General features: G+C 37.9%; 3 protein-coding genes, 1 long non-coding RNA gene and 1 pseudogene across 4 annotated transcripts; 2 read left to right on the top strand and 3 right to left on the bottom strand.

The window, feature by feature from the left end:
* Positions 1-16,170: 16,170 nt before the first annotated feature.
* Positions 16,171-16,471, bottom strand: LOC113770007. The gene is made up of 3 exons (XR_003468375.1): positions 16,445-16,471; positions 16,312-16,374; positions 16,171-16,213 (listed from the first exon to the last, which is right to left on the bottom strand). It is a non-coding gene; the product is annotated as an uncharacterized LOC113770007 (long non-coding RNA).
* Positions 16,472-34,446: 17,975 nt separating this feature from the next.
* On the top strand, positions 34,447-35,166 carry LOC113771296. Its single transcript, XM_027315893.1, has one exon. The coding sequence runs from the start codon at positions 34,447-34,449 to the stop codon at positions 35,164-35,166; it is 720 nt and encodes a 239-aa protein (XP_027171694.1).
* Positions 35,167-43,514: 8,348 nt separating this feature from the next.
* On the top strand, positions 43,515-46,481 carry LOC113771295 (disease resistance protein At4g27190-like). Its single transcript, XM_027315892.1, has one exon. It carries the CDS (start codon positions 43,515-43,517, stop codon positions 46,479-46,481), a length of 2,967 nt encoding a protein of 988 aa, XP_027171693.1.
* Positions 46,482-48,275: 1,794 nt separating this feature from the next.
* On the bottom strand, positions 48,276-48,828 carry LOC113771294 (ATP-dependent zinc metalloprotease FTSH 2, chloroplastic-like). Its single transcript, XM_027315891.1, has 3 exons — positions 48,805-48,828; positions 48,435-48,748; positions 48,276-48,333 (listed from the first exon to the last, which is right to left on the bottom strand). The coding sequence occupies exons 1-3, from the start codon at positions 48,826-48,828 to the stop codon at positions 48,276-48,278; spliced, it is 396 nt and encodes a 131-aa protein (XP_027171692.1).
* Positions 48,829-48,882: 54 nt separating this feature from the next.
* On the bottom strand, positions 48,883-50,606 carry LOC113771293 (annotated as a pseudogene).
* Between the last annotated feature and the right edge of the window lie 21,483 nt (positions 50,607-72,089).

Raw genomic sequence — 72,089 nt, 5'->3', positions numbered from 1 at the left:
AGACAAATACCAATGTTTATGTTTCTGAATATGGGCTGCCACCACCACCAGCCTCATTCTGTGACAAGGAGCCATTAGTGATTTTCGTTGTTGTAGATGGCCGCTGTCAATAAGTTGTAGTGCTGTTGCGCTAAACTTAGTCCAATTTGTAGCTCTGGTGAGCTAGTTGTGACAGTTTAAACAAATACAAAATGTTAGATAGAGATAACTACTTTTATCATTATGCAGCATATAAAACAATGAGGAAAGTAGGTGCACAGTAGCATGTTTGAACTGGTCCATTTCAGGCCTATTTCACAATTGGCCCAAACTCACTATAAACACAATATACACATTATTACATACAAAACATACACTTTTAATGTAACCTTTAATGGATCAGATTCTAACTGGATTGAGCCAAATGACACCCAGGCTCTACTCATGTTTAATTCGAGTCTTACTGATGCAATCATACTTTTCTCAAGTTGAATAGGCCGAACTCATGCCAGTTAGACCTATTGATAGTCCTAATCATACATATTGTGGTAGGTATTATATTATATATTTTAGTGCATATTATAGTATAATTTGTACTTAAAATTATATATATGGATGGATGTGGTGTGTACTTAAAAAGTGTATGTTTGTGCAACATTGTCGAATGCAAAAAAAACTTTATATGCTAAGAAACATCAACTGACACAAAATGCATCACTAAACAACTTAATATTTTTCAATGACTACAAGATGTTTTGAGTCCTCTCCATCATAGAATCAGTATTCTCAGTAACGCACCATATTGTCATAGTTGTTTATCATACAATGAAATATATGAGCATCAAAAACTTGATATCCGTTCCTATGATTGTGCTATGATACCAAAAACTTGATATCAAACTTTAACTTTTAAACAAAGCACCATATTTTACAAATGTTTTGAAAACTAACTTGACTCTCAATTCCTTTTCCTCCTTGTAAGTTTTGGAATTTCCCCTTGAATAAAAAAATTTTCCCCTTGTAAATATGGAATGTAAAGTAGTTAATGTGGGATTTGGAGAAACAGCCTCTGATTTAATTCTGAAAACTGAACTTTGTTCATGTGAAAAAGTTACCGAGCATACAAAATTTGAAATTGAGAATGCTTGCTATTTGCTATTTGTCTTTGATATTTTTTTCATTGTAATCAAATTTGATTCACTAAATGTCATTGAGTGATCGTACTCAGATCTTATTTTGAACTAACTAACCATGTTTTAAAATATTATGCACATCTTATCTTGTGCTAACTAAAATATTATTTCTCATCTTAACAGATTGCTTTATTGTGTTGAGAATTATGAAATGCAATCTAATATGCAAAAAGCTAACAATTAGTCAAATGTTTCAAAGAAATCTAGTAAACTGGGAAAGCGTCTTGGGAAGAAAAGAAAAGAAAATAGGAAAAATGTCTTATTATAACTATATAAGAATTGCAATGTCAACTGTATGGAAGTCTTCGAGACAGCAGCCCTTTTATTTTTGATAACTTTGTAGCATAAATAGTTTCCTTCAGAATTGTGATTACCCTCTGTGTTATCTGAATATCTTTCTTGGGACTGGACAGTTAGTCCCTCATTTTCAAAAGATAAGCTTGGTGTTCATTCTCTACAAGGTCAAATGCTATTTGAAATCCCAATAAACCATCATTCTTACTTTTTGTTCTTAAGAGTTTCTCAAATACAGCAGCAATGTCTTGTGGTCTATCCAAAAACATGAGAAGCTGACATATGTTTAAATAATGAGGTGACATATGCATTAAAGTAGTTGAGGTTAGAATTTTTGAAGTTTTGACATCTGATACACTTGGACCAACATTTTTTAGAATTAGGAATAAGGTTTAGAAGAATGAATTAAATAGATATAATCATATCACGCTGATATTTTCTAGAGTTGACAAGATTGTGAGAGACATGATTACAATAGTATAGGGTCACTTGAATGTTGTCAGTTTGTATAAGTATTTGCTGAAGCTTATCCAATCTCTGGTATTTTATATCTATTCTCACAGGTTATTGATATCTTTTGTTAATTATATACCTAGAGGGAGTTTCAAAAATGAGATAATGAGAGAAAGTTTAAATTTATAGTATAAATTTTTGGTGCTTTATTTGTCTCAGCAGCCTTAGTCTTGAGATCAGGACGTTTGTCTATAGCTTTAGCTGAGATAAAAGGATATAGTAGAAAATAAAGTAAGACGTGTGTGGCATGGTTAAAAAGACATGCATAGTTAACTTATGTAATACCAGTGCCACTTTATACTTCAAAATCAGTATTTATCTAGCCATGATTTATTTTCTTAAAGGTTTGTTATGAATAATGAACACATACGAAAGCAAAAAAAAATTATCCTTCCTATTCTTCAAATGGATTTTACATAACCTGGTAAAATGAATGCTAAAATATTAATCAAGGAGATGAGTTGTCTGTAGAAGTAGGCTTTAAAAGAAAAACTTGCAACAAAAAGGCTTCTTTGAATCTTTGAGGCTAGTAATATAGCTAGTTGGCTGTGAGTCTCATCAAAGTTCTCATGTTCATATACACTCTTGTTGCAAAACGATAAACAGTTAGTAATTAATTTTCTGAACATATAATTATAAGAATGAGCAATGTAAATATATAATGAATTTTCTGAACATATGTCTACAAGAATGACTAATAAGGGTAGAAAAAGTTAAGAGCAAAGACATCATATGAAAAGTTGTTTGGACAAGCAAAGCTTTGCTGTGAAGTTCTTATAGTCCAGAACATAAACCATAAACAAGTGCTAAGCCTAAACATAAGACAAACTAACCAAGTGCCAAAATTGCAGTTTACCTAACACCATTGCTTAATTCTGATGCACCAAAATGCAGCAGGTATCAAATTGTCTTGTTGTTTGCAGTTTCATTGTAAGCAAATGCTAATGCATACATTTATCGATAATGTGCTTCTTCTGTTCCGTAAACTGTCAAAAAGAGAAAGAATTCATTAAGTTTTTAATTCTAGAAATAGATTATGGAATTCATTCAGCTTTTAACTCTAGAAATATATTATAGCTTTTAATTTAATAAATTTTTACATGACATTTTTTATATCATGAAAAATATCTTCATTAGGAGTTTCCAATACTGCTAAGGTAGGTACTATGCTGAATAACGTGTAGGAGACAATTTTTAAAAAAAGACGGAAAAGTCGAAAGATAAAAATAGGTACTTTTTTACATAATGCAATAAGACAAATACTTCAGCGTTAGTGTTTGTTAGACTATGATAGAGGAACTAATTCATGCCTTCCTCATAGCAGACAATGCTTATATTTCTGAATATGAGCTGCCACCACCACCAGCTCCACTGTGTGACAAGGACCTATAAGTGATTTTCCTTGCTGTAGATGGTCTCTGTTAATAACCTGTACTGCTGTTGCGCTAAACTTAGTCCAATTTGTAGTCCTGGTGAGCTAGTTCTGATAGTTTAAACAAATACAAAATGTTAGATAGAAATAATAAGTTTTATCGTTATGCAGCATATAAAACAATGAGGAAAGTAGGTGCAGAGTAATGTGTTGACAGTTGTGACAACATCCATAATGCTATTAGTGTGTATAGTTGCATTATGACAAATATTATTTCTCATCTCAACAGATTGTTTTATTGTGTTGAGAATTACAAAATGCAATCTGATATGCAAAAAGGTAACAATTAGTGAAATATTCCAAAGAAATCTAGTAAACTGAGAAACTATCTTGAGAAGGAAAAAAAAGAAAATAGGAAAAATACCTTAGTTATTATAACTATATAAGAATTGCAATGTCAACTGTATGGAAGTCTTCGAGACAGCATCCCTTTTATTTTTGATAACTTTGTAGCATAAATAGTTTCCTTCAGAATTGTGATTACCCTCTGTGTTATCTGAATATCTTTCTTGGGACTGGAAAGTTAGTCCCTCATTTTCAAAAGATAAGCTTGGTGTTCATTCTCTACAAGGTCAAATGCTATTTGAAATCCCAATAAACCATCATTCTTACTTTTTGTTCTTAAGAGTTTCTCAAATACAGCAGCAATGTCTTGTGGTCTATCAAAAAACATGAGAAGCTGACATATGCTTAAATAATCAGGTGACATATGCATTAAAGTAGTTGAGGTTAGAATTTCTGAAGTTTTGACATCTGATACACTTGGACCAACATTTTCTAGAATTAGGAATAAGGTTTATAAGAATGAATTGGATAGTAGATATAATCACATCACGTTGATATTCTCTAGAGCTGGCAAAATTGTGAGAGACATGATTACAATAGTATACGGTTACTTGAATGTTGTCACTTCTTGTAAGTGCTTGCTGAAGCTTATCCAATCTTTGGTATTTTATGCTTATTCTACAGGGGGTCAAAAAATGAGATAATGAGAAAATTTTGAAATGTATAGTATAATGTAATGTTTCAGAAGTTTACGTACTTATCAAGCATCCTTTCAATAATGACTTGATCTTGCATCTATCTTTGCTGCTTTATTTGACTCAGCAGCCTTAGTTTTGAGGTCAGGACGTTTGTCTATAGCTTTAGCTGAGACAAAAGTATATAATAGAAAATAAAGTAAGACGTGCATGGCATGGTTAAAAAGAAATGCATAGTTAAGTTATGTAATACCAGTGCTACTTTATAGTGCAAAATCAGTATTTATCTAACCATGATTTATTTTCTTATAGATGCAATACATAGAAATACTTAACAAATTTAGAAGGCAGAATTCAACAATAACATGCTACCTAGAATAGTCCGGACATAATCTGAATCTTCTGATACATTGAATAGAAGGTCAACTGCAAGGAATGACAACAATGAGTGATTTAGTTTATTCAAATAACAAAAGACCTGAGAGGGGAGATAGAGATTTGTTATAAATAATGAACACATATGAAAGCAAAAAGAACTTATGCTTCCTATTCTTCAAATGCATTTTATATAACCTGATAAAATGAATGCTAAAATATTAATGAAGGAGATGAGCAGTCTGTAGAAGTGGGCTTTAAAACAAAAACTTCCAACAAAAAAGCATCTTTGAATCTTTGAGGCCAGTAATGTAGGTAGTTGCCTCTGAGTCTCATCAAAGTTCTCATCTTTATATACATTTTCACTGCAAAAACGATAAAGACTTAGTAATCAATTTTCTGAACATACAATTACAAGAATGAGTAATGTTAATATATAACGAATTTTCTGAACATATGACTACAAGAATCAGTAATAAGGGCAGATGAAATGTATGAACACTAACCTCTGTGTTTTGAATATTCCCTAGGGACATTTGTAAAAGTATGAGCTAACTCAAAAATGGAGCAGTATTTGTGAAAGATTTAACATTATTTGCATTATAAATGAAGCATAAGTTCTAGTTAATGCTATATCTTAATACAAGAATTTTCTTAATAGGTATTTTAGTACAAGCAAGTTAAGCATGAATTGCTGGTGAATTATGAATATGAATAAGTGCAATGAATATGAATCTGACAATCTTGTAATCAATAATTATGAAAGGTGATGATTTGCAAGCTGTAAAATATGTTTGTATACTATGTTATTGGTAGCATGGTCAACTGTTGGATCAAAAGGAGAAGGCTGTATAAGAATCTTTACACAATTGCTGCTTTTTGCTCTTGATAAAGCAACATATAGTTGGCCATGTGAAAAAACTGGTTCACGTAAGTATATACCAACAAAATCTAAGGTTTGACCTTGAGCCTTATTAATTGTCATTGCAAAGCATAGGCGCACTGGAAATTGAACTCTTTCAAATGACATTGGGCAATTAGGATTATAATCTATTCGAAAAGATATTCTATGTAAAAAGACTTGTTTGCCTTTGAATTCTCCAGCACTTATAATTGCATCAATAATATTGTTAGTTAAAGATATACATATTAGTCTTGTTCCATTGCATAAACCTTTTGGGGGATCAATGTTTCTGAGAAGAATTATTGGGCAATTTGGTTTTAGAATAAGATTATGGGGGGGAAAACCATTGGGTGTTAAGCTATTCAGAAAATCTTCAAATAGGCCTTGTTCTGAAATGTCAAGTGTTTTATCACGACTAATATATTCTTGAGCCTCACCTGGAAAAATGTTAATTAACAAGTTGTTTAACATATCAACAAATTCATTTTTTGTAGTAAGGATTGCTCGATTTACCAATGAAAAATCATCCTTGGAAAAAGCAGTTAAATCTGGGTAAACTGTTTTGATAAGTTCAAAAATTGATTCTGTTTCACTTTTGTATGGTATCAATAGTGGGAGAGGATATTTACTTTTAACCCTTGTATTGCTGGTTCTAGTCCATTCCCTATTCGGAGAAGGTAATCTGTGAATTCTGGATCTGATATTGCTCTCATGTTATCTGTGAGGTATAGTTTATGAAGCTATGGCCAAATGTATGAAGTTACTAAGCTAGCTTGTACAAAATCTTCCTTTGAACCTTTAGTGACAACAGGGAGAACTTGTCTAAAGTCACCACCAAAAACCATAATTTTTGAGCCAAATAATTCAGAAGAACCCATTAAATCTTTTAGTAGTGTATCCACACCTTCTATACCAGTTTTGTGTGCCATTGGAGCTTCATCCCAAATGATAAGTTTAGCTGCTTGAATTAGTTTAGCAAGTGCACTTTGTTTACTAATTTTACACATGTTAACTGAATTCATATCAATTGGAATCTTGAATCGAGAGTGTGTTGTTCTACCTCCTGGTAATATTGATGCTGCAACTCCACAAGAAGCGGTAGCTAATGCTAATTTTTGCCAACATTGAAACTTCGACAAAATTCACTTGATTTGAACTAACCTCTAAAATTTGGAATTCTATTAGGGTTATAATCCAAGTTTAAGACAAAACAAACGGAACAAGAGTCGGAGTGTTGAGCACCAAGATATGATAGCTCAAAGTTTGTGAAAAATCGAAACTGTTAAATAAAATTCCAGATTTAAACTTCAAACTTTGGGACTTTGGTTAGGTATCGAAACGAACTCGGAACGACACCAAATTTGGTATGAATACACTACCAGATAAGGGCTACTCCTCTGCCAAAATTCATAGAAAAATATGTACGAGAAATCGGTTAACGAAACCACTAAAATTCCAAGAAGTTCCAAGGCAAATCTGTCTTGAATTTCCGTTTTTCCGTTTTCAAGCATTTGGCCAAGGAAATTCCCTCGACATGGTTCATTGGTGTAGACGAGGTCTAATAAACATTTCAAAATAGATTTGGTAGGTGATTAACACCAAGAATCTCGAATTAACAAGTCTCGATCAAGTTTAGTAATAATTTTGCCCAAAAGGAGGGTTTTCCTTCAAGAAGTCAGTTTCGAAATACGGTCACAAATTACTCAATTCAACTCGGAATTGGACATGATTGGTGGTGTTGGAAAACACACTCATAAAGATACAATTTCTCAGAAGAAACCATTTTCAAAATCTGTCCACAACTAGTTCACATTAGAACTTCAAGTTGTAGTTCATGTTCTGCCTTCCAGGGAACTAACGAAACAGGGCAGCCAAGTTCAAACGGTTGGTACGGATTACTCATGTGGAATTAGGACGTGCATTTTATACCGTTGGAAAGTTGGGAATGTCTAGTTTTCAGTGCTTCAAACGGCACTCGATTTCGACATCGGAGCAAAAAGTTATGGTCGAAAGAAAAGGACTGCCTGGGCAATCCGGGAAAATTTTCCAGTTTTGCTAAACCTTTAAAATCACTACAATTGATCAACCAAATCATGTTATTTTTCAATGAAACTTTCTATATCATTCATATAACATGTATACATCACAAACAAGTCATTAGAATCTCAAAATTTCGCACCAAAGTGCACGAACATGGCAGGGGTAAAATGGTCACTTTTGTTCATTGCACCTTCCTTGAATTTCTACCAACAACTCAACATTATTCCACTAATTTAAGCACTAAACCAACATTAATAGCATCATCATTTATCAAATCAGTCCATCCAATCCAAGTGGGAGTTCATAGAGCCCACACAACAATTTTTTCAACATAAACAAGCTACCCACATGCATGCATGAGCTTATATGTGCACTACTATTTTCATAAATCAAGATTTTTCAAGTTGATCATCACCTACTTGTTTAAATGAATCAACGCAGAAATTTCAATCCAAAAATGCTCAAGAAAATCGTGGAAAGCAGTCTCTTTTTGTAGCTTGGGTGGTTCACCAAGTGATTACAAAGTGTGGTTAAAGTTTGAGGTGATTTGGAGTAAGATTTGAGGTAGAAATAAAGAGTTTTCTTTCCTTTCCTTTCTTGTTTTGGCCGGCTCTTGAGATGAGAAAATGAGAGTTTCAGCCGTGCACTTGAGGTGAGAAAAGAAGGGTTTTGATATGGTGTGATGCTTCCATGAGAAGCTTAAGAAAGTGTGGCCAAAATTGCTCCAAAAGTCAACTAAGAATAGTGTGAGTACGCGCGCGTTTCGTGCTCGATTCCTCTCGAGTTTGTTTTACTTGTGTTCTAAACCTCTAATGCACTTGTATTCGTACTATTATTATTTACTTTTAATGGTCTTAAAATAATGGTCTTAAATCCCTCAATTAATCGCGCGAGTAAAAATGCGTACTTCAGATTTGTGCGCGATAAAGTGAAATTTTCAAGAATTTCTTATCACGATAGTATCACTAACTAATAATTGAATATTTAAACATAAAAATACCTATTTCAAAACTAATGTATAAGTCTCTAATTTTTCAAACTTATTGTATTCTCGAATCGATTATTATTTCCAATCGCGTATTCACTATTCTCATGTTACGAGCTTTCAAAAATTAAATTTTGAAACGAGTCATTTTAAAAATATAAGTAAATCATAGTTTCATGTAATTGAGTATAAAGAGGTTGAAATAAAATATTCAAGACAAACGGGCAATTAAATATTGAAATAAACTAGTAATAGGGGCTTAAAATAGGAAATTTTGCGAGTTTTCACATTAGTCGAGTTTTAATTCCTCAAATCTCTAATTATTTTTTTTTAATATACTATTGATCATTTTTACTTCTTCAAAATTAATACACTCTCGATTCAAATATAGCATCGAAAAATGTGTACTCGTTGTTTCGAACTAAATGAGTTTTTGAAAATTAAATTTTCTAACAAAACGCTTTAAAAACATAAGAGAGGTGTTTTTTCATATAAATGGATTTTAAGTAGTCAAATTAAATAATTCGGAGAAAAAGAGTGAATAACTATTTAAATAAACCAGTAATATTTGACAAAAATAAGAAAATTTTCGGATCCTCACATTCTCTCCTCCTTAAAAGAATTTCGTCCTCGAAATTCACACTTAGGATAATAGTCATGCCTTTCAAATCAATCACTAACTTACACTCTCCGATTCATATCTCACAATTTCTATTTATCCAATTAGTAGTCAAACTTTGATTCTATCTTATGAATCTAGGGTTTTGCAAAAAGTGTGTACGGTACTAGGGTCACTAAGAACCTTAGATAGACAAATAAAAGAAAGAATCATAGTTCTATGTAATTGAGTATAAAGAGGTTGAAATAAAATATTCGAGATAAACGGGCAATTTAATATTGAAATAAGCTAGTAATAGGGGCTTAAAATAGGAAATTTTGCGAGTCCTCATATAAGTCGAGTTTTAATTTCTCAAATGGCCAATTAATTTTTTTTAATCTACTATTGATCATTCTTACTTCTCCAAAATTAATACACTCTCGATTCAAATATAGCCTTGAAAAACGTGTACTCGTTGTTCCGAACTAAATGAGTTTTCGAAAAGTAAATTTTCTAACAAAACGCTTTAAAAACATAAGAGATGTGTTTTTCCATATAAATGGACTTTAAGTAGTCAAATTAAATAATTCGGAGAAAAAGAGTGAATAACTATTTAAATAAACCAGTAATATTTGACAAAAATAAGAAAATTTTCGGATCCTCACATTCAACCCTCCTTAAAAGAATTTCGTTCTCGAAATTCATACTTAGGATAATAGTCATATCCTTTAATAGTCATGCCTTTCAAATCAATCAATAATTTACACTCTCTGATCCATATCTCACAATTTTTATTTACCCAATTAGTAGTCAAACTTTGATTCTATCTTATGAATCTAGGGTTTTGCAAAAAGTGTGTACGGTACTAGGGTCACTGAGAACTAGGGCTGCAAACGAATCGAGCGGCTCGAGTCAAGCTCGAGTCGAGCTCGAGCCGGCTCGAGTCAAACTCGAGCTCAGAATATTAAGCTCGTTAGCTCGCGAGCTTGAGTATATATATATATATTTTTTATTTTTATTTTTATTTAATAATAAAATTACGTATATTATATATATATTTTTTATTTTTTATTTTCATAGTAAAATTACGTATATATCCTTAATATTTTATTATTTATTAAGAAAAAAATATTATTTTATTTATTTTTTAAAAAATAAAATAATTATTTTTTATTTTTTTCGAGCTCGAGCTTGAAAATTGCCGGCTCGTCGAGCTCGAGCTCGAGCTTGGTAAAATTTAGTCGAGGCTCGGCTCGATTAGCTCAAAACTCGACTCGACTTAGCTCGTTTGCAGCCCTACTAAGAACCTTAGATAGACAAATAAAAAGAAGAATCATCATAGTTCTATGTAATTGAGTATAAAGAGGTTGAAATAAAATATTCGAGACAAACGGGCAATTAAATAATGAAATAAGCTAGTAATAGGGGCTTAAAATAGGAAATTTTGCGAGTTCTCACATAAGTCGAGTTTTAATTTCTCAAATCGTCAATTAATTTTTCTTAATTTACTATTGATCATTCTTACTTCTCCAAAATTAATACACTCTCGATTCAAATATAGTCTCAAAAAACGTGTACTCGTTGTTCAGAACTAAACTAGTTTTCGAAAAGTAAATTTTCTAACAAAACGCTTTAAAAACATAAGAGAGGCATTTTTCTATATAAATGGATTTTAAATAGTCAAATTAAATAATTCGGAGAAAAAGAGTGAATAATTATTTAAATAAATCAATAATATTTGACAAAAATAATAAAATGTGAGGATTCGAAAATTTTCTTATTTTTGTCAAATATTCCTGGTTTATTTAAATAGATATTCACTCTTTTTCTTCGAATTATTTAATTTGACTACTTAAAATTCATTTATATGGAAAAACGCCTCTCTTATGTTTTTAAAGCGTTTTGTTAGAAAATTTACTTTTCGAAAACTCGTTTAGTTCGGAATAACGAGTACACGTTTTTCGAGATTATATTTGAATCGAGAGTGTATTAATTTTGGAGAAGTAAGAATGATCAATAGTAGATTAAGAAAAATTAATGGGATATTTGAGGAATTAAAACTCGACTTATGTGAGGACTCACAAAATTTCCTATTTTAAGCCCCTATTACTAGCTTATTTCAATATTTAATTATCCGTTTGCCTCGAATATTTTATTTCAACCTCTTTATACTCAATTACATGGAAATATGACTTATTTATATTTTTAAAATGAAAATAGTGAATACGCGATTGGAAATAATAATCGATTCGAGAATACAATAAGGTTAAAAAATTGGAAACTTGTACATTTGTCTTAAAATAGGTATTTTTATGTTTAAATATTCAATTATTAGTTAGTGATACTATTGTTATAAGAAATTTTTGAAAATTTCACTTTATCGCGCACAAATCGGAAGTACGCGTTTTTACGCGCTCGATTAATTGGGAGACTTAAAACCATTATTTTTGAAACCATTAAAAGTGAATAATAATAGTACGAATACAAGTGCATCAGAGGTTTAGAACACAAGTAAAACAAACTCGAGAGGAATCGAGCACGAAAAGCGCGCGTACGCACACTATTCTTAGTTGACTTTTGGAGCAATTTTGGCAACACATTCTTAAGTTTCTCATGGAAGTATCACACCAGATCAAAACCTTCTTTTCTCACCTCAAGTGCACGGCTGAAACTCTCATTTTCTCACCTCAAGAGCCGGCCAAAACAAGAAAGAAAAGAAATGAAAGAAAACTCTTTATTTCTACTTCAAATCTTACTCCAAATCACCTCAAACTTTAACCACACTTTGTAATCACTTGGTGAACCACTCAAGTTAAAAAATGAGGCTGCTTTCCACGATTTTCTTGAGCAATTTTGGACTGAAATTTCTGCCTTGGTTCATCTAAACAAGTAGGTGATGATCAATTTTGAAAATCTTGATTTATGGAAGTAGTAGTGCACATATAAGCTCATGCATGCATGTGTGTAACTTGTTTATGTTGGAAAAATTGTTGTGTGGGCTCTATGAACTCCCACTTGGATTGGATGGACTGATTTGATGAATGATGATGCTATTATAATGTTGGTTTAGTGCTTAAATTTGTGGAATAATGTTGGGTTGTTGGTAGAAATTCAAGGAAGGTGCAATGAACAAAAGTGACCATTTTACCCCTGCCATGTTCATGCACTTTGGTGCGAAATTTTGAGATTCTAATGACTTGTTTGTGATGTATATATGTTATATGAATGGTGTAGAAAGTTTCATTGAAAAATAACATGTTTTGGTTGGTCAATTGTAGTGATTTCAAAGGTTTAGCAAAACTGGAAAATTTTCCCGGATTGCCCAGGCAGTCCTTTTCTTTCGGCCATAACTTTTTATTCCGATGTCGAAATCGAGTGCCGTTTGCGGCACTGGAAACTAGACATTTCCAACTTTCCAACGGTATAAAATGCACGTCCTGATTCCACATGAGTAATTCGTACCAACCATTTGAACTTGGCTGTCCTGTTTCGTTAGTTCCCTGGAAGGCAGAACATGAACTACAACTTTAGGCTCCAATGTGAACTAGTTGTGGACAGATTTTAAAAATGGTTTCTTCTGAGAAATTGTTACTTTATGAATGTATTTTTCAACATCACCAAACACGTCCAATTCCGAGTTGAATTGAATGATTTGTGACCGTATTTCGAAACTAACTTCTTGAAAGAAAACCCTTCTTTTGGGCAAAATTATTACTAAACTTGATTGAGACTTGTTAATTCGAGATTCTTGGTGTTAGTCACCTACCAAACCTATCTTGGAACGTTTATTAGACCTTGTCTACACCAATGAACCATGTCGAGGGAATTTCCTTGGCCAAATGCTTGAAAACGGAAGTCTACAGCAGATTTGCCTTGGAACTTCTTGGGATTTTAGTAGTTTCGTTAACCGATTTTTCGTACATATTTTTCTATGAATTTTGGCACAGGAGTAGCCCTTACCTGGTAGTGTATTCATACCAAATTTGGTGTCGTTCCGAATCCGTTTCGATACCTAACCAAAATCCCAAAGTTTGAAATTTAAATCTGGTTTAACAGTTTCGATTTTTCACCAACTTTGAGCTATCATATATTGGTGCTCAACACTCCGACTCTTGTTCCGTTTATTTTGTCTTAAACTTGAATTGCAACCCTAATAGAGTTTCAAATTTCAGATGTTAGTTCAAATCAAGTGAATTTTGCCGAATTTTTAAAGTTGGCCAAAAATCGACCTAAACCTGTCTCAAGTGCCCCAAAATGGCAATTTTGAGCTAAATTTTGATTACTTTCTGTTTGGAACCATGGGAAAGTGTATTCTAAGAACTTTTAGTACTTTGGAAGTTGTTTCCAACGGTACCAAATTTTTCAATTTTGGACTTGTAGAGAGTGAGATACGATTTTTTCAAAGTAAGTGTAATAAATCTGAAAATTCATAGCTTAAAGGAAATGGAATTTTTTTTCAAATTCTCTCTTTTTCTTTGATATCACTTTATCGTTTTACACCCGATTTCAAAGATGAAAATCAGTTTTTCTTCTGTTAATAAAACCTCACTTTTGAACCTTTATTTTGAGTGGCTAAGGTTCTCGGTTTGAGGTATTGACTAGTTTAGATGAGTGTAATTCCTTTTTTGATTAATGCGTGATTATGAGTGAAAAATGCTTATTAATTGCTTCAAGTACTCAAGCGAGTTTTGAAGAGAATCCCGGAAGGGATAACTAAAGATTTTACTCGCTCAATTACTTTTGAATTGGTGAGTGTCAAGTGCATAACTTGTCGCGTTTACTTGATTTACCTGCTTATATACGTGAATATCACTTGATGAGACGAGTGTGTATTGTATCGCACTCGCTCTCCTTTATTTGAACTTTACTTGCATTAACTTGGTTTTCAAAGTTGATTTGAGTGAATCTCGTCGACTAAAATATACTCGTTTTCGTATGCATAGCATGTTATCATGCGGGTCGTGCGTGTCGTGCGTGTCGTGTTGTCGGGTGGAGTGAATCTCCTCGAATTATGGGGACGCCCAATTCTCTTAGCCAATCTTGCAACTCGAGTCGGCATGGGTTTGGTCGAGAAACTTGATAAACCAAAAGAATAACAAAACACAACTTGATCTTTTAAAATCTTGTTCGACATACTCGTGGGGTATCACCCTTTTCGTGCGTGTTCTAAAAATCAAAACTTAATCTCTTGAGATCTCGTTCGACATACTCGACGAGTATCGCCTTTTTCGTGCGTGTTTGGTTACGGATCCGAAAGGGTGGAATGTTGGCCGGAGGAAGTAATAAGTGAAGTTGTAAAGGATATAATACCCACCCGGATGACGGAGTGTCATCACGAGAGGGTATCGGATCGAGAAGTGGCGAAGCAAGTGAAAATTAGCTCTTAAGAGCTCCTATATCCTTGAATTGTTTATGTTTACTTTTTTCGCTCTAATTGTAATTTACTTGAATATATTATTGTTCTACTTGAATATTGGGATTGTTACTTGGACAACGTGCTTGCATGTGTGTTTTCTTGGCCTCACGAGCAATTGTTCACCCCGTAGATTTGTTTTCCTTAACAGGAATAGATGGAGTGAAACTCGATGGAACCCTTTGAATATACTTTTGTATTAGGATTTATAAAGTAACCGACTAGACATTTGGTTGTTGTATATTTTGTGAATTGATGTATCTTCTGGATCCTGATATAAAAATTGGGTAACTGATGTATTTTGAACTTGTGGTGTAAGATTTGGATATTCGATTATGGAAGCGACTTTTCCTTATTAGACTAGTAGTAATTGTTATATATTGTTAAACTTGAATCGATTTGTCTCGAGTCCTGACGAGAGTTGGGTAGGCGTTCCGCGGATACCCTTGAGTTTGCTCTTGGGAGAAGTGGGGGCGTCACAATGTGTCTAGAATAACCTTGATTAGTGTTGTCTCCTTCAACCCATAAAGCTACAACTTGAGATACAGCGGGTTTATTAAACACTCGCTGGTCATTGTCGGAGTGAGATTTTAATACTATCTGATATGAGTCCAAGTTTGGGACATTTCTCAAACTCCTAAAGAAGCAAGCATATGGATTTTCTTTCATTACTTCCATTAGCTTGACTACAATACTTTCGGTCGGCCTTTCTGATATTGCTAATCGATTCTGAATTTCATATTCTGTGTCATGGAAATAAAGCTGAAGATACATTCCTGATCCTCCATGCGGTATTAGTTCATTGATAAAATGGTAGGTTTGGCCTTGTATCTTGAATGTATAGATTTCGTTTGTCCTCTTGCAAAGGGATTTGTCATAGTGAACACCAAAGGAAGTAAATGCAAATATGCTATTATAGGTCCTAACATAGGTTCGGAAATGTATAGCTTCTTCACTCTGTCCAGTAAAAAGTTCAATTAATACATCAGGTAGCTTATTTTCATGGAGCACAACCTCTCCATCAGAACAGCAAAAGTTTGTTGTCTCTGAATAGAATTTTTTCGCTCCACAATATTTACAATCTGATGCATCAGAGAGATGGTCTGCATTATGGCTAATGAAATTCAGAGTGTCTACACCAACTGCATTTTTACATGCTGTACAATAATAGGAATACAAAGCATTTTTATCACTATGTTATATGCATATGAAAGAACTATACATATTTGTATATGAACAGATATAACATAAAGAAATAGGAATGATACCTTTATTTTGCATGTAAGTCTTGTTTGCTCGGATACTTGATCTCCTTTGGCTTGAGTTTTTGCCTACAGAACAATAATGTCGCTAGTCAGGACGTAAAAACGATAATGCTGCTGATAAGGACATATAAGTTTTGCAACATTTTCAGATACATTTTAGTTATACATATCTTTTGGATGATTTTTTATGACATTAGAGACATTGGTTTCCACTGGCTGAGGCTGTACTGTCATTGATATACCTGATTAGGTAAATAAAAAAGTGTAAGAACATAAATCAAATTCAGTGACCAACCAACACTGAGCAAATATTTGTAAAAATAGTATTAAGGGGTTAAACCTGCAAGATTATCAACTGTTTCATGCAAGAAATTAGAGCAGCTATCGCATATAGGAGGATCACCTACCAGATAAAAACAAAGAAATTGTTATATGAAACATAGAGTGATAAATATGATTATAACAAGAAATACCTGACACATTTAGTTTATTGATTCTTCCGCATTTATAGTTGGACGAATTTTTTGATGAAGAACCTAGAAGAGCAAAAAAAAATACAGAATTAAGGTAAACATAGAATACAGAATTACTTGTGTAAACATAGAAGACAGAATTAATTTGTGTAGGCAAACCTTGTTCAAATGTCAAAAATACAGAATCATGCTTTTTCAGCTTGCCTTTTGATTTACCATTGGTTTTGCACAGAGAATTACTTTTGACAGCAATAGATTGTTGCAGATTAGTCTCTTTGTTTCTATTCTGTTGCAGAAGTTGTTTAACAGCAATACTCTGTTGGTTATTGTGCTCATTGTTTTGCTGTACGTCACACCCAACTGGAAGTTCTATACCTGATATACAAGATTTTCATAATTCACATTGCTTATAGAAGATTTTTTTCCTCTTTATTTATGAAGAAAGTAATTTAGAAGCATAAGTCAGTGATTGAAAAAGAGGTGCATGGCATTGACGGGCCGGATAATATGGAATCTTAGTGGGAAAAACAAATGCGTATGCTGATATATATTTATATGCATTATGCACGTTTACTATTTTACATCAGCTTAGTTTTTTTTTTTTTTGGGAAAAACATCAGCTTAGTTGTTAACTTGACAAGAATGTCAACATTAAATGCCATTAATTAATTAAAGCATGAAATCATATAGAAAAGTGAAGCAGGAACAGTTTTAAATTTCAACACCTCTGCTAGCTGTATTAACATTTCAAGTACTGCTCAGTTAGTATTATATTTTTTGTATGCTACAATCCAGATTAGTAGTGTGATTGTAGTTTGTCTTACTGATGGTTAGTTCTTATAATATATTTTTTGTTGGGGAGCAATTTGTTATCGGTTACTCGATCTATGTTTTTCTCGTGAGCAGGTTTCTCATAAGAAAATTCTTAAGTATTGCATGCATGAGAAGCACCTTTATTCACTACGTTATTGTTCTTTTATTTCAGACGATGCATTACTGCTTTCTGCTACATACAAAAACACAATATAAAGGCAAAACTGAATTAGATACCATCAGTTTGCTGTTGATTCATAGAAGACGTGGATGCAGCAGCTTTCCTTCCTCTCCTCTTTGGATAAGCTTCTCTTTGTTTAGCTCTATGAGCTTCTTTTTCTTCCACTGATAAGGAAGCATATTTTTCTCTTAATCTTCGGTTGCGAACAATGTTCTTATTCGTTGAATGTGTAAGTGCATCAGTTGAAGCCATGATTTACAGTTTATAGCATGAATAAAGGAAGCATAAACGAAGCAAAAGGTAGTACGATAGAGCAAAAAGTTGTGGGCTTATACAAATAGCTATGGAACATGAATACATGAAGCAATTTTCCAATTTCCAACACCAAAAGTAAAAGCTATTGTAAAATGACACTGTTAGATATGAGTTGAAAATATATAGTCCATTCAATGAATATTTTGAGGGACAAAAATGTAATTAAACAAGAGAAAATGAGCTGGCTGATAGATATAAACATCACATCTCATTAATGCTTCTTGTAAATGCTGCAAAACAGTCATTGTTCCACTAACATTCGGCTAAGCCTTGCAAGAAGCAACAACCAGTTCTAATAGTTACAAGAAAAAGAACAGCCAAAAGGCTTGGAGGACAAAAATAGCCCTGAAGAGAGCAAACGAATTGTAATGAACACTAACTCTCCAAACGTCTTAGCTCCAAGAAAAAGAACAACCAAAAGGCTATAAGGACAAAAATGGCCCTGAAGAGAGCAAATGAAATTGCAATGAACAAGAACCCTCCAAACGTCTTCTTATAAGATATAAAGATATAAACAAGAATGATCTTATAGATATAAAGATATAAACAAGAATGATCTTAACTATTATTTTAGTGCTATGCCTTGAGCAATTATCACGAGGTAGAATGGATCAACCCTGCCTACTATGCTAAATGCACGATTATATAGAACATCCGGTCCTATGCTTGAACTGTATATACTTTTGACTAATATATACAATCTATCGTTTCGACCAAAAAAAACAAAGAGACAACTAGCCGCATGTGTGATTACATGATACTCACGTGCTGATTCACCAGGATTTGTCCATTGCTTCAGTGGACAGGGGCAAGTGCTTCCTGCGGCATCAACGGCTAACATGAACTTGACCAGTGCCCCTAAATCCTAAGATGGAACACAAACCATTGGATTAAACGAAACCCCTTTTCTTTCCCTTTTCTTCCTGATATGTTTTTTTTATGTTATTATCATTTTCACAAAGCATAATTAGACCAAAGGCCTTGGGGAAAAAAAGAAAAAGAACGTGTGCTTGTGTTTTAGTTTCTATCATCTTTTTTATTTAATCCTCCTAAAAAATTTAACTGCTTGAACAAAAAACAAAAGTCAACACTAACTTGTAAAAATATTGAGTAAAACAAGGTTTTGAAACTGGCATAAGTTGGAATTATGTTTAATTTAATGAAAGATTCAAACTTGAAACTTGTATAGTGGAAAAGATGGAAAAGGCTAACAACTTTTTATGAAGGGAAAATCCAACTAATAAAGGCGTTGTTTGAAATTTTAGATTTTAACTTGTTAATATTACGTCTTTGACAGGACATTCTTGCTAAACATGCCTCCTGGTCTATGGCTTTACTTATAGCTCACTTGGGACTTGGGAGGAGAAAAGGATAGAAAATAAAATATCTGTAAAAGTAAATGATTTGGGATAATTGTGGGCCAAAAAAAAATCCCTCTACACAAAATTTGAAATTAGGGAGAAACATTATCAAATAACGCTCAAGTAAACAATTGTAAGGAGAGGGATTCTTGTAAGGTCCCCATCCATTCTTGGTCTGGTTTGTGGGCTTCTGGGTTTGTGGGCTATTGGGCAATTGCTGAATTTAAAGAATCCTTAATGTATCCGTTGTATCATGAAAGAAATACGGGTTTGTTTGGATAGACTTGACTTCAAATAAAAAAATTTATTTCACAAATTTCGACCACATTTTTATCTTTTCAATCACCTTTTTATCTCACATACATCACATCACATCACAAAAAGTATTACAGTAATTATCTCAAATAAATCATCCAAATAAACTCTTATCCAAACAAACTCACTATGTTCCACGAGACCCCGACCGCGTTCACCTAGCAAATCCGACAATTGTGTTTTATTCAAGCCTTCCTACACATTTTTACTTGTGCGTCTTAGGTTCACTTGAAATACGATCATCAAAAAATGAAAAAAAAAAGTTTAAAAATTACTTTTGTCGTTTCATTGAATCAATATAGAAAAAGAATACTATCTAATTAATTAGAAATGATTTCTATGATATTACAAGCATTCTTGTAGCTCAACCATATTTCAAGTAGTAGCAGAATTCAATCCAAAGCAGAAGGATCTTGCTAGGAATACCGCAATCTTTAATCTGGACTTCTAATCTTATTGTTATCTACCAAGTGTCTAACCAGTTCCCATGTTTCTTCCCATGACTTTCCTACCAGGTTTCCATGATTTCATCGTCAATCTCAAAGTCTAAAAAGAGATTGCCTCTTCCTCTATTAACCACCTTTCCCTCTTGTCCATCAGCAGTTCTTCTCATCCTTGTGATGATTCTCAGCATATTAGCTTGAATAGTATGCCAAATCTTTAAGGTATATTTCATTCTCAAGAGACTATTCCTGTTAAAGTCTAAAGGTATAATTTATTTGACACAAAATCTAGCAACAAAGCACGAGTTTTACAGGGGGAGAGGGCGCATTTTGTTTCATCAATCATTTGTGTTGTAAAATCTTACATACTTTGGTCTCTTTTTATTAGATGACAGATGCAGCTTGGAAGGCCGTCCATATGGAAATCATTGTGCCTATCATTGGGAAGGCTATAGCTAAAACGATACTACTGGTTGGTAAGTTTGTAGAGAAGGTGGAGGGGACAGCAGTTGAGAGGGGAGCATTTTGTTTCATCAATTCTTTTGTGTTGTAAACAACTAACATTGGGAAGACTATAGCTGAAATGATACCACTGGGAAAAATTCTTTTGTTTCTAATGACTCTATAAGTGTTTTAGCAAGGAAAGAGAGTATGGATACAATTATGGGGCGAAAGTTGAAACGCACCGCCTAAGATTAAAGGAAATATTGTATTTCAGTCATATAGCTATTTTCAGCCTTTTGATTGCTAGTAATTGATATCCATGTAACTTTCTTTTTCTCTTTTTTTTACTGACCTATTATTGTAATTAGAGAGAAATAAGTAGAAGTGCTACATCAAAATTTTTTAAGGTAAATTACTTATTACCCTCTTGTGATTTTACATAATGTTAGATGATCCCTCTAAGGTTTTAAAATAGCCACATAATTCCTATGTGATTTTATATAAAATGAAAAATGGATAGAATGCACAATTAGTTACGGTGTTTATACCAAACACACTTTAAAAGCGCGTGTAATAAATCTTAAGCTCTGTTTGGACTAGCTTATTTTTCAAAAACTAGTTTTTCAAATATAATGTTACAGTAATATATAAACTAAAACAACTCAAAAAATATCTCATCCATACAATATATCAAAATCAACTCACAAATATATACAAAATTTTTTTTAAAAATAAATTCTATAATATTTTCCACCTATCACCACCATTACCACCACCTCCACCCACTACCACCACCACCACCACCACTCCTTCCTTTCCTCAGTCTTCCTCCTCCTCCTCCCTTCCCCTTCCCTCTTTCTCCTCCCTTCCCACTCCCAACCCTCCCTTCCCTTCCCCCTCCCCCTCCCCCTCCCCCTCCCCCCCAATTTGGCCACGGCTAGGGAGAGTCAAGGGATGGGGGATGGGGTGGGAAATGGAGGGGAGGAGGGAGAGGGAAGGGGAAGAAGGAGGAGGAAGAGTGAGGGAGGGGAGAAAAGAGGAGGGAAAGGGTGATGGTGGTGGTAGGTGGGGGTGGTGGCCGTGGAGGCTGTGGTTGTTGGTGGTAGTATTAATTTTTAAAAAAGTATTATAGAAATATTTTAATTTTAAAAGGTATCCCAAAATATATTCCAAAAATCCTTTCAAAAACATCACAAAAAACATCTATAGTAAAAGTTTTTCATATATGTTACAGTAAAATATTTCAAAAACACCACAAAAAACAGTTAATCCAAACGGAGCTTTAATATTCATATAATCTCCTTATAATTTATATAATATCCACTTACCCTTGTAGTTTTTGCATTTATCTACATAATCTCCTTATACTTTTATACAAGGTGATTTAGCCGTCGATTGATTTAGTATTTAATTAAGGCCATTATTGGTATTTTAACTAATGACGTTACATAAACTATTTTTCGCCAACTTTTCATTTTACTTAAAACCATAGGGGGGTGAAGTGAATATTTTGAAATATTTGAGGGGTCATGTAGCAATAGATGAAATCACATGAGGGTTACATGTAATTTACCCAATTTTTTATGGTCTGATTAAGATAGAGTCACAAACATGCACCTATATTTTTGTCAAAATAATAAAAAGGAAAAAGATAAAAGGTTATGCACATGTATCTATGTAATAGTTGAAGATTTGTACCTGGTATTTATAAGAAATGTTGATGTGAGGCTATTTTTTTTTCTTTTTGTCAAACGTTGGATGTGAGGCTATTAACTGTCAAGTTTTGAGTCCTGACTAAAGTAGTAGCTATATTACAAAAAGAAAATGAAAAAGAAAATTAGAATCATATTTTTCCAAGAACATGGTATAAAATAGGTAAGCAAACTTTAACTATTAGTGGATACCTTACAGATTAGTATTTTTTTTAAAAGGATTTTCTAACGGGTGCCAATGAGTACTCGTTAAAACATCTATATTCAACTCAACATTTCATATATATACACATATACTAAGAATTATTACTTTTTTCTGTATTTATACACTTTGCATAATTAATCTCCTTATATTTATACACTTTCCCTAATTAATCTTATATTTCTAAAAATCTAACATCTGAAATACAACTTAATGAGTGCCCAGACAAACCTTTTTTTAATTCAAAGGAAGACTCTGAATCATATAAGGAGAAAGAAGACAAGAGAGAAAGGGGAAGGGCTGAGAAGATTTTCAATCTAACCTTGAACCAATTATTACTAGACTAATGTCTCTATCAGTTAAGCTTAGTTTTAGGGACTCAAATACTAGTGTTTACCTAGCAAATAATCACACCCAAGATGCCAATTATTTCATTCTAATTTTACCTAATAATTCTAGAGATAACAATGAGGGCAATGGGGCTTGGGGCGCCAAAGAGAGAGGCTGGGGAAGGAGAAGAGAAGGGACATTTTTCTCCCCCAACTTTAAATAGGGTGACGAACGGGGAAGAAAACCCTGCCCTCCACCCTACCTATAATATAAATGATATATATTTGTGGAATAAAAAATAGATGACATAGTATGATTATATATATATGTAATATGAAATTGTGGTAAAAAAAATATAATCTTTCTTGTTTATTTATTTGGTAAAAGGATTTTTTAAAAATGTTAGATTACTTTTTTTAAATAAAAACAATGATGATTTAGATTTTATCTAAAATTAAATATGAAGAAATGAATTCACAAAGATCAAAATATTTTTTAAATTTTATTTCATGTTGAATTTTTGGTTAAAAATTGAAAAGAATGATTAGTACTTTTATTATCAATATTGTACATATATAAATAAAGTCAAATAAGAAAAAAAACTAGAAGTGGTCACCCATGGAGCACTTGCAGGGGTAGCTGGGTAGAAGCTGAGGGAGCTTTTGGAAGGCTGACCGAGGGACAAGCGAAGGCTCCCCACTTCAAACCCGCCAGTTGCCTTCCCTAAATAATTTCACTTCGAAAATTTGAAAAGCCTCGCTGCAACTTCCTGGATTTTTCCTCTCGACAATGTTCGTCTGCGTCAACGGTGAAGTCTTTTCCCTTTCGGTGGTGGCCCTCTACTAATAGTGGAGTGTGGTAGCTTTTAGTTGTCCGAGCAATGACGAAAAGTGGAAAGCAAACCATGCGCTACATCTTTGTGCGACCACGGCTCCTTCTAAGCATAGTTATTAAACCCGACCCGCCCAACGGTTCAACCGATCAACCAGGTGAACCGGCCATAGAACCGGACCGGGTTGCTAATTAGATCGTTTGGACAGTAGAACCGTTGACTTTTTGACGAACCGGTGGTTCAACCGGTCAACCCGGTGAACCCGCCGGTTTTCTGAGGAACCCGGTTGCCATGCAAAAAATATTTTAGAAAATGTTGCATTTGATGGTTCGAACTTGAAACCTCAAGTATAAGAATATAGTGCAATCACCACTAGACCAACAATCCATTTGTTAGTTGTTTGGTCCTTCTTATATTATATATTAGACTTTTATTTCTTCAAAATAAAATTTATTTGAAATCTTTTAATAAAATTTTATTTATTTTCCGAATTCCATAAGGCAAATTTTAATAAAATAACATTATCTAGTTTATTTCCATAAGTTAAAACCAAAAGTTGGTTAAAAATAATGAAATTTCCATAAGGCAAATTTAAGTTTTGTTGATTCTTATAAGAATTAATGATTCTATAATAAATTAGACTAATTGAACATTTACTAAGACATAGTTTATTATAATTTCAAACATATAAAAAATTATAAGACATAATATTTAAATATATTTAGTGACCCACCGGTTGGATCACTCACCCCCACTGGTTGAACCAGTAATCCGCTGATCCACCTCTTTCACCGGGTTCCTCCCCGGGCCGGGTTTAATAACTATGCTTCTAAGTGACCACTTGAACGACATGGGCTGTAGATCGGGTCGAACTCGTCCGAATTCCACCTACAATGAAAAAAATCTAAAACAAGTATTAGAGTATTCTTTTAGTTTAGTCGAATTTGTTTATCTATTAGTTCATCAGTTTCTTTAGATTCTCCCTTCTTGTAAGATAGGATAGATTAATCCATTATATAGTCTTTTTAGATTCCCCCTTCCTATAGGATAGAATAGATTAGCTTATAAAAATGTTATTATTGCGATAAAAAAAGACTAAACGAGTAGGTCATATGTTTTTTTTCCTAATTTTTTTTCCAATTGGAGAGGGGCAGGATTTAAAAAAAAAGAGGAAATAGGAGAATTTGATCTCAATATCTTTAATTCTTAATATCAACATTAGTCATTAAAGTAAGATTTTATATTGTTAAGAGGCTCATTCCAACTAATTTGAAAAAGAGTAAATGCAGTTTTTGTAATCAAATCTTGAGCTTTGGGCAATTTCAGTAACCAAAAATTTTGGACGAAAGCAAATCTGATACTTTATATTATAATATTTAAGCACATTTGGTATCCTTGATGGATTTTTTTCAATTTTCAACTAAAAAAAATCATGTGTGATGTCTTGCGTTCGACAACAAAATTTTTAAAAAATTTTCAAAAAAAAAAGAGCTAAAAATTGGGATATAATCTAATTCATATTCATTTTTACTTCACAAAAGGTGGGATTTGACATATTTGAATAAAAAATGACTGCATGTGAATCATATAGTGATTTCAAGTTTAAAAGTGATTGAAAACTTAGATTGAGATAAAATTTTACTAACTTAAATTTGTAAAAATGTAAAATTATGCCTTGTTTGGACAACAATTTTTCATATTTTTCGTGAGCACATTTTTCAATCATCTTTTTACCTCATATATATCAAATTACTACAGTATTTTTTCTACAAAAAATTCAGAAAAATGCAATCCAAACAAGGCCTTAATATTTTAAAAATAAATGGTGAAAAATTCATTTGACCAAATATGACATATGTTATGAACGATTTTCTCGCCTCCCTGCAACTTCCTCGATTTTTCCTCTCGACAATGTCGTCAACGTCAACGGAAGTCTTTTCCCTTCGGTACTAATAATGATGAAATGTGAAAAACAAATTATCTGCAACATCTATGTACTACCACAGCTCCTTCTAAGTAACCGCTTCAACGACTAAACTGGTAGGCTCATCCTGCAAAGAACATTTGCTTCCTCTTGACTAATTGATCTTATGTTTTTTTTTTTCAACATGAGAGAGGTAAAATTTAAAATGTAAGGACAAAATAGAAACTTTTGAACTCAAGATCGGTATGACTTAAAAAGTAAGGAGAGAATTGAATATTTGAATTCAAAACCTCTAATTATTGGATCTCAACCTTGATGGCTAGACTAAGATCTTATGTTGTTAGAAGGCTCATTCCAATTAAATTTTGAAAAAGAGTAAATGTAGTTTTGGCTATCCAATTTTGATCCTTGAGCGATTTTGATAACCAAACTTTGGACCAAAGCAAATCTGGTACCTTATGTTATAATATTTAAGCACATTTGGTACTTTTGATGGATTTTTTCAAATTTCATCTTAAAAAACCATTCATGTGTTGTTCTGTTTCCAACAACAAAATTTTAAAAAAATGTGAACATGATGCCCAATTTAAGCAATAATAGAACATGGATCACTCATCTAAAAATAAAATAACCTATTCTAAGAAAATACTCAATCAAGTTAATCATACACGCTCAAGACTCCTTTCTCCTCTCCATACTCTGATTTAAAAAAAGAGAAAAAAAAAATTTGAGACCCTCATTTCAATCGAATCTTTATGGATTTAACCATGAAATCATGAAACCATTAAAAAAAATTGTGAAATATAGTTTCACATGAAGAGCTTGAAGTAACAATTTGAAAATACTTCATTAGCTATAAACGTGAAACCTTTTTTATAATTTCGTTGCTGGACATGTGACAACCCATGATTTTTTTAGTAGAAATTTGGGTGCTAGAATCACTTAAGGGTCAAAGTTTAGATACCAAAATTGCATTTTACTCATTTTTCAAAATTTGTTCACATACAAAACCCAAGAAAAGCCCCTTCAAAATTTTATATGAAAATGAAAAAACATGGTGACAGCATTGCTTTCTCATGCCTCATGCTTATGTTTTAAAGTTTTTATTAAGTTGTGATCATTTTGATTTTTCTATAGACCAATTTCTCTGGGAATTATATAAAATGAATAGGTAATTTCTATTCAAACAGTTTCCGAACAAAATATGGTATGCTATTAAAAGATACTACTACTTAATTACTTAACATGAGTGCTGAATCAGCATGCCTGCAAGTTAAGTAGTCGTGTAATGTTTCTTATAATTGGAGCACAGTATCTTAAAATTTCTCATAGCTTGGAAATAGTTTTTATGAAATCATATTGCAAAAGCAAAACAATAAATACACATATACATACTACGGAAACCGATGGTATTCAAGTTAAATTTGTTTCTATCATAGCATTTAGTGTACGTAATAGATATTCTTTGAAGAGAGTGTGCACTACTCAATAGATAGTCTATCTAAACTTGCGAATCTATGCTACTGCACATTATTTGATTTAAAAGTAAGTGAAATTCTCTAGAGTTGCAACATACTTTCTGAATTTAAAAATGTGTACAACTTTTTGGATGTTATTATAAGTAGTAAAGTTTGAGCTCTTAATCTGTAACTAAAGTTGTATTTTGTGTTTTGCATGGTGGCCAACTAAATCTCAGGCAAATTGGTTAATACTCGAGGTTTTTTTTTTTGCCAAGAATAATCGAGGTATTTAACGATTGCAATTTCAGTGCCCATCTTTCGACCTTCCCAAGGGCCCACTATCATGAACGCTTAAAGTCATTGGTGCTCTGCAGTTACTTCAACTTTTACCATCCTTTCCACAACACTCAAAAATCATAATACATGCTTTTGGCAGAGTCTCAGTCTCAGGGTTTTCTGCTTCCTCAAGTTTTCTTATCAATTTCAGGTATAATGAGATCATATCCATCTGAATTTTGCAACTTTTGGAGTTTTTTCTTATTTCATCATGTAATAATGGAATTACTTGGCACAAACACGTTGTTTCAATTATAATTCATTCATCAAAACTCAACGATCATAGTCCTTATAGTAGTGAAAATTAGATCGAAATATAATACAAATTTTTGTTTTTTGGCAGAGTCTTGCGGTTCTCAACTTCTTGACGATAACTTGTTCTCATTTCAAGGTACAATGATATCACACTCCATCTTGATGTTGTAAATTTTTGTAGTTGTATATTTAGATTTCTGAGGCCCAAAAATCTCGACCACTCTTTTTTTTTTTTTTGTTCCTTTCAATACATGGAGTGCTCTCTTCAAGCTTTTTATATGATTGACAATGTTTGGCAAGAAATTCGGATATTATTATATGTGCAAAAGCTTTGATATCAATTCTTTAGAAAAGATAAATGTTTGGACTACTAGCTTGAAACTCGAAAGTTGTTTTTTTTTTTCAATAATATTTGGTGCAGCTAAATTAATTTTACGTTTGCAAATTCGTAGAGTAATATGAAATTGGCTAGTAATAGGACCTTATCGGCTTCCTGGATCTAAACGAACTGCTCTAGTGGGGCTGATTCTTGGGCAGAATGAGTTGATCCAAATCGGGATCTTGAAACCATCAAAATTGGATCTAGGTACATGGTGGATTTTTAAGATGAATTTGATCGGATCTTGTCGAGTCTAGAACCGGATCCAGATCTTGGTGTTAGTCTTATAAAATTGTTAAAATTTTTATAACAGTCTTCATTAAGTCCAGCTAATTGGACGACTACACTTTTTTGTGCTCTTCTTCACTATCAAATGGGAAGGCATTAGAGCACTACATGTTTATTAACATCCATCCTTTCAAGTTTTGAGACACTTTTTTCTTATTCTTCTCCTTTTTAAAAATAATGTATTTGAAACATTGTTATCACGACACTTTATTTATGGCTTCAGATCCTCTGTCTCCAAAATAGTCTCTGTCCCCTCTGTCCCTTTGTTGTACAGCTGCCACGTGTCTCTAGCCTTTTGTTAACCCAAATTCAAATAAACTGATAATAATCGATTTATTAGTTTTGTTAACCCAAATTCAAACAAACCGATAACTCAAAACTTTTTTATCAAGAAAATAAAAAAGAAAATAACTCTTTTCTGTTAAAAAGAAAATAAAAAAAGTTTTGAGTTATTGGTTTGTTTGAATTTGGGTTAATAAAACTTGTAAATCGATTATTATCGGTTTATTTGAGTTTGGATTAACAAAAGGCTAGAGACACGTGGCAGCTGTACAACAAAGGGACAAAGGGGATAGAGACTATTTTGGGGACAGAGGATCTGAAGCCTTTATTAAGGCACAACTCTTGTTACCTATTTCATTTAAATTTTTTGATTTGATGCACTCAAAATTTAAAAATCGATAGAAAAGAAAAACAAAACTACCTTAGTAATCTATCTGAAAGACTAATAAAGTGGGTATTCATGCATATTTTGTAATTTTTTTAGATACATTTTATTGATGGGATTTAAAATGTACATGGTTCTTCATATCACATTGATATTTCTCCAGATATTGTAGTAAATATTTTATCTTTGCCAATGGGAAGAATCCTAGATAAGCCTACAGTTGCATAAATATTGATTGACCGAGGAAGATTTTTTTTCCCCTACTTACCTATTGTGTTATGAACTTTATTAAACAACGTCCAGACCAAGTTTGATATATTCTTGAATTCTATGAGGTCTTTAATTGGACCATTTTGTCGTTTGGACTCTTGCTATTTGTCGAATGAGATGGAATGAGTGGTGAATAATTCGACATACACACCTGAGGATGCTCACCTCGACCTTCCCCGAATGGCCGAGGTGATCTTATTTCGTCTCTCAAGCGAGTGTGGTCTTGTCCTGAACATGACCCCCGAGCTCGGGCCGAACCCTGGTCTACTGCTTAGGTGACCTCTGCACCTCAGGCCTCCACCTCGCCTGCACGCTGATGATGTCAACCCGCCTGACATCATCCAGGACCAGTGCTTTATCTGAAAAGCACTGATGCTCTTAATGGCTACTGGGCAAGGTTCCCCGTCATCCTGCTCAGTCGGCTACAGTGTCAGAGTCAGACCTCCTGACAAGGAACAGAGCCGTAATGACAGGACATGGGTCCCACCAGCATGAGACCTCCGTCCTGTCATCCACTCCCACTCTATAAATACCCCACATGTACACCCAACAAGTAATCATACTGTTCATTCATATATACTATTGCTTTTTCTCGTTCTCATACTAACTTGATCGTCGGAGTGATCTCAGGGGAGAAGCCCCGCCTTCCACTTCGGATAAGCAAGTATCCCTCACTTCACCTGAGAAGGGACCGATTTAGGTCGGTTCAGTTACCCGCCAAAAATCACCTCTTCAATTGGCGCCGTCTGTGGGAACGAGATTATTACTAAAATGAGATCCACGCGCTCCAGAAGCGGGAGAGTTCCCTCAACCGGGGCTGGGCAAACCTCAGGAGCCCAGCAAGGACGCATTTCTGAAGAACAAGGGTCTCCAAGGACCCAGCCCAACAAGGAAGACGCTGTGGCGACCCCACTTCCCCCTAAGGCGAACCAGAGGGTTGGCGGGCCGTCTGCCTAGCTATCGCCAGAACTCACGCAAGCATACTAACCCAAATCCTTCCGAAGATTAACCTAAGCTATTACAATAGCAAATCTTCCAAAATAAATCAATTGTTAACATCACATTAACTTCAAAGATAACAGCATCCGAAATTAGCCAATCGGCGGCTCCTAAACACCTCACGCGTTACATTCAAGTGGTAAAGTCTTACTGTTTCCAAAACATAAAATTTCATACGGCCCGAATATATATACACATACAAGCCAAATATTATAATCAGGGTTTACACTTTTCCAGCTTCAAGTGGCAATCCAAAATAAAAGATACAATGCTTAACTTGGAATTCATTACAAACCAATCTAAATTCAAGTTGTTCAGGTATACTCATAGAAAATATAAGCAGCTCAAATTCTTTCAAACTTCACAACCTGTAAGGAAAACAAATGAACGTGGGGTGAGCTAAAGCTCAGTGGTGCCCCAAAACATGCAATCACATAAGGCAAGTAACGAGTATTTAAATTTCACACTTAAGAAAAGCAGATAACAGCACAAGGTAGGATACAGGGGCTCTCAGGAGCCATTTGCCTCGCTTGATCAAAAGTTATCGTAGTTGACCCTCCGTCAACTCTCACTACTTATAGTCCATGTAGATTCTCTTATTTTTCTTACTCCGGCCACCAGACATACCCCAGCTCCGGGCCCGCACGACAAAATAAAGGAAGCAGTATACTCGAGATATACCCTTAGGAAATTGGGACAGTATACTTGCGTATACCCTCAGGAAATTGGTCGAGGGATTCACCCAGCGACGTTATGTCCAACACGTGGTTACCAGGTCAGGATAAGAGGCCCTCCCACCCTTAAGGTGTGGTACATTCCCCTGCCTGGTGATTTAGTACTTGAGATAGGATAAGAGGCCCTCCCACCCTCAGGTGTGGTACATTCCCCTACTCAGTACTTAGCAAGTATTCCAAGATTTTAGCACTTGAGATAGGATAAGAGGCCCTCCCACCCTCAGGTGTGGTACATTCCCCTACTCAATGCTTAGCAAGTGCAAGCAAGATATTTCACGAAAACACTTCACACAAGTCACCACTCGAACGGCTAGTGCGATAAAGTACACACTGTCCACTTCGATGGATCAGAAAAACCATTTTCCGATTATCACATATCAAGTCAAGAAATCACTTTAATCAAGTAGGCGTAGAACAAGCAGGAACACTCACCACGAGTGAAGTTCAAAGGTCAAGCTGGGATTCAAAATTCCACGTCCTTGCTATACCCTAGAAAACCAAGTTTTAAAACTATAAGTTTTACTAAACAAACCCTTGTTTTATATATAAAAGGTTATCTTGTATAAAACTAATTTAATTTCTCGAAACGAATCAATAGTTCCCTTGGAATTAAGGCTAGTAAAGAAATAAAATATTTCGTATGGTTTCTTTAAAGGTATTTCCCTTCTAGAGGCAAACTAGAACCAAATTGGTTTAAACGGTTTTCTTGCCGAATAAGTTTTCTATCCTTTTATTTGAAATCATTCAAATCTAGTATTTTTTTCAAATTTCCTTTAAAACAACTAGTCAAGAATAGTTTTATGAAACTTAAAGTTTAAAAGTTAAATACAATTACTCCCTAAAGGTAATAAAACTAGCTTAAGCAAAATAAAAGAATTAACTAGTCGGCAAGGTTTTAAAAGTCCCAATATCTAACTTTTTAATAATACATACTAAACTCAAATTCTATTACTTGATATTAAAGCTGAGTATTCCCATGAAATTTGATTTTGAAAGTATTCAGGTTCAAGAAAACCAAAACGGTCTTTACAATTCTAGTTCATTTGCACAATGGATTCCCAAGTCACCAAGATTGAAACATTACAAACCAAATATCAATTTCACTAGGGTTTCATCAATCATTAGCCCTAGGTCTCAACAAATTCCAGTACAATTAAAATTCAACAAAGGAAGTCCAAGGTACTAAAGCAATCCCAAATCACAACCCATGGACCTTCCAAGTACATTTCAACCAACCACTTGAACAAATTCACCAAAAATTAAATTATTGCAAAACTACTCAAATGGTCAAGAGCTTCATCAATCATTAGCTCTTGACAACCAATACTCACTAAAAGATCTCAATTAGTTCGGCCAGCTTTCAAATCAAATTTCCAACAATAGAGTAGTTTATTTATATAGCTTTTGTTCCTAGTTTTCTTCAATTCTTACCTCAGCTCAACATGCAAAAGGTGATTAGCAAGCTTCAAGCAAATCTTAAACATCCAATATGAAAATCTTAATTAAAATTCGAAGAAAAATTAATTAAATGCTCTCGACCAAGCTGGAATATTTTTTTAACAGCTTCCCAAGTGCTTGAAGTACAAATTTTACTCTCCCTTTTTTTTCACGGCCCATTTCGGCTACATGCAGAACCAAACCATGCTAATACATATGTATATACATAATCCAGTTTAACATAGAAATTCAAGACCCAAAGTCATAAAATTTGTTAGGAATCTGTCTAGTTCCTCTCTTGGATAAGCTGGAAAATTTTTGCAGCAGAAAATCTCTCTCGGTTTCAATCCAAAATTCAACTTTTCCTCAAGCTTTCTTCAACTAAACCTTCCAAACATCTAAGACCCACATATCACATGCAAAAACTACCATTAGTTTCCATTTTTCTTCAACAGTAACAGGCGGCAACTCACATGCAAGCTCTCGGCCACATTTTCAGTTTTTTTCCCTTTTTTTTCTTTCTTTTTTTTTTCTTTCCTCACGATTCATCAGCTACATGCATGACCCAAAAATCAGTTATCTATCAGTTTTGATCCATAAGCAAGTTCGGACAACATCAAAACATTACTCAACCAGAAATTCAAACAATCCTGCTCTCGGTTGGCTTGCATGCAACCTGATTTTGTATCTTTTCAATTTTCTGTCTTAATCAAGGTTAATTACCTTCATGCAAAGCTTAATCATCCATGTTTTAGTTGATTAAATGTGCATCTAGGCTCGGATTATCACAGATTAGCTAATTAGAGTTACAAATTTCCAGCTCAAACTTTCGGCAGCTTCAATTCTTCCAAACCAGATTTCTTAAGTCTCAATTCCTCATCTAACCTCACAAACCCACATGCATGCGTATAGACAGCTTCATCAACCATAAACAATTCTTCTAAGTCCAGAATTTACCTTAGCTTGAAGCCTAAAACACACGACTAGCAGCTGCAACAAACCTCCACTCTTGGCTGTCCAGAAATTTAGCCCGCTAGTCTTCCTCTCCCTTGCTCAAGCTCGGCACTAGGATGAAGAAAATCTGGTCTCAAGCTCTTCACCAGCTCGCGGATGAAAGACAAACTGAATCGCAAGTCCCTCTCTTCCTTCTCTAGTTTACGGACAGAGAGAAAAGAAACAAGAAGCTCGGCTCTTTCTCACTCTCTCCCGGTCGATAATTCCAAGGTTGCTCCCTCACAGTTCACGGCAGGAAAGAAATTGGAGTTGTGATATTGTGGTGAAGTGAGAATGATATGATGAAGTGTGTGAGTAGTGTAATGTATATAAGGTGAGGCTGTGAGTGGAGTTGGTCGGCAATATCAAATGGAAAAGGCTGGAATGAAACGTGAGAAATGGAACCGGCAGGAATTGGAATTGTTTGGAATGTTCCATGGCTGCATGGATAAATTTGAGATGAGGAAGGGTTAATTTGGTCTTTTCACATTTCATCCGAATTTCCACTTAAGCCCTCAATCCTAAACTAAATCCAAGATTTATCCCAAATGCAATTTGAATGCCTACTAGTATACTCATCTCGCAAAAATTAAACTATCGAGATTTTAACGTTCTAAGTATACTTGGTATACTTATATCGATTTTATCTAAAGTTTATCGATTGCATCTTAGTGCAAAGGTTCCTATTAACCTTGAGCATTATCAACGATTAAAGTTTAGCTAACGGGATTCGGAGAAATTAATTATTAAATAAACGAAATAATTTACCTTCGAAATATTAATTTAATATAATAAAGCCAAGGAACTTAATAGTTTAGCACAAATTATATTATTTTGCACATGAAAATTATTTTTACGTACTTATTTAAAAACAATTAGATTAAATGCTAAAATTTATTAAGGAATTACAAATGCAAAATGAGATATGCACTGATATTTATATATATATATTTTCAGGGTTCTCACAGACGCCATCGCCAAGATGGCCGAGTTTGTAGCTGACAACCCTAACATCTTTGAAGAACTGGGAAGGTACTTCAAGAGGCAGGGGAAGGAAAAAACCGAATCCTCCAAGAGGAGATCGACGAAGTCCCCTGAAATACCTTCCGGTGAGGACTCTGATGAGGGGCACCTCTCCCGGAGTACCTCCAAGCGCGCCTCTTCCAAGGCGACTTCTAAAATTGCCTCTATTTCCCGGGCGTTCTCCCGGGGTCTGTTGGGAAAACACGCTGAGGACCCACCTCGGCGCCCCGGAGGTATAGCAGCCGACTATATGAGGGTTCCGCCCTTCACTGATGACATCAATGGGTAAATGGTGCCCACAAATTTTAAGTTCCCAGCCTTGCACTCCTACGATAGCCGAGGTGACCCCGAGGATCACCTCCGCGCATTCATCTCTGCCTTCCGACTCTACTGCATCCCCGATGCCATGATTTGTCGAGCTTTCCCCGTTTTCCTACAAGGAACAGCCCGAAAATGGTTCTGGGGCTTAGAACCGAGGAGCATTTCCTCATTGGACGAGTTGATAGACCGGTTCATCCACCGTTTCGTATCGTCTCGCCCAATTACGAAGACTTCAACTTACCTCTTGAACCTACAGCAGGCTCCCGGTGAGTCACTGCGCTCGTATGTGCAGAGGTTCAATGAGAAAAATGTGCAGATACCTGATCAGAATGAGCAGGTGACCATAGCTGCCTTCACCAACGGGTTAATTGCGGGAATCTTCAACACCGAGATACATCGGGATTACTCCCGCACACTTCGGGAACTCTGGGAGCGAGTCGACCAAGGAATCCAAAGTGAGAACCTCAATCGCATGAAGCGGGAAGCTCAAGCTGCTCGCACCGGGCAAGAGTCCCGGAGGAAAAGAGACACCGGTCGAGTCGAACAGGGCCCCAGTGGCTCGTCGAATCAATTTCGAGATCGTCGAAGTGTCTTCGACCGGATCGTGAAAGGAAGGTCGTCCACCTCGGACGCTGAGCTGACACCGCTCAATTCCAGCCGGACTCATGTCTTGGCTGTGATGAGGTAGAACCACCTCGGCCGAGCCCCTCCTGAAATTTTGGGGAGGAGAGATAAGAGGAACTCCAACCTCTACTGTGCCTACCACCGGGATGTTGGGCACGAGACTGAGGACTGCAATGATCTGAAGTGAGAGATCGAGAACTTGATCCGGCAGGGGTACTTGAAACAATTCGTCCGCAAGGACGGAGGTCTCAACCGAAGCGCCTCCCAACGGGATAACCGGGGCCCCCGCTGAGAGGACAGGCGGGACACGAAGATGCATTGCCGAGGTCCCGAGGACCATAGGGAGGACCAGCGGCCTCCGCGCGACGGATCACCGGGCTACGGCCCCAGCATCGCCGGGGTGATCAACACAATCGCGGGTGGTCCGACGGGAGAAGACAGTCAGAACTCCCGGAAGCGGACCTACCGCCAAGTTGGGATGGAGGTGGCAGAGTCGAGCTCTCGGCTATCCGAGGTGATTACCTATGGCCCCAGCGACACTGTCCCTGCCACCTCCAGCAATCACGAAGCTCTTGTGATTGAAGTTCTTACCAATAATTACATAGTCAAGAAGGTCTACATTGACCCCGGAAGCTCGGTAGACGTCTTGTACTACCGAACTTTCGAAAGTTTGAAACTGATCAGGGAGCAACTCACTCCTGTCAGAACTCCCCTCGTCGGCTTCGGGGGACACGTAGTCCACCCGGAAGGTATGGTGTCCCTGATGGTGACTATCGGGCGTCATCCCGCTGCCGAACTATACCTGTTAGCTTTGCGGTGGTCAAAGCAGACTCCCCCTACAATATGCTGATAGGTCGACCCACACTCAACGCCTTGAGGGCTGTGTACTCTACCTACCACCTGAGTTTCAAATTTCAGACGCCTGCGGGGGTGGCTGAGGTGAGCAGCGACGTGAATGCCGCCTGGGAATGCTACCTCGCCACCATCCAGGCCGCGGTCACTCCCCGAACTGCGTCAAAGGCCGAAGAAAAGAGGCCAGCTGTCTTCTCCATAGATAGCATCGATCCTCAGACGGCAGGAAAGCCCGGTAGGCTCGAACCCGGGGATGAGGTGGAGCAGGTGGTCTTGGATGAGGCGAGACCTGACCAAGTGGTCCAAGTGGGAGCCGGACTCCCCTCGCCCCTAAAGGAAGAGATGATTTATCTGATAAAGGACCACCGAGACGTCTTCGCGTGGTCCGCTGATGAAGTGGTCGGAGTGCTACCTGAGCTCATGACTCACCAGTTTAACGTTAATCCACAGGCCCGTCCTGTGAAGCAAAAACGTAGGCACTTCGGCCCCGAACGCAGCAAGGCCATATCTGATGAGGTCGACAAGCTCTTGCCCGCCAAGATGATTCATGAGGTCCAATACCCCACCTGGTTGTCCAACCCCGTCATGGTCAAAAAGGACACAGGTGGATGGAGAATGTGTGTGGATTTCACCGACCTTAACAAGGCCTGCCCTAAGGATTGCTATCCTTTGCCGAGGATAGACGCCCTCGTTGACTCGGCAATGGGACACGAGATCCTCTACTTCCTTGATGCCTTCAAAGGGTACCATCAAATAGGAATGAGTGAAGAGGACCAAGAGAAAATAACATTCTACACCGACCAAGGTGTCTACTGCTACACTACCATGCCGTTCGGGTTAAAAAACGCCGGGGCGACCTATCAAAGGTTGATCAATCGCCTCTTCAAAGATCAGATCGGCCGCAATGTGGAGGCCTATGTGGACAACATTCTCGTCAAAAGTTTAACCATTTCGGCCTTCTTATCAGATGTGAGGGAGGTCTTCGGCGTCCTGCGGAACTCGAGGATGAAGTTAAATCCCAAGAAATGCGTCTTCGGTGTTACCTCAGAAAAATTCTTGAGGTATCTGGTTTCCCACCGGGGAATCGAAACTAACCCCGACAAAGTCAAGGCCATTCAGGACATGTCCCCACCTCGGAACCTCCGAGAAGTCCAGAGACTAAATGGACGCCTGGCCGCGCTGAACCGCTTCCTGTCCCAATCTGCTGAGAAAGCCTTGCCCTTCTTTAAGGTGTTGAAGAAGGTTGATCAGTTTGTCTGGACCGAAGAGTGCCAGGCTGCCTTCGACAAATTAAAATAATATTTGCATCACCTGCCTACCCTCGCCTCACCTCGACCCGAAGAAAAACTGTACCTCTACCTCTCCGCCGCCGACGAAGCTATCAGTGCTGTGCTCATCCGAAATGAGGGCACCCAAGTGCCGGTCTACTATGTCAGCCGAGCTCTCCGTGGGCCGGAGACTCGATATACCCAAGTGAAAAAACTCGTGCTAGGGTTGGTCCACGCGGCTCGGCGGCTGAAACTTTACTTCCTAGCTCATCCCATTTTCGTCAGGACATACCAGCCTATTCGACAGATACTGGTACGGCCCGAGGCTTCCGGGCGCCTCACCAAGTGGGCTGTCGAATTGGGGGAGTACGACCTGTCGTATGAGCCACGCACCGCCATAAAAGCTCAAACTTTAGCCGACTTTCTTGCCGAGCTCACCTTCGCGGAAGGTCGGGAATCCACCTCCGCCGATGCCGAAGTGTCCACCTCACCCTCTTGGACGTTGTATGTGGACGGATCCTCTAATGGGGACGGCAGCGGAGCGGGACTGCTCCTGGAGGGCCCCCAGGGGGAAATGTGCTCATATGCCCTCCGCTTTGGCTTCCCGGCCACCAATAATGAGGCCGAATATGAGGCCTTGATCGCGGGACTCCAGCTAGCCCGCAAGCTCGGTGCCCAGCGGATCCACGTCCGCAGTGACTCCCAACTTGTAGTATGCCAAGTTCGTGGCGAATATTATGCCAAGGATGAGACCATGCAACGGTATCTCTCCAAAGTCCACCAACTCACCGCGTACTTCAAGTCTTTCGAAATCTAAAGAATTCCCCGCTCCCAGAATAGGCGGGCAGACGCCTTATCCCGACTGACTTCCACATCATTTTCTGACCTCAACAAGACCGTTTTAGTGGAAGTGCTGAACGAGCCTGGGTACATGGAAGAGGTGGCCTGCCCTGTAAACTCGGGAGATACATGGATGAGCCCGTTCATCCTTTTCTTAGGGCAGGGAATCCTCCCCGAGGACCGAGCCGATGCGAGAAAGATACAACGCAAAGCCGCTCGGTACGCTCTCCGCGATGGAGAATTGTATAAACACTCCTACCTTGGCCCGTGGCTGAGGTGCGTTACGCCTGAGGAAGGACGCCAGGTCCTCCACGAGATACATTAAAGCCTATGTGGGGCTCACATCGGCCATAGGATGTTGGCCAAGAAGACCTTGTTTCTTGGGTATTTCTGGCCTTTCATTCGACAGGATGCCCAAAATCTTGTTCTCGGCTGCTCTTCCTGCCAAGTCCACCCCCTCGAGCACCACCAGCCCTCAAACTTCATGGTTCCAATCACCTCACCCTGGCCGTTCGAGCAGTGGGGGACAGACATCATTGGTTCTTTCCCTAAGGCTGTCGGTGGTTATACCTTTCTTGTAACCGTTGTGGATTACTTCACTAAGTGGGTCGAGGCCGAGCCTCTAAGGACCATCACAGGGCTGGCCGTTCAAAAATTCTTTTGGAATGCATTATTTGCCGTTTCGGCATACCTCAGATCATCATCTCAGACAACGGGAGACAGTTTGCCGAGAATCCATTTAAGACTTGGTGCGAGAACCTCGGCATCAAACAACACTTCACTTCGGTGGGCCACCTCCAGGCCAACGGCCAAGCAGAAAATTTCAACCGAATTCTCTTGCATGGCCTCAAGACCCGACTATGCCGAGTTGGATCATCCTGGGTGGAAGAACTCCCCAGTGTCCTTTGGTCTTATCGGACCACGCCGAAGTCATCCACGCAAGAGACCCCATTCTCCTTGACCTATGGAGCCGAGGCTGTCATCCCTGCTGATATCCTAACACCCAGTCCTCGGCTGGCAGCCTATGCCGCCGAGGTGAACGAAGAGAAAGACAGTTGGATCTCGACCTCGTCGACGAGAGAAGGGACATTGCCTCAGCTCGGGTAACTTCCTACAAGAACACCCTAACCCACTATTACAATGCCCGCGTCAAACATCGGTAATTCCTGCCAGGAGACTTGGTGCTTAGAAAAAACTCAGTCAGCCGAGCGGAACCGCAAGGAAAGTTATGCCCAAAATGGGAAGGTCCTTACCGAGTTGTGGAATCTAATCTTAGTGGGTATTGTAAACTGAGCTACCGAGATGGCTCTTTAGTGCCGCGGACTTGGCACGCCGAGAACCTTAAATTGTATTATGCTTGAACATTTCGTCAAGTTATGACCTCAGATGCTTTGTTATTTTTCAATACTACGATACCACACATCCGTTATTAAAAAATAAGGGGGACAAGCAGGGGACGAAGCAAAAAATTAAAAGAGTCGAAGTGAGATGAAATAGATATGTCATTTAGTAAAAAGAGGCATTACCAAAGGATTACAAGGCCGAGATCAGGAATGCTACTAAGCAATTCCCACCTCGGCATTACACTTAAGCACCTACGAGCCTAGACCCCCGTCTCGGCTCCCTCCTTGCCGGTTTGCCCCTCGGCTTCTTTCCCGCCGGGATGAAGCTCTCCTCCTTCTTCTCCTTCTTGCCCTTCGTCAGCCTTCTCGCCGACGTCACCCCCAGCTTCCTCCCCTCCGTCCTCCTCGAACACCTCGTCGAATTCAGATAGCCATTTGTTGAACTCGTCCTGGACCTCGGCCAAGTTCCTTCCAACTTGGATGCCATCGGCCATCCGATCGCACAATTTCTTGGAGTTCTCATTGTAGTTGGCATTGTTTCTCAAAGACTCCAAGGCCTCGGAGGAAAGATGAACTGCGGCCTCGTCGATAGCCGATGTGTAGCCTAGCATAAAGCTCGGCCTCGTCAGTTGGCCGAGATCTCCGATTAAGTTCTCGGACCTCCGGAAATCCTCAACTGCCGAGGTCCTTGCACTCTCGAGAGCTTATTCATGGGACTTCTTCACCTCGTCCACCCTCTTCTGCTCTTCCTCCAGAGCCGACCTGAGACTGTTGATCGTGGCCTCGGCCTCCTCCCCTTTAGTCTCGGCTTCTTGAAGCCGTCTCTGAAGTTTCGACTTCTCAGACTCGGACACCACCAGTTTTTTCTTCAACTTGGAGATCTGATCTTGCAACTTGCCGGTATCCTGCTCCTCGAGTAGGGCACAGTATCGATGTGCCATCTCGGCCACAAAGGCTGTGTTGGAGGCCGTGGTCACCATTACGCTTTGAATCATCTCGACCGGAGTCAGCTTCCTCGTGAACTCTACGTCCCTCGGCAAGCTTGACTGCATCACCAACTCTTGTGCGATCCGAGGATGGGTGCACCTATCATTGACCGAAATCGTCCACTCCGGACACCAATGCTCGCCGGAGTGGGTTTTGTCCTTCTCGGGAAACACCGGGGGGCTATGGAAACGGTTCCACAGTGAAGACCCCGTGACCGTATTGACCGGAACCTTCAACTGTTTACCTCGGCCGTGAGGAGGCGGAAGTGCCGTGGTAACTCCGAGGGGCACCCTTTCTGGCACGGAAGAGGTGGACCCCGTGGCTGCGGCGGCCGAGCTGCTTTGGGCGGCCGGGGTGGGAGTGCTCTTTGCCACCAAAGTCTTGGACACTTGCCCTTGTGACTTCTTTTTAGGTGGGGGCGTCGATGTCTCGTCTGAGTTCTTCCTTTTCGATCTCTTTGCCACCTCGGCTGAGCCCGAGGTGATGATGTTGGATAATTTGGCCACTGCACAAGAAACAAACATTATTATTTGCCATAGCCGAGGTAAAAGGAAAGTCATGAAAGAAAAATTACAAGGTTTCTTAAGTTTAGTAGAAAAGAAGGGAGGCTTGTCAGGATTGAGTAAGGCTCGGTTAATCCCCTCGTCGACTAGCACGGCTTCGGGGTAGTCCCAACTGTATATCCAAAGTCCTGACCCCATCAACTTCTGGAAGGCCTCCTCCTCGTGGTCCCCCGCGGAAGGGTCGGCCTTCGATTTAATGGGCCTCCACCAAAAACCCCAAGGGAAGTCCCCGGCTAGGACGAAGAAAAAGTCACGCTTCCAGTTCTTTATCGAGGTGGGAGCACCAATCACGAGCTTCGGGATGGAGTTGTTCCGATTACAGATGTAGAACCACCCCTTATCCGTCCCGTGTGCCTTGACAGTGTAACATCGGCGGAAGAGATCCACAGTGGGTGTCAACTCTTGATGTCGGCACAGCATCTCAAATCCCACTAGAATGCGGACCGCATTCGGGGTGAGTTGAGTAATTCTCACGCCGAAGTGACGGAGTACGTCCCTGAAGACCCTCGACGGTGGCATCCTCAGCCCGGCCTCCAACTGCTGAAGGTAGATGGCCACAGTGCCCATGGGGGGTTTCTCGGCCGAATCGTTCGGCCCGGGCGATGTGATGAGATACCCCGGCCTGAAGGGGTACTTTCTTATCACCTTCTCGACCATGTCCCTTCCCATGCGGCTCCTAAACTTCGGCATCTTGCCGAAGTCAAGGTTGGCAGCATTCTTTGGGGCAACTGGCTCCAGCACGCCCTCGTCACGGGGAATGGCAGTTCCGAGATCGGTATCGTATTCGACATCGGAACCACCCTCGCTCATCTCTGATGACTCTGACCCCGAGGCTGTCCCGGCCACTTTCTCCTCGGCTGATTCCCCTACATCGGTAGGCGCCGACCCCGCAGAGCTGGATGAATTCGCTTCTTCCAAGGGGTTCGACCCCTTCTCGGCCTGATAGCTCGGTTTCACGGTTTCCTTATGGGTTTTAGCTGTTTTGGCCATGTGTGAAAGATGAGATGAAAAGAAAGATACTTACTATTGACTACGGAATCGGACGAAGTGGATGACTTCGGCTGTGATCTCGGCTGACAGAACTGACCTCGGCAGCGCTCACGGATATTACAAGCTTCAGGCAAAAACGAAAAAGTGTGAGACGTGCGGTGAAAGGGGCCCCCCATTTATAGGGGATCGGGGGAACCCGAAGAGGCGCCAAGAATGCGAAAAGACAGCCATGTTCAAATTCAAAAGTACGTGTCTCTCTCTCTCTCTCTTCATTAATGTCCCGTCCTTTCGACTGACACTCTCTCTGCTCACCACGTCCTATCAACTGACCTGCCCACGTGTCGTACCCCTGCATCTTCCAGAGCAGTTTCGGGTCCCGACCCTGGCCGACCTCGGCACAACGAAACCTCGGTACCTCCCGGGCCCAGAGCTCCCGAGGCTTGGGGGGCTTATTGAGGATGCTCATCTCGGCCTTCCCCGAATAGCCGAGGTGATCTTATTTCGTCTCTCAAGCGAGTGTGGTCTTGTCCTGAACATGACCCCCGAGCTCGGGCCGAACCCTGGTCTACTGCTTAGGTGACCTCTGCACCTCAGGCCTCCACCTCGGCTGCACGCTGATGATGTCAACCCGCCTGACATCATCCAGGACCAGTGCTTTATCTGAAAAGCACTGATGCTCTTAATGGCTACTGGGCAAGGTTCCCCGTCATCCTGCTCAGTCGGCTACAGTGTCAGAGTCAGACCTCCTGACAAGGAACAGAGCCGTAATGACAGGACATGGGTCCCACCAGCATGAGACCTCCGTCCTGTCATCCACTCCCACTCCATAAATACCCCACATGTACACCCAACAAGTAAGCATACTGTTCATTCATATATACTATTATTTTTTCTCGTTCTCATACTAACTTGATCGTCGGAGTGATCCCAGGGGAGAAGCCCCGCCTTCCACTTCGGATAAGCAAGTATCCCTCACTTCACCTGAGAAGGGACTGATTTAGGTCGGTTCAGTTACCCGCCAAAAATCACCTCTTCAACACCAATTTACCTAAAATTTATTTATCAAAAATAAAAAAATAATTAAGATACCATTTGCCTCAAATAAGAAAAAGAAAAATTATGTTACTAAGAAGAACCACTTGTACTTACTCAAAAAATATAAAGTTACTACTACATATTGGAATGTTTCTGCTTAATACATCATGTATACTTATGAACATTTCATTCAGCGCAAAAAAGTTATGATATGATAGGACTTGTATTTGATAAATAAATGCAAAATGAAAATTCTAATAATACTACTTTTAGTTCCTTTGCATCATTGAAACATTGATTAAAAGTTGAGGATACATTTATGTAGAATCCAACATTAATCGGCTAACTGTTTAGTTTACTAACTGGGTTCAAATTTGTCAGACTGAGTTTGGAAATGCCCTGTTTCAAAATTTTCCAAAGGAGCATCATGATTATTATGCTACCTTTATTGAACAACGTTATTGTTAGATAACTGGAATTTTTAGAGATTTTCTTGTCAATCGATAGGTAATTGAGCTCACTGGAAAATTAACAATGGAGGCACTTGGGAATTTGGCATTCGACAGAGGAAGGAAGTGTTACCATTTGCGTGATAATCTAAGGTCGCTCGAAATGAAGTTGCAAAGATTAAGCAACAGGAAAATTGATTTCGAGTCGAAAGTGAAAGTTGCAGAAAGATCAGGTACTAAGAAAAGGAAAAGGGAGGTTGAGAATTGGTTTGAGGAGGTAGCAAAAATAGAGAATGAATTCGTTGCATTGAAAACGAGGGTAGAACAGGGTAATCTTCTAAAATATGCATTTAGCAGTGGGGATGGAGTGGAGAAAATGGACAAGTTTGTAGAGCAACTGATGGTGCAAAGTGATAGTGATCATTTTGCTGAGCTTTGCCTTGAGGCTTCTGAGAGCAGAGGTGAGCCACGAGAGACAATAAAATTACTTGGAAAAAGGTTTTGCAAAGGTCTGGAAACAATCCCGGCATGGTTGGACACCAATGAGATCTTAAGGATTGGGATATGGGGGATGGGAGGTGTGGGTAAGACTACTTTGGCGGAACACATCCATAATCATCTCCTTGAGAATACTCAATTCAAGGTTTATTGGATTTCTGTCTCTCAAGATTTTAGCATCAAAAAGCTGCAAGGTGACATTGCTAAACACCTAAGGCTTGATCTGTCAAACGTGGATGATGAAGGAGCAAGGGCACGCAGGTTACGTGACGCATTCGAGAAAATGGAGGAAATGGTAGTGCTCATATTGGATGATGTTTGGGAAGACTTTGGTTTAGACAGGGTAGGGATTCCTCTTGATGCACTAAATCGCAGATTGATTTTGACTACACGCTCGTTAGACGTGTGCAACCGGATGCAATGCCAAAGCAATTTTGAGTTGAAAACATTGGACACAGAGGAAGCTTGGGGTTTGTTCGAGCATACACTTGGCAGCGAGACCTCCAGTGATGGAGGTTTGAAAGATATTGCCAAGTCCATCACGGAAAGGTGCGATGGTTTGCCTCTTGGTATTGTCACAGTGGCTGGGAGCATGAGAGGTGTGAGAGACATCTGTGAGTGGAGAAATGCATTGGAAGACTTGAAAGCATGTTCCGTCGGGCACGATGAGATGGAAAAAAAGGTGTTTCGCATCCTGGAATGGAGTTTCAATCGCCTGAATGAATGTCAAAGGAATTGCTTCTTGTATTGCTCTCTTTATCCGGAAGATTGGAAAATAAAAAGAAAGGAACTAATAGACCTTTTTATTTGGGCAGAGTTGATGCCAAAACGGAACTCAAGGTCAGAAGATATTGATGAAGGTCAAACGATATTAAACAAACTGATAAGATTTTGCCTGCTGGAAGAAACAAAAGATTCCGAAGGGGATGACCATGTAAAGATGCATGATTTGGTCAGAGATATGGCAATGAGGATCACGAATGGAAACTCCAAACTAAAGATGAGTGGAGTTGTACCACGCTTCTTGGTCAAAAGCTTTGTATGGAGGCGTTCAAAAGTAATACTGGAACAAAAAAAATGGACAGAAGATCTCCATGCAGTCTACTTTCATACATTTGGAAGCGCAGAAATAGAAGTTCCACCAGGCTGGTCACCGAATTGTCCTAAGCTCTCAACCTTGCTTCTTCCCCATTTTTCCATAAAAAGAATCCCAGATTCATTCTTTCGGCACATGTGTGGACTTAAAGTTTTGAATCTAGAAGGGTGCAAAGATATAACAGAGTTGCCTAATTGTGTTTCAGACATGGTGAATCTCACTGCTTTGATTTTGGGGGGTTGTGCACGCCTCATGTCTGTGCCACCACTGGGAAAGCTCAAGCAATTGAGGGATTTGGATTTATCATGCACTAGCATTCAGGATTTACCTCAAGGTTGGGAGTCACTGGTCAACCTTGAAAGGCTTAACTTGAAAGACTGTCAGACTTTAGGTTTAAAGATAATACCAAAAGGGACATTTTCCCAATTCCACCGTCTTCAACTGCTATTATTGCCACCCTTTGGTAAGGTACAAGTTAATGATCCGGAAGTGCTGAACCAATTAGAAAGTTTCATAGGATGTTTGTCTTTTACGGACTTCTATAAAATTACTCAGTGGCCAAAATACTATAATGTTTATATCAATGACATCTTAACTAAGAATCGGGGTTATATGTATTATCAGAAACAACTGTATTTTCATCAGTGTAAGCTTGGTAGAGGATCGAACTATTTGCCAGATGATTTGAAGAGTTTGGAAATCGTGGATCGTGAAGGCATGGGCATTAGGTGCTTGTCAGATGTGTTTAGAAATTTTATAAATTTAAGCCACTTATTTGAATTGGATATTTTTGATTCGGTTGGAATAGAGTTCCTCTGGCAATTGCCCTCTCCTTCTCCACATGATCGGCTGGAAGTCTCGTCTCTTAGTCGACTCTGTCATCTCGAAGAGCTAGGGCTCTCCGGGTTGCCAAATTTGGTTGGTCTTTTTTACGGAGAATCAGAACCATATTTGCTTCCAATTGGCACCTTTTTTTCCCTCAAAATATTGTGGATTTCTGAATGTCACAACGTGAAGCAGCTATTCACAGTGCTGTTGCTGCAGAACCTTCAAAATCTTGAAACATTAAGTGTTGAAGATTGTGAAGGATTGGAGGAGATAGCAATAGATGGCAATAGAGCAGGACAAGGAGGAGGAAAAGGCGTCCAATTGACTTCAAGTGGAGCCACTGCCACCGTCATCCTTCCAAAATTAAGGAGATTGACTCTGAATAGGCTGCCGCAACTGAAGAACATTTGCAAGGCAGCCATGATCTGCGATTCAATTAAGGAGATTGAAATATTCGATTGTCCAAAGGTAAAGAGGCTGCCTTTGTTTCTTCCTACCACCAACGGTCTACCATCTCCTCCCAGCACTCTTCGTAAAATTAGGGGAGATGTAGAATGGTGGGAATTATTAGAGTGGGATAGTCACTACCCAAAAAGTGCCCTTGACCCATTGTTCATTGCAAAGGGGTGAAGTTCGAACAAGGTGTTAAAGGCCACCTATTTGATCAAAATCCGGATTGGTTTTCAAGTACGTGATTCCTCCCTTCCCTCTAGTCTTGTCTTGCCAAGTATCCCCTTTCTTTGAAATTTCCCAAAATATGATCTACTTCTCCAATAGCCTAGATTTTCTATTGCGTAGGAATCAATATTAGTTATTTCAATGTTGCGGTGCAGAACTACTAACACCCTTTCTTCAATTAATTTACGTGATTTACTACATATAATGTTCTTTTTCTTTTTCATTTTTTGTTTTGACTTTTTTGATGGGAAAATGGATTTAAGTACTATAGTTTGTCTCTCTCTCTCTCTCTCTTTCTTCTTATTTATTTTTGAGTTCAATGTCATTATAAATTTCTTTTTTCATTTTATGCTGTGGAATGTTCTCTATCTTTCCCTTTTTCTGGAGAGGCTCAAGTTTTCCTCTGCCGACTACCTTTCCAATGGAGAGGAATTGCAAACCGCACCCTTTTCTTATAATCATTGATATAATCTAGTGCACAGCTTTTTAGTACTTTTTCTAAATTTTCTAAATTTAAATATTTTATTTTCTCTCTCTTTCTTTCTTCTTGTTCATTTATGAGTTTAGTGTCTTTATTAATTTATTCTGTGAATGAGCTGATCTCTATGTTCTTTTCTTTTTTCATTTCCTGGTTTTGGAGGTTTTCTTGAATTTCCCCTTTTTTGAAGAGGGTTTCCAGATAAAGCTGTAGGTATATATGTTTGCAAATGTTTAAATTCTAAATTTCATGTTGAGAGCCACAACAAGTTGGAAGGAAGTAGAACTGCAAAGTAATTTACATTATTGTACACTGAATTAGTATCATGGACGAATTAGCTTTGTGTTTCTGACTACACTGATCAAGTGTTGTTTGTCAATATTTCTCAGGTTACTAAACAAATTTGCTGCTGCAAGAGAGGTGATGTTGCAAAAACAAGTGTTAATCGAAGCCCTATCCTCCAGTACCAAATTTCCTTCCAAGACGTGCTTCTTCTTTAGCTGTATTACAGTTGCTGCTTTTTGTCATGTTTGGCCTTTTATTCCTACCTAGATCATGTTTTTTCTGTGCTTGATTGTAACTGGAGTAGCGACACAGTTTTTTGCGACTATTCCATGATTAGCAACAAAATTGTTTTGAGGTATTATGCTAAAATTTTTGGTCATATTGTACTCCGAGAATGTGATTTCGCTCTATCAATTTAAGCCTTTCTATGTGTGTACTTTTTCTAGATTTTCATTTCTAGAATGTGATTTCCTTGCTAATCTGCAGTCCTACAATTTATGAAGAGGCAAAATCAAGGTTAATAACTTTCAATCAAGGAACATTCATAACTAATTATTCTCCAGTTTATAGTTGATTGATTTCAGTTTGAGCCTAATTCAGAGTTCACACCACAAAGAACTCAGTGATATGCAACCAATAAAGGAACGAAGGACAAACAGAAATTGGTCTAGGGCAGGAAATATAGCATCAGTTGCTGTACAATGAGGTAAAGGAAGGAATGTGGTTTCAGATAATGTAAACATATCAGCCGGTAATTCACCTAAAATTATTCTCCTGATGAATATGATTAACAAATCTCATAATGTCAGGACATCCATTTTTTCATTGTTTTAAGGGGTCAAAAGATCATCTTGAAGTGCCTAATGATGTAGAAAGAAGGATAATATCTGCTAAACAAAAGATCACTCAATTTAGTGAACTTAACTGAATGCTAGTTTATTTCATTTCCGTAAAGGAAATGACCTGCTATTTTTAATAGCACATCAGCAAGTACTCCTACCTAGTAGAGCAGATGCTGCTATAGGAACCTCAGGAAGTATACTACTTGCAACACAGGAAGTCAAATGCAATGAGAGACAATCTCAATGAGAGATAAAACACCTCGAATTAATAAAGACAAGCTTGACAATCTCAAAACTTACCCACAGACAGCATGCCCAACTTCATGGTATGCAACCAGACTTTTGCTCTTGCCATCAGTCATAATTGTCCCTTCCATTCCTGCAACTATTCTATCAATTGAATCGTTGATCTCTTTTGATGAGATTGCTGCCTTCCCACGTCGGCCAGCCAAGATAGCAGCCTCATTTAAGAGATTAGCAAGATCTGCTCCACTAAAACCAGCTGTTCTCATGGCTATCACTTCAAGAGACACATCTGAATCAAATTTTTTATTGCTAGCATGAACTTTCAGAATTTCTGTTCTTCCTCGAATATCTGGTACATCAACGGTTACCTGTGTAAGAGCATGAAATTAAACATTTTCCATTAAACAAGTATTTTCCATTAAACCTCAGTTTGAGGAGTGAGAATCATTGAAGGAGTTATACCTGTCTGTCAAAACGTCTTGGTCTCAACAATGCAGAGTCAAGAACGTCAGCACGGTCAGTAGCCGCAATTAATGCCAGTGTTTCCTTCAAAACCATCCATTTCTGTCAAAAGCTGGTTGAGGGTCTGTTCTCTTTCATCATTGCCTCCTCTAATGCCAGTTCCTCTTTGCCGCCCAACAGCATCAATTTCATCAACTAATACAATGCATGGAGCACTCTCCTTCGCTTTCTTGAAAAGATCACAAACACGAGAGGCACCAACACCAACAAACATCTCTACGAACTCTAAACCTGAATCGAGAAAAATGGAACACCTACTTCACCAGCAATAGCTTTAGCTAGGAGGGTCTTTCCAGTACCTGGAGGGCCAACAAGGAGGACCCCCTTAAGGATACGAGCTCCCAAGGCAATGAACCTTTTAGGCTTCTTCAAGAACTCCACAACCTCCATAAAATCTTGTTTTGCTTCATCCACCCCTGCAACATCATCAAAGGTCACACCAGTGCTTGGTTCCATTTGGAACTTGGCTTTTGATTGACCAAAGGCCAATGGAAAATCGAGCCCACCAGGACCACACATCCCTCCAGAAGATCGCCTTGAAAGTAGGAATAGACCTCCAATCAAGATCAGTGGGAAGGCCAAGTTTCCAGTCAAGTTGAACAACAGAGAACCAGAGTCCTCTTGAGCATTGTGAGCAGCAAAGTCAGTGTTCTTTTCTCTAAATTTCTGAAGAAGCTCTTGCAGAAGTCCTGGAAGTTGCACATGAACTCTCTGCACCCGATTACCCAACTCGGGAGACTGCCTCAACAATGGCAATAGTTCCATTTTCATATAGATCTACTCTTTTCACTCTATCCTTGTCCAAATACTCCAAAAATCTAGAATAGGACATCCTTGAATTAGAAACCCCTTGCTCATCGACATATGCTTTTCCATCATTAAGTAATGCTGCTCCACCTAATCCTACATTTCTAAGCAACAATTTCAAGAAGCCTCTCCTTCCTTCATGTGATCTCTGGTCAAGGGAAAAAACAAGAAAAAGAGGAGAATTTCTCAAATAGATGGCTGAAGTCTCAAGATAACAAGCCATAAGCTGCAGGGACATTATTATATTATGCAACAAAGAAAAGAAACTGCTTGCGTACATGTGCTAGTTTTATTGCAGGGAGAAGCAGAAACAAAAGGACCAAAGGACAAGAAGCCACAATGTTATCATTAAGATCGCAAATAAATCCAATTCCAAAACTTCCATTAAATGTTACATCCGAAGGCAAGCTAGGCAAGAGGCAACCAGATTTTTGAGAATATAAGTGATAAACTAATCAAAGGTAAGATAAAATAGACATTCATTGCTAAATTAATTTTTGTAAAGAAAAAGTCTGATATCTTATAGATCAAAAATAAAGAGAAAGATAATCGTTATATATGATATTGGACTATCTGTTGAAACAATTACCTTTCGAGTCAACTGCTGAAGGAAATCAGTTCTCAGTAGATTGCACACCATGATGATCCACAAATTTATGGAAGGAAAAAATATTCCGCAAGTAATGTTTGGAAAAGTGACCTAAAGTAATATATTTGAAAAAGATATAGATGCAGACCTTGAGGTGAGAAGTCCTTCAGCTTTATATGGTAAAGGTTATACATGCTGCTCGATATGTTAGCACTCTGCAACTTCATAACAGGCAAGGAAGCACAGTTTGCTGCTTGCAAATTATTAATAAAGCTTTGCTCTTGCAAGCGAGACCTATAACTCTCCATGGCATTGCAGCAAGATGTCTCATTATTCACTTAATCTCCACAGTATTCAGGAATTTCAGCAATATTCGGAAATACCAGTGGGCAGGCTAATCAAAGAGTTCGATGAAAATAAGATCAAGATACTCTTGCTTTAGATGAATTATCAAAGTTTATCATGCAAATCATAAAGATGCAAGGTGCATTTCTTATTGTTTTTCCTTGTTACCTTTGTTTAAGTGACAGCTAGAAAGTCCGCCGAGTATTTGGTTTGCAGAAGAAGGATTAAGCTTACTAGCTAGCCATCAAAGCACGATATTGGAATAGTCCCTCATAATTGCTAATTCATCAAGCAAGATAGGATTGTTACTCAATGTTTTCATACTATAATTGTCGAAATATAGTTTTTTAGCTGCACCTGATAAGGCATTCTGGCAAATTCTATTGTAGCACACTGCAGTGGTATCAACATCATCGCATGTATCTAGAAGTTTTAATGAAGCCAGAATGCTATCAACCTTATGAACATCTACAATAGGGCAAGAAGCTGAAGTGAGATTGCTAAGATTCTCATTGGCGCCTCGAATTTCCAAGATCTTTTCAACATCTGAAATGCAATGACTGACGGTCCCAGGAGAACTACAAGGCTGGCCTCATATTGAGGACAACAAACCACATTTGCAAGATGTGGAGCTAGGGAAGACCAGCAATCAGTCGCTGTCACACTCAATATAATTTCAATCAAGGAAAAGTTCAACATACTTGAAAAATCAAACACAATCAATCAGTAATTAATAACAACCTCTTACATATGTGAACATGAAGACTGAAGCAACTTGAAGATTAGACTAATTTTTTTGGATGAATGAATGTCATTGAAACTCAGCTATTCTTCTGCTATTCTACATCAAATTCTCGTCAATCACAAGACTCGATACAATCAGTTCAGATGCCACTGTGTTACAGAAATTTAATGTTTTATGTAAAAATACACAAGCCATATGATATTGCTAAGACATGGTAAAACTCACCTTCATGAAAGACCACTTATTCTTAGTTTGAATTTTATTTCAGGTTTTTAATGTGCTAGGGATATATTGAACTGAAATTTCATAACTGGTGGGCTATTAACAAGCCATGATAAGTTTGGCACCATTTTTCTTATTAACTACTTTTATTGTAGTATGAGTTAAAATACATGACTGTATTACAGTCAAGAACTAAAATCCTTGTATTGAAGCAGAGAACTATAAACCATGTAAAGAAAAAGTGAGCATTTTTGTGCCTGATAACTTTGGCAAGCCGTTATATGAAAGGCATCAGTGGTGAAGGTACCTGTGGTGCATGAGGCTGAAGATCTTTACTCAAAGAGACATAATAAGAAGAAATGAAATGCATAAGGCTGAAGATCTTTACTCAAAGAGACATAATAAGAAGAAATGAAATGAAATGCTTTTTTAGTACTGCATCAGAACCGCCTATGGATTCATGTGAACTGCTCATCAATGGAGGTATATCTGCAGCACATATAAATACATGAATTCATTAGAATTTAGAAGTATATGAACCATGTGCATGTTGCTCTTTGTCTACATTTCACAATAAAGAGCTCTATGACACACTTTAGAAATTCTTATTCAAATGTCAATAGGGACCATCAACAGGCCATGATGTAAGCTCACTATATCTTGACAAATTTGATGGTAAAGTAAATGAATTTCAACTTCAACCGCCAAGTGTTGGATTGTGTTATGAAATTGAAATAGCAGGACAAATCATAAATGCTAGGAAAAACTTGAATAGCACTTTTCAACTTTCATCCTTTGGAAGATTTCAGATCAATCAGACTTTAGAACTAAAAACTGATCAAGGGAGTCAAATGTTGTAGTCCGTGAATTTGGATTCCAACTCTCTGGTACAAGTCCGGTAGATGTTTCTAAAAGAACAAGATGGCTATAATAATTGACAAAGATCAAAAGTGCACATGACTTGTAAAATTAATGATTCTACTAAAATATTTCAGCTCATCAATCCTCTCTTTTGCTAATAGTTTCATTTATAGCTCACTATTTGATTATAGCTTGTATTCCTTCCAAAGAAAACAGGTACTGTAGAATTTCAAATCTCAATCACTTTTCTAATAGATACATCAGCTCAGTAGAATATTAAACTCCACATGATAGTAAGATCACTTCTTTTTAAACCCTCATCAAAGTAGTTTAGCGAAAGGATATAGTCCATATGATTAAGAGATATTGATAGTGTAAAATTTAGCTATAAGAAATGCAAATTTACAACTAATAAACAAACAGGAAAGAATTCAATAGCTGCAGTACTCACAGGTATCAAGCAAGAGTGGTTGAAGAAGAATCATTCTTTGCACAACCACTCTCGTTACTCTACCTCTATAAATTGAATGGATTTCAGAATATAACCAGATAAAAAGCTTGCCCTGACTGACTATTTGTGTTTAAATCTGATGAACACATGGAGCTCTAGGGGCTAGGCCTAACCAATAAATTTGGAAATTGTGCGATTTTTCCTCAATAAGTTGACATTGAGAGTTAACACATAGTGCTTCTGTTTTCATATTTCAATGAAAAGTACGAAGTGGCATGTGAGAACCCTCACTTTAAAACATAATTTTCCTAAACTACATGTCTTGCCCTAAGATTTAAACCTTTTGTTATATGCCCTAGCATTGTATTTTACATGTGATACAACAATTCCCGTGTATTGACCCTATATTTCCCATGCATTACATTTCATTTCTTTTTATTTGAAGTAAAACATTTTCTTGAGTTGGTTTTAAATAATTCACTACTTGTATTTTACCCAGTGTTCTTTTATTAGTGGTAGGGACTTTACATGAAGGATTAGAGGTGTTAAATAAGTATTGGTACATTTGGAAAGGTTAAAATATCATTAGTCAAATATTAAGGGAGGATTGGACAAGAATGGGGATAAGTGGCAAAACCCTAGCCATGGATCTTGTTTGACCAAAAGTTAGAAGATAATTTAAACCATCTTGGAGCTTTCTTTCCCTTAGCATGGCCAAATTTCTTGATGCTTAGAGAGGAAGAGAGAAACTCCATTTTCCTTGCTTTCTAACCCTAGTAAATCAAGAGCAAAAATCAAAAGAGAAAGATCTTGAGTGAGTTGAGAAACTTCCCTTCATTCCTAGTGGTTGTTCCAAGCTTGAAGATTTCCTTTTGGTGGATTGATTTGGAGGTTCAAACTCATTACAAGAGAGGTAAATAATCTTTAAATGAGAGTTTTATAGTGTTTTATCATGTACTTTAAGTTTTAATGGCAAACTACAAGATGTTTTGGTTGAGATTTGGGGTTAATCTCTTGAATGAAACAAGTAGTAGTTGAGTTAGTTAGTATGCCTACCAAGTGTTTGATGAAATGTTTGGACTTTGCTCATGTTTGTTTATGAGGTATTAACATGTTTTAAACCTCTTTTGAGTTAGATCTACCACTTGATATGTTATTTAAATGAAAATCATGGGAGGGTGAAGGTTGAGTGAATATGTGAAAGTGTGGACTGTTCTTCTTTGCCTTGGCTGACCGGTTCTTGAAGGAAGGGTTTTCCCTTGATTTTTGTGATTTATTTGCACCTTAATCATGCCTAAGAAAATTGGCTAGACATTGGTTAAGCTTATGTGTGAGTTGGAATGAAATTGAAGCAAGTAAAGTGGTTGGTCAGACCACTAGTGGACTGTTTTGGTTTCCCTTGATAACTAGACTGCTATGGTCATTCTTAAACATGTTTATGTGTTACATTTTGAACTCCAATGGTACTAGGTGACTTGAATCCCAGTATATGAATATTTGAGGACTAATTTGGGTAAATTTGAACTAAAACAAATGAACATAGCACCAAGAACTAATGTAGTTTTACTTGAGGTTAGGGCTGATCCAGAGTTGGAAAATCAGCCAACTTGTCTGAGCTAATGGTACTGATAGGAGATGATCTAGAGTATATATTTAGTACCGTTGGAAAGCCCTTCGAGTCTAGTTTCCAACGCCACTGACGGCATCTAATTCCGACCTTCCTACAGTGAGATATAGCCGTTTTACCGAGACTGCGTGGGCGCGACTGTTTTACCCGCGAAGAACATTTTAAGCTTGAATGAAACTTTTCTTTTGCCCAACTTTCATGCACTTATTGAACTTGTTTACTCATGAAATTTTACTGCATTTTGGGCCTAATTTGCATGACGAATTGAGTGACTTTAATCACTCACTTGGTCACTTAATGAGCCTACAATTGAGTGGGAAATGAACCTAATTTGTTAACGATTTCACTCGTTGCCCTAGGATTGGGAAACGAAGGTGGTCGTAACTGAGATACTTGACGTTTGACTACTGCATTGCTTGACAGGTGAGTGTTCCACTACCTGTTACCTGTTATGTGAAATATCTGAATATCTGAAATACTTGATTTATGACTGTTGGAGCCAAATACTGTTTTGATAAAATGGAGGCGATCGTGTACTTTATAGCACTCGACCTCCCTTGTTTTCCAATAAGGCTCTGTATACGGTTATTATGAGATGTGATTTCTCTATATATGACTGTGTTTGAGTTGTTTGGGTGATATCCCATCAACTACTGCTACTGTTTGGGTACCCAACCTCTTAGGTGAGTCGGTTGTATCGAGTCAGCAAGGGCTTGGTCGAGAAGGCCGATAAACCTTGGGGACTGATGTTTGGAGGTCCCTGGTGAAGTATAGCCGTTGTGCTTGCTTGTTGTGTTGCCCAACATCACCAGTGGTAAAATCCTCGACTTGATCCTGTTTCTTTGGAATCTTAGATTCCTAGTATACTCGAGTATTACCATTCCTGTTCCTGTTTGGTGTTCGAACCCGATAGGGGGTTGACTGGTGGACGGAGATCAGTGAAAGTGGTGTTCTACGGACTTTATATTCTGTGTACACAAGTGTTGACGGAGAGTCAACGGAGGCATTTATGATCAAGCTCAAGTGGATCTTTGGCTTTTGAAAGCCACCCGTATCCTTGAATTGAACTGTGTTTAAACTGTCATTCTCCTGTACGATGTTTATTTGATCATTTTGTGCCCTTATTTGGCTATGTGATTACTTGTTTTACTTGGAACCTCACTGCGTTTTAGCTCACCCCACTCCCTTTGTTTTCCTTAACAGATCGGGGATGGACTAATGGTCAAGAGCTTTCTTAGCTTTATTTTGCTTGGATTTGTAACCTTTTTGTTAAGACGACTTTACTTTTGACTTTTGTCAGTTTGGATTCATAAGTTCGTTTTATGTTACGTAATTGTAGTATGGAGTAGTAAGTGTGACTTTTAGTTTAACATTTTAAATTTGGAAAGTTGGCTTGACGATTATGAGCCATTAGGGTTTGTACACTTAAATTTGAAGTTATTTCACCAGTTATTTTTGAGTTATTAGTTCTTTGATTGACCGAGCCCTGACGAGAGTTGTGCAGGCAGTCCGCTGATACCTTGGGATTCGCCCTAGGGAGAGGTGGGGCTGTCACAGGTGGCATCAGAGCCTATATTTGAATTAGCCTGGGCGAGTTAGAAATTTCCGACTTGAGGATTATATCTCATTATTTCCCTTAAGAGTACTTAAGTTTATCTACACTTTGTGTAGCATGGACGAATCTAGTGGCCCTGGCGATAGACCGGTTGGCAAGACGTCCCGCGAGAACTTACCGATGATTAGATACCAGACCAGGCTTGGAGGAGCTAGAAACTATTGGAGCCCATCCGACTGCTATAGGCGTTGCGAGTGTCGGCATATTTACACTTATCCTAATGAAGTAGTTCTGGCCGTTGTGAAGGAATGGAAGGTCCTAGCGAGGGACAATACTAGGCTTGGAGTTGAAGTGAATTACCTGAAGGAAACTATTAAAACGCAAACCGAGCGGATTAAGGAGCTTGAGTATGATGTGGTCAAGGGCCGAAATACGGTTGATGACCTGTGCGCGCAGCTTGGAGAAACTCAAGAGCGCATGGCCAAGAGAGCCAGGAAAGTCAGGAATAGAGCAGAGTTCATTCTAAATATTTGTGATGATCTATTGGGAGAAGTGAGCGATGAGACTTCTCACATTGGAGATGACACAGGAGCTGAACCCGCCCAGAGTGAGGGGTCAACCAATCCTACTGCAGATTAAGCCTTCACTATTAAGTTACTATTGTGAATGATTTTGACTACTGTACATAGAAAGGATACGGGATGTGGTGACTCGGTGGTTGTACAACATTCTTTTGACAACTTACACTAGGGTTTCGCTTGATATGACTATATGACTGTATCTGTACTTTTGAGGCTTTTGATCTTGTTATCTTGTAAACAACTGCTATGAGCCTTTGAATGTATAATACTGTGACTTTGACTGTGACTTTGATTTTGACTCTGTTTCGCCATTGGCGTTTAACTGCTTTGCATTTTCACTTGCTTATCGTGACTCCGATTTCATTTTTATATGACTTTTAAATATGAATGAGTATATGGTATATACTCATACTTGCTTACCCCGTTAGTTATAATACTTGGGTCTAAACCAGTGACTGATAATGGAGACTAGACGACAACGTGATCGGGGCCGTGGACCTGGATCTAGGTAGGCCCAGAATCAAGAGGGGGAACAAGGTTTTGTGGCAACCAAGACCAGGGACCCAGAGGTGAAGAAGGGGACCAGGTAACTACAATTATCAATCGTATGACTGATTTACTGACCCGTTTGGTTGACCAACAAGGTCAAGTATTTGGTAACCAGCAAAGGGACCCTGAAATAGGCGAAAATAGGGCCCTGGAACGGTTCCAAAAGTTCGCTCCTCCTAAATTTCTTAGAGGACTAGATCCCGAAGCTGCCGAGAACTGGTTTGAAAGAATGAAAGATATTTTTGCTATTTCGCGTGGTCCCTACGCGGAGTAAGCTTGGGGTCAAGTGGTGTTATTGTCTCGATTATGTGAGTAAGTGGAAAGGACTAGGTGCTCTCCTTGGGCGTAAATTATGAATCATGACTGTTATAAGCATAAACCCTTTATCATGGTACTTGGGAGATATAGATATGTATGTCAGGTAGGAATCTCTAATAAGGGTGATTTACTCTTGGGACCGGCCGACTCGAGTTGTGAATTATCTTATTGTGGATTCTTGTACTTGATTACCAAAAAGTGGAGAGCACTAGAATAAGGGTCTGTATCTTGATTGTACATGAGAAGTTTTGATGGCAAAAGTCAAGGCGCGGAAGATTCTAACAGTTGACCTAGCAATTGGATTGATTGAGGTAATGGATCTTGGAAGGTTATTATGGACTAACCTAGTCAAAGTCTGGTTAGGGTTTCTATAGATGATGGTTAGATTGTAGTGTACATCGAGAAATTTGCACTGAAGACCTATTTCCTTTTCCTATGACGTGAGGACTTGATAAATGTTTATTGGATTGGGAGGTTGTATTAACAGCAACTATATAGGTATTTCTACCTCTCTTGTGATATCTGATACCTGTAACTTGGTTCTCGACGAACTACCCTTACCTATACTTCCTTGACACCTATCCACTAATGTCAAAGTATAGATTTGACTTGATCATTACCATGTTGAGATTGAGAGTTTTGGAATTATGTATGGGGGTTTGAGGAAAAGAATTGGGTTCTATACTTATATCCAAATACTTGAGATGAGGTGTGGAACTTTTGAGATACGAAGTATACTTTAGGATTTCATTATGTACATAACTGATAAGGATACTTCTTGTGTTAAAATCTCTGAATAAGAATAAGTGGCATAATATCTTGAGATATTGCCCTTAATGTATCCTACTGTCTTGTCTATCTCATTTGAGAATAGCTTAGTTTAATTCTTCGTTGTTAGATTGGAAGTGAATAAACTTAAAAGTTATATGACTAGAGTTTCCAATCGTAATGAGTTACTTCCTGCTCCTTTGATTTGCCTGGCAAGCTGTCATCAAGTTAAGTGAATCGGCGAGATGACAAATTTGACTGATCTGTATAAGAATATAGAGATTATTCGAATGAAAGTAGAGTTCCAAAAGAGATTAGTGTAGCACTGGGAAGGACGATGGGAATAAGAGTACTTGGAGAAAATTGAACTATTGCACCAGAACATAGAATTGAAAAAGAAATGCGAAGGGATTCCAGAAGTGGTACGGAATAAGTTTCAATTAGTGCATTTGCCTAGTCGAATAGCATCTCAAGACATTCATAGTTAAGTTAGCCCTTAGTGAGGTCTTGTCTGAAATAGTTGTGATCATTGGACTCTGCGTAGTGAAATTTTATGTAGTAAGCTATTTTTCGTTAGGAACAGTGAACTTTGTACCTGCTATTTTAATAACTGCTATTAAATATTGTTGGTTGGGCAGTATTGGATCCTTGTCCATGAGTCAATTGCTATAATTTCGCTTGTCCATTAGAAATTTTCAGTTTTATGGAGAATTTTCTACCCACACATCATGCTTGAGTGTTGGCCATGGTCTGATAGTTTTGCTATGTGAAATATCTAGCTTATATATGCTAGTTTGACTTGCCTAAAGAAAATTCCAACTTGTGATTAGGAATTTCAGCTCAGAGTTTCATTTTCTAACTTGAATAGGTGACGGTTATATGCTTGACTTAGTAAATTGTTGGCTTGGTATGTATATACACTTGAGTTGAAACTGTTTTGTGGGAAGAATGAAGCCTTGAATTGGCTGGAAAAATTAGTAAACACAAAGGAAATGCCGCTGAAAATTTGTCCGCAGGGAACCTTGGGTAGTTTTAGGAAATCTGTTATATCTTGATGAAGAAAGGTCAGAATTGAGTTCCGTTTGTTGAGTTTGAAACTAGATTCAGAATACTATCAACCATGAAAATTTCAGCATTGTTCTCAATTTTCATGAATATCTGTGATTTTTTAAAATTGACGGAAATTGCATACCTGTTCTATCTCTTACTGGGTGAAGAGCAAATTAAGGTTGGAATTTGACTGACTTGTGGATTGAATCTTACAATGGTACCTTCTAGAAAGTTGTAACTCTTTGAATCTATTTTCTGACGATATAGAGTCTTTAAATTTTGGAATTAAGAAACTTGAGATATGACTTTTCAAATGGTATCACGCAAAACTAGAAAATTTCTGTTTTCTTAGAACTGTTCCTACTTTCATTTCCAACTTTAGGATTGGAGTTGGTAAACTATTTTGAGGTTGGATTATGAGTGGAATTGAGGTTTAAATGAAAGGAAATGAGTTTATTCAAATCATTTTAGGTCGGACAATTTCTAAATTTATATTTTGAAAGCCTTATCTAATTTCTCCAAACGTTTGACTATAAGTGATACTCTTGTGCTCTAAATGACTTTTGGCAACGTTGATTTGTAAGTACATGAGGATTACTCCTCGATTGGAACAAGCAAATATTATATTTTGATAAGTTATACAGGTATAAAATTTGTAAATTGATGCATATTCTAAATAAAGTTTTGGAACCTCAATTTCTTCCTATATTTGGCTTTGTATTGCTAGTCTTTTACTAGAGTATGTGGCCACAGGCCTCGAGAGAGTTCAAGAGGGCATTTGATCAAAATATCCGGAGCTATTCAGTGATCAATGTGAGAATTTCGAGGACGAAATTCTTTGAAGGGGGAGAGAGTGTGAGAACCCTCACTTTAAAACGCAATTTCCCTAAACTACATGCCTTGCTCTAAGATTTAAACCATTCATTATATGCCCTAGCATTATATTTTACATGTGATACAACAATTCCCTTGTATTGACCCTCACTTTAAAACACAATATTTTTTTATTTACATGCCTTATTCTAAGACTTAGACCACTTATAACATGCCCTTGCATCATATTCCCTATGTGTTGCAACATTTTCCATGCATTACATTTCATTTCTTTTTACTTGAAATAAAACATTTTCTTGAGTTGGTTTTAAATAATTCACCACTTGTATTTTACCCAGTGTTCTTTTATTAGTGGTAGGGACTTTACATGAAGGATTAGAGGTGTTAAATAAGTATTGGTACATTTGGAAAGGTTAAAATATCATTAGTCAAAGATTAAGGGAGGATTGGACAAGAATGGGGACAAGTGGCAAAACCCTAGCCATGGATCTTGTTTGACCAAAAGTTAAAAGATAATTTAAACCATGTTGGAGCTTTCTTTCCCTTAGCTTGGCCAAATTTCTTGAAGCTTAGAGAGGAAGAGAGAAACTCCATTTTCCTTGCTTTCTAACCCTAGTAAATCAAGAGCAAAAATCAAAAGAGAAAGATCTTGAGTGAGTTGAGAAACTTCCCTTCATTCCTAGTGGTTGTTCCAAGCTTGAAGTTTTCCTTTTGGTGGATTGATTTGGTGGTTCAAGCTCATTACAAGAGAGGTAAATATTCTTTAAATGAGAGTTTTATTGTATTTTATCTTGTACTTTAAGTTTTAATGGCAAACTACAAGATGTTTTGGTTGAGATTTGGGGTTAATCTCTTGAATGAAACAAGTAATAGTTGAGTTAGTTAGTATACCTACCAAGTGTTTGATGAAATGTTTGGACTTTGCTCATGTTTGTTTATGAGGTATTAACATGTTTTAAATCTCTTTTGAGTTAGATCTACCACTTGATATGTTATTTAAATGAAAATCATGGGAGGGTGAAGGTTGAGTGAATATGTGAAAGTGTGGACTGTTCTTTGCCTTGGCTGACCGGTTCTTGAAGGAAGGATTTTTCCTTGATTTTTATGATTTATTTGCACCTTAATCATGCCTAAGAAACTTGGTTAGACATTGCTTAAGTTCATGTGTGAGTTGGAATGAAATTGAAGCAAGCAAAGTGGTTGGTTAGACTACTAGTGGACTGTTTTGGTTTTCCTTGATAACTAAACTGCGATGGTCATTCTTAAACATGTTTATGTGTTACATTGTGAACTCCAATGGTACTAGGTGACCTGAATCCCGGTATATGAACATTTGAGGACTGATTTGGATAAATTTGAACAAAAACAAATGAAGATAGCACCAAGAACTAATGTAGTTTTGCTTGAGGTTAGGACCGATCTAGAGTTGGAAAATCAGCCAAACTTTCTGAGCTGCTGGTACTGATAGGAGATGATCAAGAGTGTGTATTTGATACCGTTGGAAAGCCCTTCCAGTCTAGTTTCCAACGCCACTGACGCCACCTAATTCCGACCTTCCTACAGTGAGATATAGCCGTTTTACCGAAACTGCGCGGGCGCGACTGTTTTACCCTCGAAGAACATTTTAAACTTGAATGAAACTTTTCTTTTGCCCAACTTTCATGCACTTATTGAACTTGTTTTCTCATGAACTTTTACTGCATTTTGGGCCTAATTTGCATGATGAATTGAGCGACTTTAACAACTCACTTGGTCACTTAATGAGCCTACAATTGAGTGGAAAGTGAACCTAATTTGTTAACGATTTTACTCATTGCCCTAGAATTGAAAAATGAAGGTGGTCGTAACTGAGATACTTGACGTTTGACTACTGCAATGCTTGACAGGTGAGTGTTCCACTACCTGCAACCTGTTATGTGAAATATCTGAATATCTGAAATACTTGATTTATGACTGTTGGAGCCAAATACTGTTTTGATAAAATGGAGGCGATCGTGTACTTTATAGCACTCGACCTCCCTTGTTTTCCAATAAGGCTCTGTATACTGTTATTATGAGATGTGATTTCTCTGTATATGACTGTGTTTGAGTTGTTTGGGTGATATTCCATCAACTACTGCTACTGTTTGGTACCCAACCTCTTAGGTGAGTCGGTTGTATCAAGTCAGGAAAGGCTTGGTCGAGAAGGCCGATAAACCTTGGGAACTAATGTTTGGAGGTCCCTGGTGAAATATAGCCGTTGTGCTTGCTTGTTGTGTTGCCCAACACCACCAGTGGTAAAATCCTCGACTTGATCCTGTTTCTTTGGAATCTTGGATTCCTGGTATACTCGAGTATTACCATTCCTATTCCTGTTTGGTGTTCGAACCCAGTAGGGGGTTGACTGGTGGACGGAGATCGGTGAAAGTGGTATTCTACGGACTTTATATTCTGTGCACGCAAGTATTGACGGAGAGTCAACAGAGGCATTTATGATCAAGCTCAAGTGGATCTTCGGCTTTTGAAAGCCACCCGTATCCTTGAATTGAACTGTGTTTAAACTGTCATTCTCCTGTACGATGTTTATTTCATCATTTTGTGCCCTTATTTGGCTATGTGATTACTTGTTTTACTTGGAACCTCACTGCGTTTTAGCTCACCCTACTCCGTTTGTTTTCCTTAACAGATCGGGGATGGACTAACGGTCAAGAGCTTTCTTAGCTTTATTTTGCTTGGTCTTGTAACCCTTTTGTTAAGACGACTTTACTTTTGACTTTTGTCAGTTTGGATTCATAAGTTCGTTTTATGTTACGTAATTGTAGTATGGAGTGGTAAGTGTGACTTTTAGTTTAACATTTTAAATTTGGAAAGTTGGCTCGACGATTATAAGCCATTAGGGTTTGTACAATTAAATTTGAAGTTATTTCACCAGTTAGTTTTGAGTTATTAGTTCTTTGATTGACTGAGCCTCGGCGAGAGTTGTGCAGGTAGTCCGCTGATACCCTGGGGTTCGCCCTAGGGAGAGGTGGGGCTGTCACAGATGGTATCAGAGCCTAGGTTTGAATTAACTTGGGCGAGTTAGAAATTTTTGACTTGAGGATTATATCTCATTATTTCCCTTAAGAGTACTTAAGTTTATCTACACTTTGTGTAGGATGGACAGATCTAGTGGCCCTGGCAATAGACCGGTTGGCAAGACGTCCCGCGAGAACTTATCGATGATTAGATACCAGACCAGGCCCAGAGAAGCTAGAGCCTATTGGAGCCCATCCGACTGCTATAAGCGTTGCGAGTGTCGGCATATTTACACTTATCCTAATGAAATAGTTCTGGCCGTTGTGAAGGAACGGAAGGTCCTAGCGTGGGACAATACTAGGCTTGGAGTTGAAGTGAGTTACCTGAAGGAAACTATTAAAAAGCAAGTCGAGCGGATTAAGAAACTTGAATATGATGTGGTCAAGGGCCGAGATAGGGTTGATGACCTGTGCGCGCAGCTTGGAGAAGCTCAAGAGCGTATGGCCAAGAAAGCCAGGAAAGTGAGGAATAGAGCAGAGTCCATTCTAAATATTTGTAATGATCTACTGGGAGAAGTGAGCGATGAGACTTCTCACATTGGAAATGACACAGGCGCTGAACCTGCCCAGAGCGAGGGGTCAGCCATTCCCACCGCGGATTAGGCCCTCACTATTTGGTTACTATTTTGGATGATTTTGACTACTGTACATAGAAAGGATAGAGGATGTGGTGACTCGGTGGTTGTATAGCTTTCTTTTGACTACTTACACTAGGGTTTTGCTTGATATGACTACAGTCCTGTACTTTTGAGGCTTTTGATCTTGTTATCTTGTAGACAACTGTAATGAGCCTTTGAATGTATCATACTGTGACTTTGACTGTGACTGTGACTTTGACTTTGACTCTGTTTCGGCATTGGCGTTTAACTGCTTTGCATTTTCACTTGCTTATCGTGACTCCGATTTCATTTTTATATGACTTTTAATATAAATGAGTATCTGATATATACCCATACTTGCTTACCCCGTTAGTTAAAATACTTGGGTCTAAACCAGTGAGTGATTATGGAGACTAAACGACAACGTGATCGGGACCGTGGATCTGGATCTAGGCAGGCCCAGAATCAAGAGGGGGAACAAGGTTTTGTGGCAACCAAGACCAGGGACCCAGAGGTAAGAAGGAGACCAGGTAACTACAATTATCAATCGTATGACTGATTTACTGACCCGTTTGGTTTACCAACAAAGTCAAGTACTTGATAACCAGCAAAGGGACCTTGAAGTAGGCGAAAATAGGGCCCTGGAACGGTTCCAAAAGTTCGCTCCTCCTAAATTTCTTAGAGGACTAGATCCCGAAACTGTCGAGAACTGGTTTGAAAGAATGAAAGATATTTTTGCTGCTTCGCGTGGTCCCTACGCGGAGTGAGCTTGGGGTCAAGTGGTATTATTATCCCGATTATGTGAGTAAGTGGAAAGAACTAGGTGCTCTCCTTGGGCGTAAGCTATGAATCATGACTGTTAGAAGCATAAACCCTTTATCATGGTACTTGAAAGATATAGATATGTATGTCAGGTAGGAATCTCTAATAAGGGTGATTTACTCTTGGGACCAGCCGGCTCGAGTTGTGAATTATCTTATTGTGGATTCTTGTACTTGAGTGCCAAAAAGTGGAGAGCACTAGAATAAGAGTCTGTATCTTGATTGTACATGAGAAGTTTAGATGGCAAAAGTCAAGCGCGGAAGATTCTAACAGTTGACCTAGTAATTGGACTGATTGAGGTAATGGATCTTGGAAGGTTATTATGGACTAACCTAGTCATAGTCTGGTTTGGGTTTCTATAAATGATGGTTAGATTGTGAGAACCCGTTTTGCCCTAATATTTTCCTAGGGTTTATTTTCCCCTTAATTGCATGTTTTTCTGCATTTTCTGGCTTAGAAATATTTTCTTAGTGGATTTTATGAGTAATTATAGTTTTTAGATGAATTTTCTAGTATTGGAGAGTTTTTAGAAAATTAAGAATATATATTGGACGTGGGACCCACTAGTGCGAAAAGTTCGGGAAAATTCGGCCAATACGGTTAAGTTTCGGATACTGTGAAAAATTTATCGGGTGTTAAGAGATAAGTAGTGTGTGTGAAGTGATTGATGTGAGAGAGAAAAGAAAGATAGGAAGGCATTTAATGAGATGCCACATGTCACTTTCTCATTGGTTATGACTTAAGAAACACTATTCACCTTTTGACAAATTTTTGACTTTTGACCCAACTAGTAAATATCTTCAAAAAAATTCACTAAAATTCCCTCATTTTCTCTCCACCATAGCCGGCTCTCTCAAGCTCCAAGGAAGACAAAACTCTTCAACATTCAAGCTTCTAACAAGTCCAAATCCACCAAATCATGTGCTTAAGTTAGTTCTACTCCATAAAAACTTTCTTTCTAGTGCTAGTTAGTGTGTTGGTGAACTTTGTTTGAAGGATTAAGGTGTTCAACATCCTCCTCTCTCTTGTTTCTTGGTAAGTGAAGCTTGAAACACCCTACTACACCTAATGATGCTTATGTTGTGCTTACTAGTGATAAGAGTGCTGAAATTTCTGGTTTTTATCTTGGTTGGAATTGATTTGGTGAAGTTTTCCATTTTATGATGATTTTTCTGGTTTAATTGGATTATGATGGTGTGGTTGTTTGTGATGATTGGCAATGGACTATAATGGCTCTAGTGGATGTGAAATGTGGTTAAATGCAATCAATTTTGGATTTGGTGTGAAATTGAAAAGTTAGGGTTCTTAATTTCCCAATTCTGTCCGGTTTTTGATCATAGGGTTAGAGGCCGAATTTGACTTTGCTTAAAACATGAAAGTTGTAGGTATTGATGTGATGGAGATGCCTGTAAAATTTCAGGGCATTTGGATTAGTGTGGAGTGAGTTATGACGAAATTACTGTAGCTGTTCTGCTTTGGACAGAATGCGAAAACTGCGATAGTAATTGGCTATTTTGACTGGAATTGGTTTGGATTTTGGAGTTGGTGTCTTCTGATGAAATGTAGCTGGATGACTTAGCTAACATATGCCTTTGGAATTTCGGCAATTGGACTTGTATGGACTGAGATATACTGATTACAGTTTTTGGTGATTTGCAAACCTGTTTTGGTAATTCTGGTTTAGTATTTTGCACTTTTGACCTAGTTAAGCTAGGAACTGGATTGAGTGCCCTTCTACATTGTTGTAACCCTGTTTCATAGCTTCGAAATGGTGGGTCTTACACCCCCAACCGATAACCGTAGTGAATTTGACGCCATTACCGCATTATAAGATCAAACACGGTTTTTCTATCGAGGCTTAAGTTAAGGCCATATTTTAATTTCTGGTTTGCTATCATGCCTACTTATGCATGTGAAACCCTATTGGGGTTGTGTTTAGCATTGTTTGGTGACTCGTTCTCGAGTCTCATTGTATGTGTTCCATGTTCTAGGGCTTGAAGGTAGTGCTCGACGGCTTGGTGATCGTGGTACATGAAATACCACTTACTTGCTTGGTGAGTATACTACTCACTTGATGGATTACTATGTGGCTTGTTAAATGTTATGTGATGCCTTAATGGCTTACTTGGATATTGAAATTGATCAAGGTGAGGGTGTACTTGACCGCCCTCACCTCCTTTGATATTGTCACTGATTGGTTACCGTCTTATTGCATTACTGAACTTGATATATTGGTTAGTGAATTCCATTTCATGGAAACTGAATTGATGTCGTTTGGACGATGTCCAACGGCCATAATGCATTACTGAGCTCAACCCCGTTTGGTAGTCAATTGGATCGAGCCGGCGAGGGCTTGGTCGTGAAGATTGAATTGCCACGGGGACTGTACTGGGGAACCTTGTGGTAATGAGACCCTTGGTTCCGGTAAACTCGAGTATTACCAAAAGCTACTGAAATGGAGTGCGGGCCCGGTTGGGGTATGTTGGGTGGAAGGAATGGAAGTGAAGTGAGGTCTACGGTTTGGTACTTTTAACATTGACGGAGGGTCAATGAGCGTGGATCAAGAATGTAAGCGTGGAAATGGGCTCTTGAGAGCCGACCGTATCCTTTCACTGAATTGCTTTACTTCGAAATTGTATACTTGACTTGAATGGTTATGCTTATGTGATCTTAACTGCTATTGTGATAGTTGCTCACTGAGCTTTAGCTCACACCGTTCCATTTGTTTTCCTTACAGGAAAATGAACACTTTTGGAAAAGATTGTAATAGTTGAATGACAAGTTGAGCTCATGTACATGTATTTTGAATAGCTCCTTGAGGGTGAAACCCTAAGTGTTTTGTTTCCTCCAATGTTGGTTTGTAATTGGTTATTGTACATGTATGGATTAGTTGGATTTTTTTTTGTATGCCGATTTGGCTTGGAAATGTTGGATTTCTATGTATATATGCTTGGTTGATGTTTGGCTGAACTTTGAATCGATTTGGATTTCAAACGGCAAAAGGAAAATTTTGAACGAAAAGTCACTGGACTGAATCCGGCCAGGAATCCGGCCAGAAACTGGCCGGATTGCCAGCCGGATTGCGGAGGGTTTTGGAGAACATTTTGGATTGCTCTCGGCCTAGTATCCGGCCGAGAATCCGGCCGGAAATCCGGCCAGATTCCGGCCGGATTCTGACGTGGCCTGCACTATTCATCTTCGGCAAATTTTTCATTTTTTTTTATTTTGACTCTTTTGACTTGTTTACGTGCAATGGGATGTTCCGGAACGTTATAGATCGACGTAAACTGTACCGTAGTCCTGGCGAGAGCTGGGCAGGCAGTCCGCTAACCCCTTTGGTTCGCCTTAGGGGAAAGTGGGGCTGTCACATAGATTGTAGTGTACATCGAGAAATTTGCACTGAAGACCTATTTCCTTCTCCTATGACGTGAGGACTTGATAAATGTTTATTGGATTGGGAGGTTGTATTAACTGCAACTATATAGGTATTTCTACCTCTCTTGTGATATCTGATACCTGTAGCTTGGTTCTCGACGAACTACCCTTACCTATACTTCCTTGACACCTATCCACTAATGTCAAAGTATAGACTTGGCTTGATCATTACCATGTTGATACTGAGAGTTTTGGAATTATGTATGGGGATTTGAGGAAAAGAATTGGGTTCTATACTTATATCCAAAAACTTGAGATGGGGTGTGGAACTTTTGAGATACGAAGTATACTTTAGGATTTCATTATGTACATAAGTGATAAGAATACTCCTTGTGTCAAAATCTCCGAATAAGAATAAGTGGTATAGTATCTTGAGATATTGCCCTAAATGTATCCGACTGTCTTGTCTATCTCATTTGAGAATAGCTTAGTTTAATTCTTCGTTGTTGGATTGGAAGTGAATAAACTTCAAAGTTATATGACTAGAGTTTCCAATCGTAATGAGTTACTTCCTGCTCCTTTGATTTGCCTGGCAAGCTGTCATCAAGTTAAGTGAATCGGCGAGATGACAAATTTGACTGATCTGTATAAGAATATAGAGATTATTCGAATAGAAGTAGAGTTCCAAAAGAGATTAGTGTAGCACTGGGAAGGACGATGGGAATAAGAATACTTGGAGAAAATGGAACTACTGCACCAGAACATAGAATTGAAAAAGAAATGCGAAGGGATTCCAGAAGTGGTACGGAATAAGTTTCAATTAGTGCATTTGCCTAATCGAATAGCATCTCAAGACATTCATAGTTAAGTTAGCCCTTAGTGAGGTCTTGTTTGAAATAGTTGTGATCATTGGACTCTGCGTAGTGAAATTTTATGTAGTAAGCTATTTTTCGTTAGGAACAGTGAACTTTGTACCTGCTATTTTAATAAGTGCTATTAAATATTGTTGGTTGGGCAGTATTGGATCCTTGTCCATGAGTCAATTGCTATAATTTTGCTTGTCCATTAGAAATTTTCAGTTTTATGGAGAATTTTCTACCCACACATCATGCTTGAGTGTTGGCCATGGTCTGATAGTTTTGCTATGTGAAATATTTAGTTTTTATATGCTAGTTTGACTTGCCTAAAGAAAATTCCAACTTGTGATTAGGAATTTCAGGTCAGAGTTTCATTTTCTAACTTGAGTAGGTGACGGTTATATGCTTGATTTAGTGAATTGTTGGCTTGGTACGTATATACACTTGAGTTGAAACTGTTTTGTGGGAAGAATGAAGCCTTGAATTGGCTGAAAAAATTAGTAAACACAAATGAAGTGCCACTGAAAATTTGTCCGCAGGAAACCTTGGGCAGTTTTAGGAAATCTGTTATATCTTGATGAAGAAAGGTCAGAATTGAGTTCCGTTTGTTGAGTTTAGAACTAGATTCAGAATACTATCAATTATGAAAATTTCAGTATTTTTCTCAATTTTCATGAATATCTGTGATTTTTTAAAATTGACGAAATTGCATACCTGTTCTATCTCTTACTGGGTGAAGAGCAACTTAAGGTTGGAATTTGACTGACTTGTGGATTGAATCTTACAATGGTACCTTCTAGAAAGTTGTAACTCTTTGAATCTATTTTCTGACGGTATAGAGTCTATAAATTTTGGAACTAAGAAACTTGAAATATGACTTTCAAATGGTATCACACAAAACTAGAAAATTTCTATTTTCCTAGAACTGTTCCTACTTTCATTTCCAACTTTATGATTGGAGTTGGTAAACTATTTTGAGGTTGGCTTTTGAGTGGAATTGAGGTTTAAACGAAAGGAAATGAGTTTATTCAAATCATTTTAGGTCGAACAATTTCCAACTTTGTATTTTGAATGCCTTTTCTAATTTCTCCAAACTTTTGACTATAAGTGATACTCTTGTGCTCTAAATGACTTTTGGCAACGTTGATTTGTAAGTACATGAGGATTACTCCTCGATTGGAACAAGCAAATATTATATTTTGATAAGTTATACGGGTATAAAATTTGTAAATTGATGCATATTCTAAATAAAGTTTTGGAACCTCAATTTCTTCCTATATTTGGCTTTGTATTGCTAGTCTTTTACTATAGTATGTGACCACAGGCCTCGAGAGAGTTCAAGAGGGCATTTGATTAATATATCCGGAGCTATTCAGTGATCAAGGTGAGAATTTCGAGAACGAAATTCTTTGAAGGGAGAGAGAGTGTGAGAACCCTCACTTTAAAACACAATTTCCCTAAACTACATGCCTTGCCCTAAGCAAACAGGAAAGCATTCAACAGCTGCAGTACTCACAGGTATCAAGCAAGAGTGGTTGAAGAAGAATCATTCTTTGCACAACCACTCTCGTTACTCTACCTCTATAAATTGAATGGATTTCAGAATATAACCAGATAAAAAGCTTGCCCTGACTGACTATTTGTGTTTATATCTGATGAACACATGGAGCTCTAGGGGCTAGGCCTGACCAATAAATTTGGAAATTGTGCGATTTTTCCTCAATAAGTTGACATTGAGAGTTAACACATAGTGCTTCTGTTTTCATATTTCAATGAAAAGTACGAAGTGGCATGTGAGAACCCTCACTTTAAAACATAATTTTCCTAAACTACATGTCTTGCCCTAAGATTTAAACCTTTCATTATATGCCCTAGCATTGTATTTTACATGTGATACAACAATTCCCTTGTATTGACCCTCACCTTAAAACACAATTTTTTATTTATTTATATGCCTTATTCTATGACTTAGACCACTTATAACATGCCCTTGCATCATATTCCCTATGTGTTACAACATTTCCCATGTATTACATTTCATTTCTTTTTACTTGAAGTAAAACATTTTCTTGAGTTGGTTTTAAATAATTCACAACTTGTATTTTACCCAGTGTTCTTTTATTAGTGGTAGGGACTTTACATGAAGGATTAGAGGTGTTAAATAAGTATTGGTACATTTGGAAAGGTTAAAATATCATTAGTCAAAGATTGAGGGAGGATTGGACAAGAATGGGGACAAGTGGCAAAACTCTAGCCACGGATCTTGTTTGACCAAAAGTTAGAAGATAATTTAAACCATGTTGGAGCTTTCTTTCCCTTAGCTTGGCCAAATTTCTTGAAGCTTAGAGAGGAAGAGAAAAACTCCATTTTCCTTGCTTTCTAACCTTAGTAAATCAGGAGCAAAAATCAAAAGAGAAAGATCTTGAGTGAGTTGAGAAACTTCCCTTCATTCCTAGTGGTTGTTCCAAGCTTGAAGTTTTCCTTTTGGTGGATTGATTTGGTGGTTCAAGCTCATTACAAGAGAGGTAAATAATCTTTAAATGAGAGTTTTATTGTATTTTGTCATGTACTTTAAAATTTAATGGCAAACTACCAGATGTTTTGGTTGAGATTTGGGGTTAATCTCTTGAATGAAACAAGTAATAGTTGAATTAGTTAGTATGCCTACCAAGTGTTTGATGAAATGTTTGGACTTTGCTCATGTTTGTTTATGAGGTATTAACATGTTTTAAACCTCTTTTGAGTTAGATCTACCACTTGATATGTTATTTAAATGAAAATCATGGGAGGGTGAAGGTTGAGTGAATATGTTAAAGTGTGGACTGTTCTTCTTTGCCTTGGCTGACCGGTTCTTGAAGGATGGGTTTTTCCTTGATTTTTGTGATTTATTTACACCTTAATCATACCTAAGAAACTTGGCTAGACATTGGTTAAGCTCATGTGTGAGTTGGAATGAAATTGAAGTAAGTAAAGTGGTTGGTTAGACCACTAGTGGACTGTTTTGGTTTCCCTTGATAACTAGACTGCTATGGTCATTCTTAAACATGTTTATGTGTTACATTATGAAATCCAATGGTACTAGGTGACTTGAATCCCGGTATATGAACATTTGAGGACTGATTTGGGTAAATTTGAACCAAAACAAAAGAAGATAGCACCAAGAACTAATGTAGTTTTGC

The sequence above is a fragment of the Coffea eugenioides genome, chromosome 5 (genome assembly GCF_003713205.1).
Source record: "Coffea eugenioides isolate CCC68of chromosome 5, Ceug_1.0, whole genome shotgun sequence".
Classification (NCBI taxonomy): Eukaryota; Viridiplantae; Streptophyta; class Magnoliopsida; order Gentianales; family Rubiaceae; genus Coffea; species Coffea eugenioides.
Note: the sequence above shows the minus strand (reverse complement) of the source record. Positions and strands in the feature narration are given on the sequence as shown.

Bases quoted from the DNA above. Each gene is read 5' to 3' on its own strand.
- LOC113771296 (XM_027315893.1), top strand. From the start codon at position 34,447: ATGGTGCCCACAAATTTTAAGTTCCCAGCCTTGCACTCCTACGATAGC.
- LOC113771295 (XM_027315892.1), top strand. From the start codon at position 43,515: ATGGAGGCACTTGGGAATTTGGCATTCGACAGAGGAAGGAAGTGTTAC.
- LOC113771294 (XM_027315891.1), bottom strand. From the start codon at position 48,828: ATGATTCTCACTCCTCAAACTGAG. The intron at 48,749-48,804 runs GTTTAATGGAAA...GCTCTTACACAG, and splicing joins TTCTCACTCCTCAAACTGAG to GTAACCGTTGATGTACCAGA. The intron at 48,334-48,434 runs GTAAGTTTTGAG...TGTTGCAAGTAG, and splicing joins GTTGGGCATGCTGTCTGTGG to TATACTTCCTGAGGTTCCTA.